The sequence below is a fragment of the Homo sapiens genome, chromosome X, assembly GCF_000001405.40.
Source record: "Homo sapiens chromosome X, GRCh38.p14 Primary Assembly".
Lineage (NCBI taxonomy): Eukaryota > Metazoa > Chordata > Mammalia > Primates > Hominidae > Homo > Homo sapiens.
In genome coordinates, this window is record NC_000023.11 from 153,308,231 (window position 1) to 153,378,587 (window position 70,357).

General features: G+C 46.3%; 2 protein-coding genes, 1 long non-coding RNA gene and 2 other non-coding genes across 6 annotated transcripts, besides 4 other annotated features; 4 read left to right on the forward strand and 1 right to left on the reverse strand.

The window, feature by feature from the left end:
- Positions 1-9,449: 9,449 nt before the first annotated feature.
- On the reverse strand, positions 9,450-13,537 carry PNMA6F (PNMA family member 6F). The gene is made up of 2 exons (NM_001354980.2): positions 13,322-13,537; positions 9,450-12,527 (listed from the first exon to the last, which is right to left on the reverse strand). The coding sequence occupies exon 2, from the start codon at positions 12,442-12,444 to the stop codon at positions 10,708-10,710; it is 1,737 nt and encodes a 578-aa protein (NP_001341909.1). The 5' UTR covers positions 12,445-12,527; positions 13,322-13,537; the 3' UTR covers positions 9,450-10,707.
- Positions 25,717-26,086: a silencer, noted in NCBI's record as "silent region_21059". NCBI's record gives its function as "represses an Ori minimal core promoter by ATAC-STARR-seq in GM12878 lymphoblastoid cells {active_cell/tissue: GM12878}" and the evidence as "EXISTENCE:reporter gene assay evidence [ECO:0000049][PMID:35858748]".
- Positions 25,923-44,696, forward strand: ZNF275 (zinc finger protein 275). 2 transcript variants are annotated; one of them, NM_001080485.4, is made up of 5 exons: positions 25,923-26,055; positions 28,404-28,480; positions 37,290-37,391; positions 38,589-39,425; positions 39,524-44,696. In NM_001080485.4, exons 2-5 carry the CDS (start codon positions 28,450-28,452, stop codon positions 39,541-39,543), a joined length of 990 nt encoding a protein of 329 aa, NP_001073954.3. In that variant the 5' UTR covers positions 25,923-26,055; positions 28,404-28,449; the 3' UTR covers positions 39,544-44,696. The 2 variants fall into 2 exon arrangements, with proteins under 2 accessions (NP_001073954.3, NP_001354686.1); NM_001367757.1 differs by having other exon boundaries at positions 38,589-44,696.
- Positions 26,177-26,256: a silencer, noted in NCBI's record as "silent region_21060". NCBI's record gives its function as "represses an Ori minimal core promoter by ATAC-STARR-seq in GM12878 lymphoblastoid cells {active_cell/tissue: GM12878}" and the evidence as "EXISTENCE:reporter gene assay evidence [ECO:0000049][PMID:35858748]".
- MIR12129 (microRNA 12129) lies at positions 27,232-27,307 on the forward strand. Its single transcript, NR_162143.1, has one exon. It is a non-coding gene; the product is annotated as a microRNA 12129 (primary transcript).
- Positions 33,501-33,795: a silencer, noted in NCBI's record as "tiled region #13180; HepG2 Repressive non-DNase unmatched - State 16:ElonW". NCBI's record gives its function as "represses a minimal TATA promoter and a strong SV40 promoter by Sharpr-MPRA in HepG2 cells {active_cell/tissue: HepG2}" and the evidence as "EXISTENCE:reporter gene assay evidence [ECO:0000049][PMID:27701403]".
- Positions 39,068-39,568: an enhancer, noted in NCBI's record as "H3K27ac-H3K4me1 hESC enhancer chrX:152612756-152613256 (GRCh37/hg19 assembly coordinates)". NCBI's record gives its function as "activates a minimal SCP1, AML or CMV promoter by ChIP-STARR-seq in naive H9 embryonic stem cells {active_cell/tissue: H9 hESC(naive)}" and the evidence as "EXISTENCE:reporter gene assay evidence [ECO:0000049][PMID:30033119]".
- LOC124905279 (small nucleolar RNA U13) lies at positions 43,243-43,346 on the forward strand. The gene has a single exon (XR_007068442.1). It is a non-coding gene; the product is annotated as a small nucleolar RNA U13 (small nucleolar RNA).
- Positions 43,799-51,879, forward strand: LOC105373378 (uncharacterized). Its single transcript, NR_135656.1, has 3 exons — positions 43,799-43,911; positions 48,961-49,026; positions 51,469-51,879. It is a non-coding gene; the product is annotated as an uncharacterized LOC105373378 (long non-coding RNA).
- The last annotated feature ends 18,478 nt before the right edge of the window (positions 51,880-70,357 follow it).

Below are 70,357 nucleotides of genomic sequence, written 5' to 3' on the forward strand. Positions count from 1 at the left end.
CAGACCGTTTCAGGCAGCGCTTTACAAGATCAAATCTCTTTTTATAATGACACGAAGAGATTTTTGCCTTGGCTCTTTTCTTCTTGCCCAAGGATACCATGGAGTTTTCCAGAGGTTACCTGAGTGTGATGCCAAGGTGCGTGGAAGTCAGAAGCAGATGAAAGTTCAGCTGTCTAATATGTTATTGGTGTTAATGTGCAATGCTTTTATTACTGACATCTTTCAGTAAGTGAAATTTTTATTTTTATTTTTTAATTTTAACACAGCAAAATGTATACTGTGTGTATAGATAGAGATAGAGATAGAATCTCCACATAAACAAACATTCTTTGGGGTCTTAAATAAACTGTAAGAGTGCAAAGGGGTGCTGAGACCCAAAGGTTTGAAAGCTGCTCGTATTAAAGAACTAGTCAGTTAATCTTGCTTCATTTGATGCTCCAAAATGGAATGCAGTTAAAAAACAAACAAACAAACAAAAAAACCTTTCATGGCATATTAGGTTGGGGACAGTGTGGTCTTTATCTTTAAAGACAACTTTATTTTGTTTCTTCTGTGATGATGGTGTAGGTACCACAGAATGCAAACTTAGGAGAGCAAGTGTGGAAGATTTTTGTAATCCATGTGAAACATCATATATCTACATTAACAATTTTTATGCCCTGATTTTTAAGATCTTTCTTCTTTGTTTTTATACAAGAGGGTCAAATCGATGCAGCACAAATAGGGAATTGTGGGTTCAGCTTGCAAACTGCCTGAGATCAACAACTGGATTGTGTAAGTGTGTTCCAGCTGCCGTGACCAAGACCCCACAGGCTGGGAGGCTGAACCTACAGAAATGGATGCCTCACCATTCCAGAGACTGCAAGTCAGAAATCAGAATATGGGCAGGGCCACGCTCCCTCTGAAGGCTCTGTGGAATGATCTGTTCCAGGCCCCTCTCCTAGCTTCCAAGTACTGCCTTGGTTTGTGGCAGCAGAACTCCAAGCTTCACCCTGGCATTGTGTGTATGTATGCATGTCTTTCCAAATGTCCTCTTCTTAGAAGGACACCAGTCATATCAGATTAGGGCCGATTCTAACGCCCTCATTTTAACTTAATTACTCCTGTAAAGAGCCTATCTCACCTTCTGAGGTGCTGGGAGATTAGGGCTTCAACATACCTTTTTTTGCGGGGGAGCAGGAGGGGAAACAATTCAACCCATAAGAGTGGCCAATGCCACAAATTTGAGAAATTATAAAGGAAAATGGTATGGGATAAAATTATGGGGCTGAAATCAAGGAAGCAAATAGCATATTTTGGTCCATGGTAATAAGGAACTAGAGAAGGTTTCCAGGGCAAAACCTTACAAGACCTTGTTGTGTTGTGTTTTGTCACCATACACATGAGAATGTTACTCAGGGAACTGGGTTTTATGCTGTGAAGGTCCTTGCTGGGCCTCACGGAAGCTGGGAACATTGTGTTGGGCTAAGGGGGTGGGGGTTATTTTCTTTAAGACAGCCGTGCTCAGACAGTGCAGGTGGGGAGAATGATCTGGACCTACAAGTTTTAGAATCAATTCCAAGACTCTTGCACCGAAAGTCCAGAGGAGGATGGAATGTACAGGGAAGGAGAAAAAAGAAGAAAAGTGGAGTTCTCCAGAACTTTAACATCTTCTACAACTGCAGACCTCACCGCCATTTAAAGCTATGGCTTGCAGTGATGAGAAGTGTTGCTAGGAATCAAATGAGTTTGGTTAGTAAATTTAGGGAATGAAATCTTGTAAAAAAAGACAAAGTGAGGAAGAAAACACTGCCAGATTTTGCACTGTTGCAACCATGGTAATGACTTGAGCCAGGAACCTAGGTGGAAGTTGACCAAAGGAAGCCCAGCACCCACCATTCCTCATGGCCTTGATGAGAAAGGCCATGGCCATCAAAAAGAGCTGCACTTAAAGGGGGAGTGCAATGCTATCTACCTAATCCAGCTTCACATAACAAATTACTACAAATTTTGAAGCTTAAACCAACATGCAGTTATTATTGCACAATTGCCCTGCGTCAGGGGTCCAGGCCTAACTTAACTGGGTTAAGTTAGGCTGCAATTAGAGTGTTGGCTAGCTGGGTGTTATCTGGAGGCTTTGGGGGAGAATCTGATTCCAGGCTCACTAAAGTTGCTGGCAGAATTCAGTTCCTTGAGGTGGTAGGGCCGTGGTCCCCATTTTGTTGCCAGCTGCCTCCTGGATTGTTCTCAGCTCCTAGAGGCCTCTCTCCAGTCCATGCATGTGCCTCCCCCACACTCTCAAAACTAGAAATCATGTGTTGAGTTCTTCTGATGCTTTGAATCTCTCTGATTTCCCCTTCTGCCCTCCGCAAGGAGAAAGATCTTCTTCTAAAGGCTCATGTGCATCCTAAACCAGGCATAGCAGAGAACGCAAGATAATCTCCCTATTTTAAGGACCACCGATTAGTAACCTAATTGCATCTGCAAAGTCCCTTTTGCCATGTGACCTCACAGATTCATGGGTGTGACACAAGGAGGTCGTGGTAGCCCTGTGTCTCTGGGGAGGCTATCTTTGGAGACTAGTTTTCATTCACCAGAGGATTATTTTCTGGTCTATTCTCAAAACCTCTCGACCCTTCCAAATTGCTTTTAAGCCACAATTGACTTGTCATCACAGTGGTTCCCTTAGCAACGGCGAGAGCTGGCCACCTCTCTCCCGATACAGACCACACTTGAGTATTTTTCCACAGAATGTGCTTCTTTCCATGGCATGTTCCAAGACAGCTCCCTACCTGTTAGGAAAAACCCTTCACCATGGGCCCCCGCTTGCTTCTCCAGCCTCACGCCTCACTACTGCCCTCTCACTGCTGCCCTGTTCCTGGCATTCAGTCCCAGCCTCCTCCACATGCATCCTGCTGCTGGCATTGGCGACACCTCCTTCCCCAGTCCTCCACCCTTTAACAGTGGCTTGGCCTTTAAGACCAAGATCAGAATGCATCTCCTCCGAGGACTGCCGTGGAGTCCCCCAGACTGAGTTCTGTGCTCCCAAGTGGCTCCCAGTCTCATTCAATGCACACGTCCCCACCCCAAACCAAACACACGCAGCCCAAGTACCATGTGCCTGTACCAGCAAAGGATCTCCAGACTCTGCAGGTAAAGCCAGCAGCAATGCACACAAACTCCTAAGGAGGCGCCTAGCAAGTATCAAGAGCTCAGCGAGTGTCACTTTTGTTCCAGCTGTCACTGTCTATGGCCCAAAGGACTAGGATAGCAATTGCCAGCCCAGGGGACACTGAAGAGATGCCCTGACAAGTCCCTGCCTGGGAACAGACCAGAGCAGAAGACTGAGCCTCAGCTCTGGGAGCCCCGCCCTAAGGAGCACAGGCTCCTACAGGTCCTGGGGACATTGCAGACACTGAGTAGAAAGAAGTTGAGTGCTCACGACCATCTCAGGTCCCCAAGTGGATGGAGGCAGTCGCTGAGAACGTGTGGCCCATGTTATTCTGGTCTCTTTCTTAGAGTCTTTAAAAAGACATTGACATTGGTTTGGGATTTTTGTTTTTCTGATTACAGAAGCAACATGTGTTGACCACCAAGAGAGCGCTGATCACTGCTAACTGCAGGCCCTGTGTCCTCTGGCCATGTTTTCAAGGGCTGTCACCATTAACCACATGCCACCTGTCCTCCGGCTGTTTCCACGGCACAAGCTGTGAGGTCTGTCAGCCTGGGTTAGAATCCCAACACATCCACTGATGAGCTGTGTCGCTGTAGGCAACTTCCTGAAACTTCCTGTGCTCAGTGTCCTCATTTGGAGAAGAGTGGTCGTGACACTGCCTACCTCCCCTCCCGAGGGCTCCTCTGACAGCTTGAGGAGTCAACGCAGGCTCAATTGCTCAGCCTGGTGCCTGGCCCTAGGTAGTTCTCTAAGGGAGAGGCTCACTATTCTCCCAGGCTCCAAACCCTTCAGCACCTCGTGTTGGATGGCTGGTGTGGGGGGAGGGCCATTATGACCAGGTTTCTGCTGTCCCTGATTTGGCCAGGTGGAATCATGGCTGTCAAATGGCCATGGGGGACTGAAAGCAAGATACGGGGGTGCCACAGAAGGCAAGACCACAGGCAGTGCTATAGAAAGTGCAGTGTGGTGGGCATGCAGTGTGGCCACACTATGCAGAACCCAGGTGGGTGTGCGCTAGGACTCCTGGATCTGGGGCTCAGGGAGACAGGGCTTCAGGGCCCAGTCTCCAGCAGTGCGATGTGCCCTGGAATAGGGTCACAGGTCCCCAGGGTACTCACTGGTGATTGGGCTGACTGTCAGCCTTGCTGGAGAGAAATCCACCCACCCCTATTCCCAGGATAGGAAACTGATCTGCTTGGGGGCTGCTTGTCTTTCTTTGTGATAGGTGCTGTGGCTCACAATGAGGTTCTGGGGATAGATGGACCTGGGGCTTTCCAGGAGGAGAATGGGAGCCATGAGTTTGAGCCCAAGCAGGCACGTGGAGCCAGGAGCAGGGCAGCTGGAGGTGCTGGAGGCCAAAACGCTCAGGGGACTGACTGCTGCGTGCAGGGACTGCAGGCCTGGGAGGCAGGCCCTGCTCTGGGCTCCCTGAGGAAGGGGTAGGATCTGGAGGAAGATGGCAGCCTTGAGAGAGGCTGCCCCACAAATGCTAGGGTCTGTGGGTGGGGAAAAGCTCAGACAGCACAGTGTAAGCCCAGGCCCAGAGCCAGCCGAGCCTCTGGGGCCCATGGCTCAGGGAACCACAGCAGCAGGGGACCAGGGTCTGCCCTGCAGGCCCAGGGAAGCAGCCAGCAGGTGCCTCTGCTTTGGCCTTTGCACAACCCACTGTGGGTGAAGGAGTCAGGGCCTGGGAGGTGGCCCTGTTTGCACAGGCAAAGAGAAAGGTGAGACAGAGGGAAAAGGTCACATTCAGCTCTTTCCAAATTATCTTGCTCCAGGGGAGAGGACCAAGGGCTGGGAAAAGGATGGCCCCCAGGGGCCTCACTCTTCTGTGCCAGGCCCTGTTCCTGTGTCTGGCAGCCAGAGGGCCCATTCCCAGAGCCCATCTAGAGCCAGACTGCCCAGGGCGTGACCTTCCTCCTGGCACCCTGCCATGGGAGTGGCTGGGAAAGTGACTGCTCTGTGGCGTCTTCATCTTCAGAAAAATGAAGCTGCCACACAGCTCACCAAGAGGAGGTGATCCCAGGCCAGGAACAGGTGGACGTCGGGAGTCCAGAAAGGCCACAGAGGGTGCTGGATCCTGTGGGAGAAGCAGCAGGGGGTCCCGGCCATGCCCCTAGGTTGGACTTGTCATTCCCAACCAACTGCAATGGGACATAGACTTACCTTACAAGGTAGTGAATCGACAGGTTCTCAGATGAGCCTAAAATTAAGTACAAAATATGCTGGCCCGCCACAGACCCCGGGGTGCTATCCATAGAAGGACAGGGCACAGGCCTGAGGACGGCACCCCTGTCAGTCCTCTCTGCTCAGGGGCAGACCCGAGGATGGGACCCCTGTTAGTTCATTCTGCTCAGGTGAAAGGCCCGAGGATGGCACTTCTCTCAATCCACTGTGCTGAGGAAACAGACCTGAAGACAGGACCTAACTCAGTCCCCACTGCTAAGGGAAAGAGCTAAGGCCACGACTCTCCCAGTCTTCTCTGATCAAAGCCAATGAGGGAGCAGGAGTTTTCTCAGTCCTCTCTGCTCAGGGGACAGATCTTAGGACATGACCTCACTCAGTACTCTCTACTCAGGAGCAATTCATAAAGGGACACCTCTCCACATACATGTCACTCAGCAAACAGGAGAACAGGAACTCTGTTGGTCCTCTCAGCTCAGGGGACAGGCCTGAGGATGGGACCCCTGTTGGGCCATCTTCTAAGGGGATAGATAAGAGAACAGGACCTCTCTCAGTCCCATCAACTCAGGGGACAGGCCTGAGGGTGGGACCCACCTCGGCCCATCTTCTAAGAGGATAGATATGAGGACAGGACCTCGCTCGGTCCCCTCAGCCCAGGGGACAGGCCTGAGGGTGGGACCCCTGTCGGTCCATCTTCTGATGGGATAAATATGAGGACAGGACCTCTCTCCATCCCCTCAGCTCAGGGGACAGGCCTGAGGGTGGGACTGCTGTCAGTCCATCTTCTAAGGGGATACATGTGAGGACAGGACCTCTCTCAGTCCTCTCTGCTCAAGGGACAGGACTGAGAATGTGACCCGAATCGTTTTATCTTCTAAGAGGATTGATGTGAGGTCCAGACCTCTCTCAGTCCTCTCTGCTCAAGGGACGGACCTGAGGATGGGACCCCTCTCTGTCCATCTTCTAAGTGGATACGTATGAGGACAGGACATCTCTCAGTCCTCTCTGCTCTAGACACAGACCTGAGTTTGGGACCTCTGTCGGTCCATCATCTGAGGGGATAGGTGTGAGGAGAGGAACCCTCTCAGCCCCCTCAGCTCAGGGGACAGGCCTGAAGATGCGACCCCCGTCGGTCCATCTTCTTAGGGGATAGATATGAGGACAGGACCTCTCTCAGTCCTCTCTGCTCAAAGGACAGGCCTGAGGACAGGACCCCTCTAAGTCCTCTTTTCTCTACGATAGATATGGGAATGGGACCTCTCTCAGTCGACTGTGCTCAGAAGACAGGCCACAGCACAGGACCTCTCTCTGCCCACTAAGCCTCAGGTACCTGAAGACAGCATCTCTCTCAGTCTTCTCTGCCCGGGGACACCTCTCCCACTGCTTTCTACTCAGGGTCAGGCCTGAGGACAGGACCGCTGTCAGTCTTCTCTGCTAAGGGGACAGACCTTAGGATGGGATCCCTCTCTGACCTCTTACACAGAGGATGGGCCTGTGGACAGAACCTCTCTTATGACTCTCTGCCCAGGGATGGGTCTGAGGACAGGACTCCTCTCAGTCTTCCTGCTCAGGGGACGCCTGAGGATGAGACCTCTCAGTTTTGTTTGCTCAGGGGACAGACTAGAAGATGGGACCTCTCTCAGTCCTCTCTGATCAGAAAGAGACCTGCGGGTTGTACTCTGTCAGACATTTCTGTTGTTCTGCACAGGGGACACCTGAGTATGGGACCTCTTTCAGTCCTCTTTGCTCATGGAACAGGCCTGAAAATGAGACCTCTGCCATTTCTCTATGATCAGGGACAGAGCTGAGGACAGCACCTTTCCCAGTTCCCACCGCTCAGGGTTTGGAGAGAGGCCTGTCTGCTCAAGAGACCCAACTCAGTCCTCTCTCGTTAAGGAACAGGTCTTATGATGGCACCCGTCTCAGTTCATTTTCTCAGAGGTATACCTGTGGACAGGACCTCTCTCACTCCTCTCTGCTCGAGGGAAAGACCTGAGAACAAGACCTCTCTCAGACCACTTTGATCAGGCACAGGCCTGGTGACGGGACCTCTCTCAGTCCTCCCTGCTGAGGGGACAGGCCTTAGGATGGGACCCCTCTCAGTCTTGTCTACTCCGGGACAGTCCTGAGGACGGGACTTCTCTGAGTCCTCTCTGCTCAGCCTCACCCCCATGATTGGGCTCTGATCCAGCTCCCTCATCCACCGCTCAAGCCCTCTGTGAGCCCAGGAGGCTGCTGCTTATTGGATGGGCTTGGTCAGCCCTTGGGCACCCAGGAAGGCACCTTGATGGACCTTTCTGTCCCCAGGCCACACATGCCGCCCTCCTCAGGGGCACTTGTTGAGGACTGTGCAGCAAAACACAATGCATGGTAGGAGCTCTGCCAGCTGGCACGCACCAAGGGCCTGGCTGGGATGAAGGGGACAGGTGGCCCCCCGGGGGGGCCCGTCCTTCAGGCCCGACAAAGTCTCCTTGCTCTGGGCTGGTGGGGAAGCAACTGGTTTCTCCCGGTACCTCCTTCCAGACTCCCTGGCTAGATCCCTTCCGGGTTTCACAACCCAACTGTCCAGCCTGTGTGCTCACATGCCCACTGACACAGTCACACACACATTCACTCACACACTCATGTTCCAGACACACTCACATGCGCACACACATTGAGTGACAAACACACATTGAATGACGCATTCATGCCTGCTCATTGACACACCCACATTTGCAGTCAGCGCACGCACGCACAATGACTCACAAACTCACACACACACTGACACACACTGACACACTCACAGTGTCACACACATTCAGCGACATGCATGCTCACCTTCAATGGCACAGCCTCATTCCCCCACACCCTCCCACTCACACACGCTCAGTGATGCAGTCACATGCTGTCACTTGGATTCACACACATTCTCAGAAACTCATGCACATGCTCACACTGACACACACACGCACACGCTCAAACACACCCGCTCACTCACACTCACACCTGCTCGGGAATCACGGCACACACAGGTCCACTCTGAACAGGGAAAACCAAGGAGCCCTGACAGGCCCTGGCAAGGTCAGCCAAGCTCTATGCCCTCTCCTCTTGCCCTGTCCCCAAAATCTGGAGGGGCCCTTGGAAAGTGAGCAGTTGACTTGGCCCTGCTGAGACACAAGGGACGGACATGCTGGGGTTGTGCCCAGCCTGAAGAAGGCAGGGAGAACAGAACACAGTGGGGGCCCCAGGCATGCCTGCAGGGCACCCCGATGGGACACACTACAAGGGTCCCTGAGACACCGGTTAAGCACCTTCAGGCCGAGGAGGCTGCAGGCCCAGCCCCAGAGACCTGCCGCCCCCTGCCCCTCCCCGACAGCCCCGCAAAACTACCCCTCCCATGCCTGCACTGGCCTGTGTATGCCGAGTGTCTCCCAGGGCCCCTGCCGCCCTGCAGACCTGCTGACTGCAGCTCCGCTCAAGCAGACAGGTCGCCTAGATCCAGGATTCCTCAGCCCAGGTGGGCAGCCACCCATTCCCAGCATTGGCTCTGAGGCTGCTTTGGGGGAGCCTGGCTATCATCTGAGCCATGGGGATGGCCGGAGGCTCTGTGCTCCAGAACAGCCGGAGGAAGTGTGTGGACACAGACTGAGTGAGCCCCGGGAGACCCTCGCCACGTCCAAGTCAATGATCCCGTCCCCTCCCCACACATGTGCAGGGAGGGGCCTATCACTTGTCCCAGTTCTGTCGCCCACAGACTCTGCGTTAGTTAAATGGCTGATCGAGGACTACCCTCCATTTGTAGCGAGCTCCCTGGCCTGTTGGGAGAGAGAGCCAGTCCCAGGAGGGCTCAGGAGGGCGGGTTCCAGGATCCTCAGGCCCCCATCAAGAACTGCGCCTCTGGCCACAGTGCTCAAGGAGGATTGCTGCCCTGGGGATTCAATCAGCCACTGCCCATGAAAACCAACATCCTGTCGCCAGGCTCCATGCAGCCCAAAGAACCCCACAGGCCTTCAGGGACCCTGCCCTGCACACACCCCAGTGTCAGCCTGGCCACTGTGGCCCTCACCCCACCCAACCCCATGCCCAGCAAACCTCATCCCCAGTCTCCCAGAGCAGAGGCGAGGCCGGCTGGAACACTGAATGAAGTTTATTGAAGAGAAACATGTACTGAAACCATTGAAGAGAAGGGAATCACAACACAGAGAGAAACTGCAAATTGCCACCACAGGACACAGGTCCCACACAGGTCCCGGGCCCCCTCCTCCTGGGGTTCCTGGCAAGACGCCTCATCTGCTCCTACTCCTGCTGCAGCCCCCGCTGCCAACTCCCTCCTTCCTGAGGGCCCCAGGGTCCGCCTCTTGCCAGGATGGTGGACTCTGGCAGTGTCCACTGGCTTCAGGGAGCCCCCTCCCGAGCCCATCCGCTGGGGCAGGGCCCTGCCCTATAGCCCTCACAGGACACTGAAAACACAGCAGGGAACACCCCCCCAAGTCAAGGAAACTGAGTCACAAGTAACAACAGGAATAGAACACCAAAGCACAAAGCTCCCCGGGGAGCCTCAGGCAGGGCAGCTCTGCTCTGTCCCAGGTCCGGTTCTTCCTCACACAGTCATGGTCACCATCATGGTCACGGGCACCATCGTGGTCATGCTCACCATAGCAGTCACAGGATGAGCGTCCATCGTGCCCTGGCGCCTCCTTCCACCATCTCCCAGGACTGTGCTGGGGGCCTCCGGGGAGGAGCTGCTCAGAGAAGAACACACACAGCTCCACGAGAACAAGCAGCCCCTGGCCTAGATCTACACCAGGAAAGCAGAGGTGGTGCTCACGACAAGGGACAGGTAGCAGCTAGCAGAGCCTGGGCTAGCAGGAAGCTCACAGCATGTGCCCCAGGCCCAGAGGCAGCCGCACCGATGGGCGCACAGCATACAACTTTGTGTAGGAACAATGGCTAGCGGTGGGTGAGTGGGCGTCTGCTGTTCGGACGCGTGGGTCACTATGGGGCCTACAGAGGTGAGGGTGGGCTTCCCGGAACGGGGGGCAGTCTGCCCCAGGGATGGCAAGTGGGGGCCACCTCTTGGGACATGTAGGCAGCTGTCACCCTTGAGAGGGCCTCTTTCCCCCATCTCTCCCAACACAGGACAAGGGGTGGGGGGCAGACATCTTCAGGCTGGCCGCTCAGAGCTCCCTCCAGGCCAGCTCCCCATTTGGTATCAAACGTGGTCATCTGAGTCACTGGGAAGGGCTGGTGGTGGTGGCCAGGACCCATTAGGGGAGGTGGGAGGCACAGCTCCCAACATGGGGTGAGGGACCGGCCCTGGCCTGGCCTCTGTCTGCCTCCAGGGTGCTGCTGCCTGAGAGGAGAGGAGCCCTCAGGGCCCTCAGAGCCTATTTGCCCGGGGGGGACTTGGGCTTGCCCGCCTCCCCAGCCCCATCCTCATCCTCGTTTTCTGACTCCTCTAAGATGGGCTTGAGCCCCTCCTGGGGAGGCTCCTCAGCCTCCTGGCCTCCAACCTGGACAAGGCCCTCTGGCTCCCAGCTGGGACCTCCTGGGGCCATGTCGACTGCACTGCCCATCCTGGCTGGGAGGCCCCCAGGGGCGTCGGGGGACCTTCCCTGACCTAGGCCTTCAAGGCCTGCAGGGGCATTTTCATCTTCCCCAGTGGCAGGGGCAACCCTGGCGGCCTCTTTGGTGGTGGAAGCAGCCTCATCAGCATCTTCTGCTCCGGGATCAGCCTCGCTGGCGTCCCCCTGGGCCGGGGAGGCCTGGGCAGCAGCTGGGTCTTCACTCTCCACTGGGGCCGCTGCCCAGGCCACACCCTGCTGGCTCCTTGCTAGGGAGGCTGCCCACGCCTCCATGTCCCGGATGAGCCGCAGCAGCCTCAGGAAGTCAGGTGGCCTCCTCTCCAGCTGCATCCTCCTCAGGGTATCCTGGAGTGCCTCGCTGGGGCGGGCCCGAGACAGCACCTGCCGCAGTCGCAGGTGGTTGGCCATGGCTGGGTGGACCGCCCCCTTCTCCACGGCCTTCTGCAGCAGGCCTTCCAGGCGCACCACGAAGGCAAACAGCCCCTCCTGGGGCCCCTGCGTGCAGGTCAGGAACTTCATCCGCGAGGTCATCCATGTATCCCGGCTCCTAAACACCTGCCCCAGCGCCGTCAGGCAGTCCTGCGCAGAGAAGTCTGGATCTTCCTCCAGGAGGCCGCTCACGATATCCAGGGCCAGGCCATCCAAGCTGTCCAGCAGCCGCCTCCTTCTCTCCCTTTCCGACGCGTGGCACCACAGCTGCAGCATATCCTTGGCGTCCTCCAACCAGCTCTCAAAGGACTCTTCCACGCAGCCTGGCTGCTCCCTCCCGGAAAAGGGTCTCAGTTCCCGGTAGGCCATAGTTTTCACCAGAGGCCGCAGGGTCTGGCGCCATGACTGGGTCCAGGCCTCCACCACACCTGCACCTACTGCCTCACCTGCAGCTCCTGCCTCATCTTCACCTCCTTCCTCACCTGCGCCTCCTGCCTCACCTGCACCTCCTTCCTCACCTGTACCTCCTTCCTCACCTGCACCTCCTGCCTCACCTGCACCTCCTGCCTCACCTGCACCTCCTGCCTCACCTGCTGCTCCTGCCTCACCTGCTGCTCCTGCCTCACCTGCTGCTCCTGCCTCACCTACACCTCCTGCCTCACCTATACCTCCTGCCTCATCTTCACCTGCAGATCTTTCCTCATTCACACCTCCTGCCTCACCTACAGATCCTGCCTCACCTGCAGCTCCTGCTTCACCTGCACCTCTGGCCACTGCTTGCCCCTGGGGCTGTGCAGGGAAACTGGGTATATCCTGAAACTCAGCATCAAGGGCCTGGGGCAGGGAGATCACTTTCCAGGGTCCCCCTTTGCCTGCTATTTGGCGGGGAATCAAGCTTTGGTTTAAACCCTCAGCGAATTCCACCAAGGCTGCCCTGGCCCCGAGCTCCTTTCTGAAGACCTTGATGAGCACTCGGTACCTGCCCAGGGGCGACAGGGCAGCCCGCACGGCCTCCTGGAACTCATGTTCCTCGCAGTCGTCAGGGATATCCAGGATGAGCAGAGAGCGCTCTGCGTTCACACCCATCCTCCTGCACCAGTCCTGAAGCATCGCCAGAGCTATCGCAGAGGACTTGAGGGAGGGAGCCTGATCAGACAGGAATGTGTGCTGACTGTTGCAGTCTCTGACGCAGCCTGTGAGTGCAAAGGGGAGAGAGGGACGACGTTGCTGCCAATCAACCCACCCCCACTACAGGCCTTTGCCCTCCCCTCCCAAGCACTGCAGCAGCCAGGGATCCATTCCCTCCCACTGCTGCAGCCCATGCACCCCCAAAGCCCTCCCCCAGTTGGTGACACTTAATCCCTTGGCACACACCCACCACCTCTATTGGGAGATCCCCTTTTGCCTGAGCTGATGTCCCCTTATCACACCACAACAAGTGCACCTCCCCCTCCCACCATCATCTGTAACATTGCAGCCAGGAGTCCTCCCCTATCCAAGCCCCTGCAACAGGTAGCTCTTCCCCCACCCAGAATCCCTGCGGCCAGTAGTCTTCCCCTACACAGATCTTTGCAGCCTGGAGTTCTTCCTTACCCAAACTGCAGAAGGGAAGCAGAGAGACCTCCCCCGTCTCTTTTCCAGCGCCAAACCAGGAGCCCCCTCCCTCTTTTGATCTTCCTCTTTTGATCTTCCGTGTAACCTGGCAACCCCCCTCCGCGCCCCCCACACCTGCAGCCAGAAGTCCCCTTCCTCCCCCGAAAGCCAGAGCCCCCCTCTCTCCCACCGTCCCCTGCACCTCTGCAACGGCAGCCCACCCTACCCCCCACCCCCGCCCCACCAGACTCCTGCAGCCAGGAGCCCCCTCCTCCTCTCTCTGCGGGCCCTGGGCCGGACCGGGACCCCCTCTCGCGCCCACTGCGGAGGCAGCGATCTGGCACCTGCCCAGGGCGCCCGCGGTCACTCTGGGGTCCCGCCGGAGCCTGCTCACTTTCTCCGACTCTGCGGACGCTGCGACCACCCGCGGAAAAACGCCGCCTTCAAGCTGTGGAGCCCACTCTGGAGGCCACCTAGAGGCCCTGGAGCAGGAGGGTGGAAGATCTCGCCTCAGTCACGCGGCCGCGCTGCGCAGCGCAGGGGTCTCCAAAGCCCGCTGTGCTAAGACTACAGGGCTTCCCGCTTCTCCCAGAAGCCCCAGGTAGATGAGGAAGAAAAATTTCGTAGTCTCTGTGGAAGACAAGTGGCTAGACAGGAGGAGACATCTGTGTTGCCCTGGCAACGGGACCTGCATGGTAAGGGCTTAATGTTCCAAGGCTTGGAGCCTCTGGGAGCAACAGGCCCACCGATTGGCCCTCCACCATCAAAATGACCTCCATCAGTAATTGTGGCAAATTGCTGGGATGGGATGGACTAGAAGTCACGAGGAGGAGATCCTAAGACCAGGTCCCCAGGGTATTCACAGCCTGCCCTGCTCAGGCCTGGAATCCCTACAACATAGATTGATTGCTGGCTGTGTTCCTCATACCAGCTCTTTACCGGCTGGAGGCCGGCCTTCAACCACCTGGGCAGCCATTGCCTAGGAAAGCGTGTGGGCTTTCAATCAGACAGATGCAGCCTCACCTAACAGCTAGGTGGCCTATATCTGTCAGTGAACATGTATGCCCATCATCTGGAAATGGGCAATAAAACACTTGCCTTTTTATATATTGCTGGATATGGATTTCTAATAAATAGTTTTCCTATACTGTTCTTGAGGGATATTTTTCTGTAATTTTCTGGTTTTATATCATCTTTTTATCAGGATTTAGGTTTGTACTGGCCCCATAAACTGAGTTAAGAATTGTTTCCTGCTCCTCTATTTTCTGAAACTGTTGTGTAAAATTGGCAATTTTTGTTCCTTAAATATTTGCTGGAGTTCACCCATGAAATCATCTGGGCATGGATTTTTGTTTTATTTTTAGAAAAGTTTTTTGTTAATAAATATATTTATGAAGTATAGGGCTATGTGTTTTTTCTATTCAATCCATTGGAAGTTTTGGTAAATTGCTTTGTTTCCAATGCATGTGTCAATTTTATCTAAGTTGTCAAAATTATTGTCATAAAGTTAATATTCCCTCACTATTCTTTTAATGCCTATATAACCTCTAATGATATCCCTCTTTCACGGCTGATATTAATGATTATTTTCTTTTTTCTTGATTAGCCTTCCTAAGGGCTACACATTTGGTTGCTCTTTTAAAATATGTGTGATTTACTTACTTTTAGTTTGTTTTCTATTTTATTGATTTCTGCTCTTGTATCTCTATTATCTCCTTCCTTCTACTTATTCGAGATTTACTTTGCTATTCCTTTTCTAGCTTCTTTAGGTGGAATGTTTTGTATATTTACTGATTTATATTAAATATTAAATATATTTTATATATTTACTGATTTCTTGTCTAGTGGTTATATCAGTTGCTGAGGCAGAGATGATGAAATCTCCAACTATAATTGTGGAAATGCCTAGTTGTTCCTTTATACTGTCAATTTTTGTTTCATATATTTTGAGGCTCTGTTATTGGGTGCAAACATGTTTATGAGTTCTATGTGTTTCTGATTAATTGAACCTTATATAATTATTACCTTTATCTCAGGTGATACTCTTTGGAACTCCACTTTGTCGGCTATTAACATAGACTTTCCCACTTTCTTATGCTTGCCCCTTGCATGGTATATAATTTACAACCTCTTACTATCAACCCATCTGAGTCTGTATATTAAAATTGCATTTCTTGGAGACAGCAAAAGTCTTGCTCTTTTATTCATTCTGACAATCTCTGCCTTTTAATTGGAGTGTTTAGCCCATTTACATTGAATGTTATGTTTGATATATTTGGATTTAGGTCTATCCTTTTACTATTTGCTCCATCTGATTTTTGTTCCCATGTTCCCCATTTCCTGCCTGGATTAATCAAATATTTTTTGTAATTCACTTTTAATGTATCCGTTATCTTCTTAGCTATATCTCTTTGCATTTTTGTAGTGCTCACTCTAGAGATTACAATATATATATATATATTTAACTTTTCACTGTCGACTTAAAGTTAATATTGTGCATAAATGTAAGAAACTCTCCATCATATAGATTCACTTCCATTCCACCTCATCCTTTATGAGTTGCCAAACCCTAGTATATACTATTAAACTGTTTACTTTAAAGTCATATTATTATAAAGAAATTAAGGGCAAATAACTATTCATTAATATTTACCCACACATGTACCATTTCCTGTGTTCTTCATTTCTACCCAAAGATCAAAGATTTCCTCTAGTTTAATTTTTCTTCAGATTGAAAGACTTCCTTTAGTATTTCTTTTAGTGCAGTTCTGTTGATGAATTTTCTTAGCTTTCCTATATCTCAAAAGATATTTACTTCACCTTCATTCTTGAATTTGTTCTATTTCCCTAGATATAGAGTTCTGTATTGGAAGGTTTTTTTTTTCTTTCACTGTTTTAGAAATGTTGCTCCACTGTCTCCAGGCTTCCATTGTTTCTGATGAGAATTAAGTTCTTAATGCACTCCCATATGTAGAGTCATTTTACTCTGACTACTTTCAAGATTTTTCTTGCCCTTCTTTGTTTTCAGTAGCTTGACTACAATGTGCCTAGATGTTGCTTTCCTTTGTAATTATCCTCTTTGTGGTTCACCAAGTTTCATTAAATTTGTAAATAATGGATTTCCTAAGAAAAATGATACTAGAGGAATTTTTCAGCCATTATTTCTTCAGATAGCTTTCCTTCCCCATTTTCTCTATCCCATCCTGGCACTCAAAATACACATTTGACCTTTATATATTGTCCCACAGACCACTGAGGTTCCATTCGTTTCTATTATTGTTCCTCTTGGTTTATCCGAATAGATCATTTCTATTGATCTAGCTTCAAGTTCATGACTCTTCTGTCATCTGCAATCTGTTATTAAGACAATCCATTGAATTTTTCACTTTATGTTTTTCAGTTCCGGAATTACAGTTGGTTTGTTTCTCTTTTTTAAATTTTTATTTTAGGCTTAGGGGTACATGTGAAGGTTTGTTGCATAGATAAACACATGTCATATAGGTTTATTGTACATATTATTACATTACCCAGGTAATAGTTATCTTTTCTCTTCCCCTCCCGTCACACACCCTCCATCCTCAAGTAGACCCCAGCATCTGTTGTTTCCTCCTTTGTGTTCATAAGTTCTTATCATTTAGCTCCCACTTATAAGCGAGAACATGCAGTATTTGGTTTTCTGTTCCTGTGTCAGTTTGCTAAGGATGATAGCCTCCAGCTTCATCCATGTTACTGCAAAAGACATGCTCTTGTTCTTTTTATGGCTGCATAATATTCTGTCATGTATATGTACCATATATTATTTATCCAGTCTGTCATTGATAGGCATTTAGGTTGATTCTGTATCTTTGTTATTGTGAATAGTGCTGCAGCAAACATTCACGTGCATGTGTCTTTAGGGAAGAATGCTTTATATTCCTCTGGGTATATACCCAGTAATGAGATTGCTAGGTTGAATGGTAGTTCTGCTTTTACCTCTTTGAGGAATCTCCATACTGTTTTCCACAATGGTTGAACTAATTTACACTCTCACCAACAGTGTATAAGTGTTCCCTTTTCTCCACAACCTCGCCAGCATCTGCTATTTTTTGACTTTTTAATAATAGCCATTCTGACTGATGTGAGATGGCATTTTGTTGTGGTTTTCATTTCCATTTCTCTAATGATCAGTGATATTGGGCTTTTTTTCATGTGCTTTTTGGCCACATGTATGTCTTCTTTTGAGAAGTGTCTGTTCATGTCTTTTGCCCACTTTTTAATGGGGTTATTTTTCTCTTGTAAGTTTATTTAATTTCCCTACAGATTCTGGATATTAGACCTTTGTCAGTTGCATAGTTTGCAAATATTTTCTTCCATTCTGTAGGTTATCTGTTTACTCTGTTGATAGTTTCTTTTGCTGTACAGAAGCTCTTAAGTTTAACTAGATCCCACTTGTCAATTTTTGTTTTTGTTTAGATTCATTTTGGTTTCTTTGTCATGAAATCTTTGTCTGTCTCTATGTCCAGGATGGTAATTGCCTAAGTTGTCTTCCAGGGTTTTTATAGTATGGGGTTTTAGATTTAAGTCTTTAATTCATATTGAGTTGATTTTTGCACACAGTGTAAGCAAGGGGTCCAGCTTCAATCTTCTGCATATGGCTAGCCAGTTGTCTTAGCACCATTTACTGAATAGGGAGTCTTTTCCCCATTGTTTGTTTTTGTCAGCTTTGTCAAAGATCAGATGATCGTAGGTGTGCAGACTTATTTCTGGGCTCTCTATTCTGTTCCATTTGTCTATGTGCCTGTTTTTGTACCAGTACCATGCTGTTTTAGTCACTGTAGCCTTGTAGTATAGTTTGAAGTCAGGTAATGTGATCCATCCAGCTTTGTTCTTTTTGCTTAGGATTGTCTTAGCCATTCATACTCTATTTTGGTTCCATATAAATTTTAAAATAATTTCTAGTTCTGTGACGAATGTCATTGATAGTTTGATAGGAATAGCATTGAATCTGTAAATTGCTTTGGGCAGTATAGCCATTTTAATGATATTGATTATTCCTATACATGAGCATGGAATGTTTTTCCATTTGTTTTTGTCTTCTCTAATTTATTTGACCAGTGTTTTGTAATTCTCATTGTAGAGCTCTTTCACCTTCCTGGTTAGCTGTATTCCTAGGTATTTTATATTTTTGTGGCAACTGTGAATGGGATTGCCTTTCTGATTTGGCTCTCAGTTTGGTTGTTGTTGGTGTATAGGAATGCTTCTGATTTTTGTGCATTGATTTTGTATCCTGCAACTTTGCTCAATTTTTTTATCAGCTGAAGGAGCTTTGGGGCCAAGACCATGGGGTTTTCTAGATATAGAATCATGCTGTCCGCAGATAGAGATAGGGTGACTTTCTCTCTTCCTATTTGGATGCCCTTTATTTCTTTCTATTGCCTGATTGCTCTGGCTAGGACTTCCAATACTATGTTGAATACAAGTGGTGAAAAAATGTATGCTTGTCTTGTGCTGGTTTTCAAGGGAGGAATGCTTCCAGCTTTTGCCCATTCAGTATAATGTTGGCTGTGGTTCTTATTATTTTGAGTTATGTTCCTTCAATATCTAGTTTATTGAGAGTTTTTAACATGAAGTGATGTCGAATTTTATCAAAAGTCTTTTCTGCATTTATTGAGATAACCATGTGGTTTTTGTCTTTAGTTCTGTTTATGTGATGAATCACGTTTATTGGTTTTCATATGTTGAGCCAAACTTGCATCCTAGGGATGAAGCCTACTTGATCATGGTGGATTAGATTTTTGATGTGCTGCTGGATTTGGTTTGCAAGTATTCTGTTGAGGATTTTTGCATTGATGTTCATCAAGGATACCGGCCTGAAGTTTTCTTTTTTTGTTGTGTCTCTGCCAGATTTTGGTATCAAGATTATGCTGGCCTCATAGAATGAGTTGGGGAGAAGCCCCTCATCCTTAATTTTTTGGAATAATTTCTGTAGGAATGGTAACGGATTGTCTTTGTACATCTGGTACAATTTGTCTGTGAATCTAGCAAGTCCTAGGCCTTTTTTGGTTGGCAGGCTATTTATTAGTGATTCAATTTCAAAGCTTGTTATTGATCTGTTCAGGGAATCAGTTTCTTCCTGGCTCAGTTTTGGGTGGATGTATGGGTCCAGAAATTTATCCATCTCTTCCAGGTTTTCTAATTTGTGTGCATAGAGGTCTTTGGAGTAGTTTCTGATGGTTGTTCTTAGTTTTGTGGGGTCAGTAGTAACATTCCCTTAATCATTTCTAATTGTGTTTATTTGGATCTTCTCTCTTCTTCTTAATTCATCTAGCTGGTGGCCTATTTTATTAATTTTTTCAAAAAACCAACTCCTGGAATTTCAAGCCAGTGGGTTTTATCTTGTGAGGTGCTGTGGAAGTGGGGGCTACAGGCTGTTGCTGCTCAGCCCCCTAGATTCAGCCTCTTTCCTAGGGGTATGTACAGGAGTCTAACCTTCCACTTTGCTGAAGCTGCAACTACTTTTGCCGGAAAGCCCAAGTATCTAAGGTTCCAGGTTCTCCACACATGCCTGAGCAGCTGCTCTGCCAAGAGCCATGGCTCTGTCTGTCAGACTGAAAACTGAAAGGCCCTGGTGGAGTGGGTTCACAAGGAGATCTGCTGACCCGAGGGTTGCAAAGATCTGTGGGAGAAGCGTGGTTTCCTAGAGTCGCTCATTCACTAACCACTTTCCTGGGTAGGGGAGGATCCCCTGGCTCTGTATTGCTCCCAGGTGGGCCATTGTTCTATTTTGCTTTTCTTTGTTCTCTGTGGGTCAAGTTGTTTCCTTGATTAATCCCAATGCAAGTACCTGGATGTTTCAGTTGAAGGTGGTGTATTTACTCACCCCTTCTGTTCCTCTCTGTGAGAGCCACCCATACTACCTGCTTCTAGTCAGCCATCTTGGCCACTCCCCCAATTGGTTCTTTTCAATAGTTTCTTTTTCTCTACTAAAATTTCCTATTTAAAACTTCATTGTTATTCTCTTGGGCCATGTTTGTATATATTTTACATTTTTACACTTTTACCTTTTACATATTACACATAACATTTACATTTCTACACTACACAATTGGTTTTGTGTAAATCATAATAAACACATCAGCCAAAGTGATAAGTAGGTTGGTGTATATAATTCATTCATTAATTTATTCATAGATCCACCCATTCAACAAGCATTTACAGTGCACCTACTGTGTCAGGCATTATTCTAAGTCCTAGAAATTTAGAGACAAATTAGAAATAGTCTCTGTTCTTAAGAAGCTGCCAGAATGGTAAGAAGAGGCAGGCATGTAAACAAATTTAGTAATACAATTTACTGGGGGTAGTGATAGGGTATGTACAGAGTACAGGGGGATACCAAGTGGGCAGGTCATACCTGGAAAGGGTCAGGAAAGTCCTCACAGGGAAGGTACACCTTGCATTAGGATAGAGGAGGAAAGATAGAGGTACATATCAAAAACGTAGCAAACAATCATCAAATGGCTTGAAGAACATCAGGGAGAGGTGTCCAGTGAGCAGGTGGACATTGAGATTTAGAAAGCAGAAGTTGGTCCCAGAGAGCCAAACCTGATGGCATTTAGCCTTAAGGTGGTTGTGTGAAGCTGGGCGTATTAGTCTGTTTTCATGCTGCTGATAAAGACATACCCAAGACGAGGTAATTTATAAAGAAAAGGAGGTTTGATGGACTCACAGTTCCACGTGACCGGGAGGCCTCACAATCATGGCAGGGGGTGAAAGGCACATCTTACATGGCAGCAGGTAAGAAAGAAAATGAGAATCAAGCAAAAGGGGAAGTCCTTTATAAAAACATCAGATCTCATGGGACTTATTCACTACCATGAGAACAGTATGGGGAAAACTGCCTCCATGATTTAATTATCTCCCTCCAGGTCCCTCCTACAACACGTGAGAATTATGGAGCTACAATTCAAGATAAAATTTGGGTGGTGACACAGCCAAACCATATCACTGGGTGAGGGGCTGATATCCCCAGATGGCACCACAGGTAGCCTAAGAGGATGTGGGTGAAATAGAGTTGTTCTGAGCCTTAGTCAGTGAAGGAGACCGGAAAAGAATTTGTTGGAACTGAGGGCCAGAAGCCAAGCCTGAGACATTCAGAGCAAGTTTTACCTTTATACTTTATACTTTAAGGACGGAGGCTGTGGACTCAGGCCAGCCATGTGGCATTGAACAAACTACTTAAACACTGTTTGGCTCAATTTCCATAACCATGAAACAGAAGTAATAATAGGACCTGCCTCAGGACTATTGTAAGAATTAGATGAGATAATATTTATAAAACAATGTCTGGCACATAGCAAACAATCATCAAATAATAGCCTTTGTTATCAATTTATTGTTTTAATGGATATGAAAAACTAGAGAATTAATTTTAACCCCTCAATCACTAGATTGTAACACAGATGCATTCATTTATTTGAGAAATATTTATGAAGCATCTACTATGTGCCAGGCATGTTTTTTGGTACTATCAGGGAGAAATCAATATCTATGGTCTTAAGACCTTAACCTGGTGTTAAGATCTCAAAGGATCTACGAATCAGATGGGGAAAAATGCATCCTTATTTTTACTAAAATAACTAAACTTTAGTGTTTCCTTCAATTATGAATGTAGGCAACAAACCACAACAGTATCGGCAATACATGTGACTTTGTCACCAACAGAAATAAATATTTTCATATCACATTACAGTTATTGCCAATAGCTAGACACATTTGCTGGAAATAACATTTCATCAATTTATGGCATTGGTAAAGAACCTTTAAGTACTGCTGTTTTACTTGTTAATGAAGAAGCACATATATCAATATAAAAATCATTATGAGCATGCTTTATGTTCTCGACTATGGTCAGCCCAGGGTGAGTTTCCCTTGGATGCTTTTTTCCTTGAGTATCAGGACAATTCTTGTTTCTTGTAGTAATCTAGCATTATATCCTAGACACTGTCCATAATGAATTCTAGTAGATTTGGCTTCTTGGTTTCTGTTATATTTCTCCGAAGATGAGTCATTGTTTGTTATTGTTGTTGTGGTGGTGGTGGTGGTGGTGGTGGTGGTTTGTTGTCTTAGTAGACAACTAAACTAGCTAAACTCACATGAAGTCTCCTCTGTATTGGGTACCAACTGCAATCTCCAGACTCCGTTTCTTTGGTATTGGGCATCAGCTGAAACCTCTGCTCAGTTCTTTTCTTGGACTCAGCCCTGTGCTTGCATGGCTCCAGGGTCAACCAGAGATTTGGGCAGAGTGTACAGGCCAAACATGGAGCTCCTCAACACGGTGCTTCTCTACTCCCAGGTATTGCCCCTCCTGCTTTCCCTCTGCCATGGCCACCCTAAAATCTGCTCTCTGGGTCTCTGAGTTTTAGCCACCCAGCACAGCATCCTCTGTGGCCCACACTCACATGCAGACAAGCAAGAAACTCACCTTTGCAGAGAGGAACAAGATTACAAATCTCACCGCAGTGCTCAGCAGTTCAGGCTCCCCTGTGGCTCCCACCAATGACTGGGCAGACATTGCAAGACTCGGGATGCTGCCAAGAGAACCACGGCTACCAGTGCTTCTCAGGGAATGGGTGGCACGACGCCTGCCACCAGCAGCCCAGCCTGAGTGAAATCTGTGGGGACCCTGCTTCTTCCCACCTCGGGCCTCAGACTCAGTGGATAGTAGGTTCATATGATTGGTGGAGCCTGAGTTAGGTGCCCATGCTGTAGCTACAAGAGAAGCTGGGAGAGTGAATACTAACCATCTTTGAGATCTAGAGTGGGAGGCAAACTCTACTTCATGGGATAGGCAATGCCCCAAACAAAGAATGGTTAATATAAAAATGATTGTCATTGTCTACTTTATATGGTATTAAATGGACAGAAGAAAGAAGAGAAACACAGATTAAGAAACAAATAAAACACACAGATTACCAATATCAGGAATCAGGGTGGTGTTATCACTGCAGATAATAATAGAACATTGTGTACAATTTTATATTAATAAATTTGGCTACTTACATGAAATGGGCAAATTTCTTGAAAGATACAAATAGCAAAGCTCAGTCAAAAAGAAATAGATACAGGCATACCTCTGAGATAGTATGCCTTCTGTTCCAGACCAGGGCAATAAAGCATATATCACAATAAGCCAGTTACCCAAATTTTTTGGTTTCCCAGTGCATACAAAAGCTATAGCCTGTTAAGTGTACAGTAGTATTATGTCTGAAAAAAAATGTACTCATCTTAATTTTAAAATATTTTATTGCTAAAAATGCTAATGATCATCTCAGAGTTTGGTGTGTGGTGAGGGCCTTCTTACCATGTCCTCATATGGTGGAAGGCAGACGCAAAACAGCAAGCTAACCAGATGCTGCATGAAGCCTCTTTTATAAGGGCCTTAATTCCATTCCGAGGGAGTAGCCCTCTGGTCTAATCACCTTTTAATAGATCTGGGTCTCTCCCTCTTCTTCCTTCTGTCCATTTAATACTATATAAAGTAGACAATGACAATGCCTCACCTCTTAATAATATCACATTGGCAACACCTGAATTTTGGAAGGGATACATTCAAACCACAACATCCAGTCTCAGGCATTTTTTCATGGCAGTGCAAATGGACTAAGACAATTTCCAAATAATTTTGTTGAGTGAAAGGAACCAAACACAAAAGAAGACTTATTATAACATTTTATTATATAAAATTCTAGAAAATACCCTATAGTGACAGAAAGCAGATCATTGGTTGCCTGGGGACAGGAGAGGAGAAGAGAAAGGGATAGTCATGGGCATGAGGAAACTTTGAAGGTGATGGAAATCCTTATTGCCTTGATTGTGGTGATGGTTTCATACGTGTGTGTGTGTGTGTGTGTGTGTGTGTGTGTGTGTGAAAGCTTATCAAGTTGTTTAGCTGAAACATGACAAATTCACAGTTTATTGTCTGTCAAATATATCTCAGTGTAAACAGACAACCTACAGAATGGGAGAAAATCACCTGACAAAGGTCTAATATCCAGAATATAACCCCATCAAAAAATGGGCAAAAGACGTGAACAGACACTTCTCAAAAGAAGACATACAAGTGGCCAAAAAACATATGAAAAAAATGCTCTCATCACTAATCATCAGAGAAATGCAAATCAAAACCACAATGGGACACTATCTCACTCCAGTGAGAATGGCCATTATTTAAAAGTCAAAAAATAAGAGATGCTGGAGAGACTGTGGAGAAAAGGGGATACTTATACACTGCTGATGGGAATGTAAATTATTTCAGCCACTGTGGAAAGCAGTTTGGAGATTTCTCAAACAACTTATAACAGAGCTACCATTTGACCCAGCAATCCCAGTACTGGGTATATACTCAAAGGAAAATAAATCATTCTACCACCAAGACACATGCACCTGTATGGTCATCACAGCACTATTCACAATAGCAAAGACGTGGAATCAACCTAGGTGATCATCAGTGGTGGATTGGATAAAGAAAATGTGGTAGGCATTCACCACAGAATGCTATGCAGCCATAAAAAAAGAATGAAATCATGTCCTTTGCAGCAACATGGATGCAGCTAGAGGCTGTTATCCTAAGTGAATTAATGCAGGAACATAAAACCAAATGCCACACATTCTCATTTATAAGTGGGAGCTAAACATCGGGTACTCGTGCGCATAAAGATGGGAACAACAAACAATGGGAACTACAAGAGGGGTCAGGGAAGGAGGGGTCAAGGGTTTAAAAACTAACTATTGTGTACTATGTTCAGTACTTGGATGACAGGGTCATTCGTACCCCAAACCTCAACATCACACACTATACCCAGGCAACAAACCTGCACATGTACCCCCTAAATCTAAAATGAAAGTTGAAAACATAAAATTTCTCAGGAACTACATGTGTGTGTATATATATATACATACATACACACACACATATATACACACACATTGCACATAATGGGCTAGCTTTCTCTTTTGTCTCTCTCTCTATATATACACACACACATATATATACATATATATATACTGCACATAACATTGGGCAAACTACTTGAACAGACACTTTACAAAGAAAGATATAGAAATGGCCAGTGAGCACATAAAAGCATACTCAACATAATTAGTCATCAGGGAGATGATAATTGAAATAACAATGAGATGCCACTTCCCACCCTTTCAAATGGCTAAAAATAAAGGCTGACAACCTCAAATGTTGATGAGGATGGGAAAGAAAAGGAGCTCGCATACATTTCTGGTGGGAATGTAAATTGCACAACCACTTTGGAATACATTCTGGCAGTTTCTTATAAAACATAAAACTATCCTGTGATGTGGCAATTCATCTCTTAGGTATTTGCCCAAGAAAAATGAAAGCATATGTCCACACAAAGATGTGTACATGAATATTCATAGTAGCTTTATTTATAATCGCCCAAACTGGAAACAGCCCAGATCATAACCTGGTGAATGAACAAACCAACTCTGATATATCCAAACAATAGCATACTACTCAGCGATAGCACATTCAACAACATAGATAAATCTTGAAAACATCACGTTGAATGAAAGAATCCAGACACACAATAGTACATACGATCTGATTCCATTCATACAGAATACTGGCTTTCCAGTCTTCGCCCTCAGTTCCCGACCCTTCACTCCCCCCACCACCATCTTGAAGATGCCCAAGGGGGAGAGGTCCCTTCCATTCCTTCGTTCCTTCCTTCGTCTGCTGGTCGATTTGTTCGCTCGTTCATTCATTCATTCGCACGCTCATTCCACTCCTCCCCACCTCCACCCAAGCGTCCAGCCCGCGCGCGCCGCTCCCCCGCAGGCTGATCAGACTTGCCTGCCCAGTCCGCCCCCGCCCAAACCCCGCCCCCTTCCCGCCACGCCCCCTTCCCGGGCCAATCGGGGACGAGACTGGGGCCGGGGCGGGGCCTCGCTCCCTCAGAACCCCCGGCGGCGCTCACGGCTCCGGAAACGCGCCGCGGGGCTGTTAGCTCGGCTGGGCACGGGCGGCTCCGTGGCGCTTCCTGCCACGCCAGGCCTGCCTGGGCCGCGCCAGCGCCGCTCCACCGAGGGCCGCGCGTCGGCCGCCGCCGGGCCTGGGTGAGTGTGCGGGCCGCGGGAGGATGTGCGGGGGGCGCTGGAGGGGCCGCAGGGCGGAGGTGATCGTGGGGGCGGCAGGAGGACGTGTGGACCTGAGTGAGCGTGCAGGGCCGCGAGAGGATGTGCAGGGGGTGCAGGACTGTGTGCGGGGCTGGAGCGAGTGTGCGGGCCGCAGAAGAGTGCACGGTGGAGGGAGGGGGCGTCTCTGGGCAGTTGGAGAGCTGCTCGGCCTTGGGCGGGCCAGAGCAGGGAACGGGTCCCGGATGACGAGTACGAAGAGGCCCGAAGGCCTTCCCGAGGCGGGCGGGGGGCGGCGATCCCGGGTGGGAATCGCTAAAGTGTAGAGGCCTGCTCTGCTCTTTGGGGGACGCTAGGAGATGGGAACCGCTCAGGGGCGGAGAGAAAGGACCCCTGCCCCTAGCTCCTAGGAGCCCGATCTGGAGGGGGCATTGTAGGGGTGGGGGTTAAAGGACTTTTCCCTGGTCTAGGGGAGGGACTGAGCCGCAGTCTGGGAGCTGGGAGGGTGGGCCAGGTGGGAACAGTTCCCGCTGGGGAGTCCCTCCTTTCCTTTTGAGTGGGTGGGAGTGGGGGGGGGCGGTTAAGCCTCAGCTTGGTGGGGAGAATGGGGGCCGGTAGGTAGCCTAGAGAGAGAGCTGTGGAGAGGCAGGGGAAAGGGGGCGGTGAGCCGAGCTCAAGGCCCTCTGTCTGAACCAGTCTTTTTCTGTCGCCCTACTGGGGGCCGCCATCTCCCACTTCAGTGCCCCCGCCCCCTTAAACTCCTTTGCTGGCTCCTCCAGTCTATATTTGGGTGATTAATTATATATCTTTTCCACACACACCCCCCACTCGCCTGCCGCCCAAAGTCCATGGTCCCTTTCAAACAACCCCCTGCCCCCATTCCTGGCCCACTTCCCAGAGGTCCCACCCTGCCACCTTGTTCCAACTGAAGCCCTCCAGCCAGCCTTGACCTAGCTGGGCATGCGGCCCCCTCCAGTCTCCTTAGTCAATGAAACATTTCCTCTTCAACCTCAGCCCGACATTTTTCCTTTACAAGAGAATTTCAGATGGGATTGCTGGAACAGCACCTCCCCTAGGTACTAATGCTGCCTCAGCCCCTCCCCACCCTCACCTTCCCCCAACCCTGCAACATTGGACCTTCAAGTAGAAGCCACTTGCACAGTATCTGGCCCAGTTCAGTACATCCCCACAAAATGTTACTAGGGGGATGTACTGAACTGGGTCAGACACTGAGTTTTATATATAGAACCCTATTGAGCAGTAATTTGCAGCCTTCTGTCTGTGAGGGACCCCTTGGAAATCTACCAGAACTTGTGAATTCTCTTCTAACCATCAGCACAGACTCAGAGATAGTGGGCTCCCATTTCAGCAGGTTCCTGGGCAGGAATCCTGTCAGTAACAGAGATTCTGAGAGTTGGAGAATCTGGGAACCTCCAGATTCTAGACAGGCCCAGTGTTAAGGAGGTGCAGCTCTGCATCATAATCTCCTGGGGTGCTTGTTGAAAAATGCAGACTCCTTGGTCTCTCCCAAACCTGCGAAACTCCCACATGAGTTCTTAGTGAACTCCACACCAACTTTCTCACCCAGTGATCCAGCCCTTACCCAAACCTGCCTGGGCTCCTTGGATGGCCCTGGGCTCTTTGCAATTTGCATAGCATCCCACCCCACCCCCAATTTCGACCTTTGTATCCAGGCGATGTTACCTAAAGGAAGCTATACTTAAAATTTATTTCGATTTTTAGTAAGATGCCATGAATCTTCTTGGAGAAATGGGAACACAAAGCTTTCCTCAATTAAGTACAACAAACACTACAAAATCCCCTTCTGGTCTACCTTCTGGCTTTTTATAGAAAGGAAATAAGATAGAAACCCAAACAGAAAGAGACAGGTGCCCAGGCAAAGTGAGAGGAAACAGATGCCTTCCCACCCACACATACAGAAAAAGGCACACACAGACACAAATACCCCAAGAGAGACAGACTTTCCTGGTGAGACACCCTCTCTTTAGGCCCTTCAGGATTCTGCTACTTCGAGTAGCAGCCTGTTTGCTGCTTTGGGACGGGACGGGATGGGCCCACGTGGGGCCTTCACTTCCGCCTCCTGGCCTGTCAGGTGGAAAGAACATGAAGGCCAGGCTCAGCGTGGCCCAGGGCTTGGCTCAAGGGTTGCATCCTGGCCTGGCTAGGGTGGATCCAGATCGTGGCAGTATATATTCAGTTGAACCCTGTATCTGGCCCAGTTCAGTACATCCCCCAAAATGTGGGGGACATGTTCCTGGGAGGTGCACACAGGTCTGCTTCTGTTCACCTGAATTATTGCAATCCAACAGATGGGGCCTTACCTGCCAGGCTGATCCCTTGGAGTAGTTCTGAGGCATGATGAGTCATCCGTGTGTGTCTCTTTTGGGTAAGTCTGGGTGTTTATGCATGGTGTCTGCTGGCTTTGACGCTGGGCATGCTATCAGAAGACCCTATAGGTGGGGTTACAACATGGTGAGGAGTATCGTTTTGGTTCCGGAAGCACTTATATTTTCATCTGTGCCACTGTTGCTGAACTGTCTTTGCCCAGAGACAGTTCTCTCAATCCAAGCAATACAACTCACAGGAGAAAAGATATTCAGGAAAGAGAATCTGGAGTCTAATCTCCCTTTTGGATGGGAGAGGGAGCTGAAGGCATCCATCTGAATTGGATCTTTTGTGAGTGGAAACCTTTGAAGACACCCGTTGCTCTGGCCTAGAACTGAGCAGAACACAAGCCACCTGTTGTCTTCTGGGTAAACTCAAGCTTTAGGGCCTGAGGACATTCTGCTCCAGGTCTTTATTTAGATGCTTCAGAGAGTCCAGGTGTTTCTGGCACCCCTTGGAAGCTTCTGGAACCTTCCAGAGGAGCCTTATTTGGGTGGTCTTGCTGCCTTTCCCCTGCCCAGGGAAGGACAGCGCACCTGTTAGAGAATGTTGCTTGGCTATTTGTGCGATAAAATCAGTTGAACGCTGGTCTTTAGGCTCAGAAGCTACCGTTAGCCAGTAGCCAAACATCCAGCAGTGAGGCAGGGATGTTCTTAATCCAAAGGCAACCAGAAAACATCTCATTATTACTACATTTTGTGACGTGGGTTGTTTTTTGTCTCTGTTGAGTTCAACTCTTCATTTCTGTTCTTCCACATCAAAGTGGAATGATTATTTTGAGACTCTTAGTGTTTTCTGTTTCCATGCAGTAAATTTGATTTAAATAAGTTGGTTAAAATTTACATTGTGATCTAAAGCACGTTAGCAGGAAGATTTGTTCACTCACATGAGCTTTCATGTTTTAGAAAGCATAATTTTTCAAATTATCAGGCAGTAGGTTGACATTGACATCACTATTTTCCATTTATTCTAGCAGATGTTTGTTAAACAGCTGCAGTGTAATGGTGCTTGCCTAGGTCCAGTGTGCAATTCACAGCTGACCTTGACAGGGCCTTTGCTTTCTGGGAGTTTATAGTCTTTAGACTATCTTCAGATCCCATTGAAAGAAGGAGAGTAATACCACTTACGTTAAGGGTTGGAAATGTGTTTTTCCACAGTATTTCTTTGAGCTTTCATATTTCCCAGTTGTATGTAGGAGTGCACCCTATGAGATTCAGGACATGCTTTTGTGCTGTGAGTGAAAGTGCCTCACTTCAGGGTCAGCATTACCCTGTGTGTCCATTGGGTGTGCATTACAATGATTTTCATGTTCTGTCTGGAATTCCTTCGACCTTGATTCCCCAAGATCCACTGTCAGAAGGCAGTGGACACCTGCGTTTGTCACTTTTGTCACAGCATCCAGCTTCTTTTCCTGATTAGTTCCACCATTTTAAAATAGAAGAGTTGTGCAACATGGACCCTAAATGATCCGATTGTCTCTAGGATTGATGATAATTTTATTTTGAACTGCAGTAGGGATTAATGTGTTATCTTTTTTTAATGATCTTCCTTTGCTTCTCATGCAGCTCTTTTACCTGATATACTTGATTGATTAATTATGCAGAGTTTCGTTTCCTTTTGTGGAAGCAGGGCCCACTTCTTTCCTCCCATTTTTATGAGTACCTTTTAAATGATCTCCGTGTCCAGGGCTCTGTCACTGTGGGTGGTGATCACGCAGCCACTGAGAGCTAAAGTACTCTCAGGCTAAGTCCCCTGCATGAGCTGCTACAGGAAGGGGCACTCCTGTTGCTGCACAGGAAAGGATTATTAACAATTCATTTGGGGGTTGTGGCTCCAGGATTTCAACAGTTAATCATGCCAATTAAGTAAAAACACTTCAGTAGGATTTGCCCGATTAAGTTGAACACTTCAGGAGGATTCACTCAATTAAATGTGGGTGGCTTGGGAGGACTGTGTGTGTGTGTGTGTGTGTGTGTGTGTGTGTGTGTGTGTGTGTGTGTGTGTGTGTAAGAGACAGAGAGAGACGAAGAAAGAGAGAGAGGAATGGCATGTCTCGTTGTGCAGTGAGGGCATGTTAACAGGATGGTTTAAAGGCAGCACCCAAACACCCATATATACCATTAGGCCTAGATGACACTAAGCCTCACCCCCAGTCTGTCTTCTGGCTGTGGCGTGGTGTTATAGGTTGGATATTATTTCACTCTTCTCTGGTGTGGTTTGAAAAGTCTCAAATCTTGGGAGCTAGATATTAAGCAAGTTTACCTCTTGGAGCCCTGGTTTCCTTCTCTGTGAATGGAGGCGGTAATAACCGCAGGATGTGGTAAGTGAATTACAGGAAGGGAGATGCATGTCTCCAAACACGTGTAGTGCATGCTCCAGGGATGGAAGTGTGCTCCATTTAACATGCCCCTCCCCACACACATTGATTCAGTCACCCCGCAATTTATCACGTACCCACTCAGGGCCAGGAGCTGCTGCAGACACTGGGGACTCAGGAGTGACCAAGAATGAGAAAGTGCCCCTGCGCTGTTGGAGCTCCATATCTCCTGGGCACTGTCAGTTAGAAACAAGCAATTTCATTGGATAGTTTTTAGTTAGCAAAAGTGTTCCAAGTAGACTATGACGGGGACTAGAGAGTGAAGGCATTCTAAGGAGGTGACATTAGAGTTGAGGCCTGATGTGGGCCAGGCGCAGTGGCTCACACCTGTAGTCTCAGCATTCGGAGATTGAGGTGGGAAGATGGCTTGAGCCCAGAAGTTCGAGACAGTCTAGGCAGCATAGTGAGACTCCATCTCTACAATTTTTTTTTTAAGTTAAAATATTAGCTGGGCATGGTGGCACGCAGCTGTAGTCCCAGCTACTCAGGAGGCTGAGGCGGGAGGTTCACAAGCTTGGGAGGTTGAGGCTGCAGTGAGCTGTGATGGCACCACTACACTCCAGCCTGGGTGACAGAGTGAGACCCTGTCTCAGAAAAATAAAAATAGAGTTGGGGCCTGAATTCTCAGAAGGAGCCATCCATGAGAAGCCCATGGTATTCTCAGCAGTTTCAGAGGCCTTGAAGGCCACAGTCTTGGCCTATCGAGGATTGAATGAAGGCCAGTGTGTCTGGATGTCACTGCGATGTGGCAGGGCAAGATAAGGAATTGGGGGGCTGGGCCAGGGCATTGTCAGAAGGCTAAGTTCTTAGGTCTCTGGCCTGAGGTCAGCGAGAAGAGGTCTCTAACAGGTCCTCTTTCTCAGAAGGTGTATCCACAATATCCCCCTCTACATTCTGTTTGGCAGCCAAACGTCAATGTCAATTGGAAGTGAATTTTTTTAAATGAATTGTGTAAGTAATTCATGACCAGTTCATTTTGTACTGGAAGCCAAAGTCAAATCAGACATCGAATGTATACCAGAGGAATCCAACGGACCAGCAGGGCCCTGCCCGGGTGACAGTGGGACAGAGAGGGTGTGGCTGCTGAGCACCCGAGGATGAACACGATCTCACACTGGGGAAGCCCCTGTGCCAGACAGCCAGTTAAAGATGGGAATGGGGCTGCCTTGGACTCTGGGGCTAGATGAGGCCTTCTGCCCGCACTTCTTAGGTGCTGATAGCTTGCAGGGAGGAGCCCAGGAAGTCACAACCCCAGGGGCCTGTCTCTAGGCTTTCTGGTCATTTCCCTTCATGGACCGCCCATAGATTCCTGCCAGCCCTTCTCCCCTGCACTTGCCTTGCTGTGTAGGGATCCCAGGAAATGCTGGGTTTTTTACCCAAGCAGAAGGGCTGCTCCCCATTGACTCCTTGGCCTCAGCCCTTGGCTTCTCACATGCTGAGCAGCTTTCTTACTCAAAGTCTTTTAAAAGCAAAATATTTTACAATTGTTATGCTTTTCTGATACCAAGAAAATTCAGCTTGGTTACTAAAAATTCTCACATTACAGAAAAAGAAAGCAGATCTTTCTAGACCTTGACTCTCCCCAACTCCAACCCCATGTGGTCACATACACATTAGAGATGTGCTTATTCTAGCTACAAGTCACTCTCACTTTTTTCCTTTTTTCTCCTAAAATGCAAATATATACTTAGCCATCTCCTCCCCTCCCCTTCCCTTACCCTCTTTAGGTTTTCAAGGGAGAAGTAACTATGTCTGCCTGTATCATCTACGAAGGATTCACATTTTTGTCATCTGCAGCACATCATCCTACGTTGGCACCTGTTGGTTTTATATTGAAACCCTCCAGTTTTCTTCCTGCTGAGTTCTAGGACTCTGGTAGTGTCTCCAGAGCTCTTAGCCACATCTGTCATTCATTCTTTCCCCCACTTTTTTATGACATTGGGATTTTTTAGACTCTTTCTGTTGGTTCTAGTATCATGTTTTCCATTCTCCATCTGTTTACTTTTAACTTATCTGTGTCTTTATATTTAAAGTTTCTTGTAGACAGTATGTCTTGTTTTTATTACAGCCTGACAATCTCTGCCTTTTGATCGAAGTGTTTAGTCCATTTACACTTACCTTAACTATCCACGTGGTTGGGTTTAAGTTTACCATCTTGCTATTTGTTTTTATTTGCCTCTTCCATTCTTTTTTCCCCTCTTTTTCTTTACCTTTCTTCTTTCAGATTATTTTTAGTACATATTTGATCTCTGCTGTTGGCTTATTAGCATGTATCAGAGTCTTGGAGGACTTGTCAGAACACACAATCATATGTTTTACTTCTGATGTTATAAACCCCACACTACCTTTTTATTACTTTTGCTTTAAATGATTAATTGTTTTTTAAAAGATTTAAAAGTGAGGTGGGTAAAAGCATTGTATATTTCCCCACATATTTACATTCCTGGTGTTCTTCATGCCTTTGTGTAGATCCATCTTTCCACCTACTATCATTTTCCTTCAACCCGAAAGATTTCCTTTAGTATTTCCTATAATAGAGATCTGCTGGTGATGAATTCTCTTAGCTTTTGTCTGAAAACAAACTTTATTTTGCCTTCATTTTGGAAGGAAATTTTCCTTGAATATAGAATTCTAAGTTGACAGTTTTGTTTTTCTTTTAGCACTTTAAAAATGTCATGCACTGGTTTTCTGACTTGCACATTCTCTGATAAGAAGTTAGTAATTACTCTTTGCTCCTCTCCACGCAGCAACATCATTTCTTTCCTCTGGCTATTTGAAGACTTTCTCTTTATCACTGGTTTTACAGCAGTCTGATTATTATGGGTCTTTTAAAGTCTTGCTAGGGGTTGATTGACTTTCTTGGACGTGTGAGCTTACAGTTTTCATCAAATTTGGAAAACTGTCCTGCCATTATTTCTTCAACTGTATTTTTCATCCCTCCCCCCACTTTTCCTCACCTTCTCAGGTTCCAGTTATGTAGGTGTTAGACCACTTTCTCTTACCCCAGGTCATTAAGATGCTGTTTGTTTTTAAAAACTCTTTTTCTCTCTGAGCTTCATTTGAGATCATTTCTATTGCTATGTCATCAAGTTCTCTAATTTTTTTGTGTGGTATCTAATCTGCTGTTAATCACATCTAGTAAAATTTTCACTTTAAATATCATAGTTCCCACCTCCAGAAGTTCCATTTGGTTCTTTTTATATCTTCTATTTCTCTCACTATATTCCTGTTTTTCTTTTAATGCTTGTACATCATTAAACTCGCTGTTATCCTTGTCTGTGAGTCATCACTGGTCATTTCTGTGTGTTTTTATTAACTGATTATTCTCCTTGTCCTGGCCACATTTCTGTGCTTTTTGGCGTTTCAGTAACTTCTGATTGGATGTTGGGTATTATAAAGATTATATTATTGAGTGTCTGGATTTGGGGTGGTAGTTACTTGTGGATCAGTATGATCCCTTTGAGGCCTATTTTTAAGCTTTCTTTGAGACAGGTCTTTTGTAGCTTTGGCTCTAGGAATAGATCAGCCCTACTACTAAGGCCTCTGGATTCTCTGCTGCATGTCCCAGGTGATCACAGAGGACTCTCTATACTGGTTGATCAGACCTTGAATGTCTCCCTACCTTTGTGTGTCCTGAGAATTGTTCAGCTTACAGCTTCCTGGTCACCCTTTTCCTGGGCTTTTGGAGTTTCACTCTATGCATGCATGGGCCTAGTAGTCAGGAAAGACTCAAGGGGAGGCTTATACAGATTTTTTGAAGCTCTTTTTACTGCATAACTAACTCCTTTCTGGAACTCTGCTCTGCAACTTCCAGCTGCCTCAGCTGCTCTGAATGCTGGCCTGTGTCTCCTCAACTTGGCGAAGCCACTAAGCTCTATTTGGTTCTCGCCCACCCCAACACACAGTCTCGATCTGGAAATTGCCTCCAGGCAGAGAGCTGGGGCAATGATAGGGCTCCCGTCATCTGTTTCTCTTCTCTTGGGGATCATGATTCTGTGCTTCCTGCTGTCCAGTGTCTGAAAACTTGTTTCACATATATTTTCTCCATTTTTTTCTACTTATTTATGGCACGATGTGAAATCTGTTCCTTGTTACTCCATCGCAGCCAAACGTGGAAGTTTCTGTCCATTCTTTTTCACATAACATCTTTAATTTTATATAAGAGTCTTTCTGGAGTAGCTGGATTTTGTGGGCCTTGAGCCAGTGTAAGAGCCTTCCTTTTCACTGAATTATGAGTTGAATTGAATTGAATTGTCATCACAACAGGAACTGTGTAGCTGTTTCTTAGAATTCACTGAAGTGGGAGGCCTGTGATGCACGGATGCCGGTGGTTGAATCTTTCACATATTTTGCAATTTGGAAGAAGAAGATAATTTGTACAAATCATTCAGCTCTTTTATTTAACAATTTAGTGTTTGAAGATCTTTTCTTTGAGGCTTATTTTTCCAGCTGTTTTGTTCCACTTTTCATTTGGGTTGAACACGTTAGAGAACTGCTGTCATGTGTACCTGTCTTGCTGTCACCGGGCTCCTTGTGTCAGTGGGCTGTGGCTTTTAAGGGCCTCACTGCTGGTCTAGAAGCCCCCATTCCTGCTCTCTTCCCTCCAGCATCTTCATCCGGTTTTTTGTTGCCTCTACAAAGTTGGAAAGGGTCTCTCATTTCCTGGTTATTTCTTCTGATGATCTTGGTGTGCCTCCTTCCTGTGCAGCATCAGCATGGACTTCTAGGCTTGCCAGTCTCCCTGCCCTTGGCTTTCTGTCTAGGTCTGTCTTCTCCTAGCTGTGCCTGGGCTGGCATCTGCTGGTCTTGTCTTGGCTCCCTCTGGCCTGCCTCTGTTCATTCTTTGCCAGGCTACTTTCCCCATTGTTCAAGATGTGTTTTCTCAGGCATCTCCGTGCCCTGGCTTGTCATTCAGCCAGCATGTGAGAGAAGACTCAACAAGATCAGAAACCAAGGAAGAAGAAATCACCAGTCTCTTCCCAGGGGATCCAGGGACAGGGCTGTCGTCACTCATGGCCTTTTTCACTTTCTTTAGTTCCACCTACTCCCCAAGGTCTTACCCTCCCCAGGATGGAGCCCCAGGAAACCAGGTCCTGGCAGTCCCTCTTGAGATGCCAGAGGCCTAGGTGAGCTGTGCTTCCCTCTGCCTTGCTTGGGATTCTCTCACCGCTCCCTGAATCTGGCCTCAGCCTCTGTCTCTTGCCCCAGCATGACACACGGCAGAGTATGAACCCCAGCTGCTGCCTTCCTACCCTCCCTCTGCTTCTCTTCTGGAGGCTGCCAAGGATTGGATGTCCACTGGGCTTGGAGTTCCAATCATCCAGGTGGGGAAGCTGAGTTTCCATCCAGGAAAGTGATTGAATGGAGGTCCCTTGGAAAGACGAGAGGCCAGGTCCATGGCCCAGGGATCCTAGTGCTTGATCAGGTTCTCTTTTCAGGACTTCTTGGAGCTGTGGTTAGGCCTCCATGTTAGCAACAGACACCCACTCCAGACCCTCACCTCTTGACCCTGGCATTACTGGCGCTGCCCCTGCCTCATTCTAAAATAGATGGAAAGACTGATGAGCCCTGGGAATTCTTTCAGGATTTGGTGACATTTGATGATGTGGCATGGTACCTCACCACAAGGGAGTGGTTTAAGCTGGACCCTGAACAGAGGGCACTGGAATATTATGGGAACGTGACCTCTGTGGGTAAGGATGTCCCAGCCCTTCCTCAAATTCACCACCTTCTTGGAGTGGGGCAGGGGACACATGGCTACCCCCACAGAAGCTCACCTTCTCCCTGGGTTGTGGGGAAACACAATGGGTCTGCCACACCTGATATGTCAGAGTAGTATGAGCTCCCCCAACTCCTCTTGGCATGGAAAGAACCCCTCTCAGTCTTTTACTGGGAAAGAAATTAGAACACTGCCACTGTAATGTAGAATGCCCTTTTCATTTTAATGCACAAATTATGCAAATTGCATGGCCATTTGGTTTGAGTTTATTTGTGAGAAAGGTTGACGTGATCAAGATCTTGTTCACCCATTAGGGGTCTGCATGTGTGCAGTGGGGAGGAGGTTTTAGGAGGAGAGACGTTGGGAGTCAGATTTGGGAGCTGTCGAAGTCCACGTGTCTGGGAAGAGCATGAAGTTAAATGTGTGAGCTCTGAGTGGGTGGACAGAGAGAAGACAGGGTGAAGATCACCTCCTCAGGGTGGCCACTTGATACTCCACAGAGCCTCCCCAAGGTGGGCCCAGAGGCTGCCTTCCTCAAGCTCCTGGAAGGAGCCTGACCTTGGGAAACACCTTTGAACTGAATGAATGACTTGCCTAAAGCCTGGTCTTTGAAGATTGAAGGGGGTTCCCCTTCAAAGGCCTTGCCTATGTTCCTCCACTATTCTCATGTCATCTCTGGCTGTTGCCATAACCAATCTCCTTTCCCATGAGCAGGCGTTCCTGTTTTAAATCCTGCCTTGGTCCCTCACCTGGCACAAGGACAAGTGCTACTGGTGTCAGACCCATCGCCCAACACTGATCCTGCTAAGTACTCTGGTGAGTGAAAAAGAAATGTGAGGAAATTGGGGGAGACCCAACCAAGCTGCTATGGGGCATGGGTTAGGGTTGGAGAGCCCAGCTGAGCTGTTAGGCTTCAGGTTAGGGTTGGGGGTCCCAGCTGAGCTCTTGGAGTTGAGGTTAGGGTTTGGGGGCCCTGCTGAGCTCTTGGGCTTGAGGTTAGGGTTGAGAGAAACAGCTGATCTCTCAGGGGTTTGGGTTAGGGTTGGGGGCCCAGCTGAGCTCTTGGGGTTGAGGTTAGGGTTGAGAGGATCAGCTGGCCTCTTGGAGGTTTTGAGTTAGAGTTGGGGGGTTCCAGCTGAGCTCTTGGGTTCGGGTTAGGGTTGAGGGACCCAGCTGAGCTCTTGGGGTTGAGGTTAGGGTTAGGGGGTCCAGCTGAACTTCTGAGGTTGAGGTTACGAGTAGAGGGGCCCATTTGGGCTCCTGGGGTTGAGGTTAGGATTGAGAGGATCAGCTGGGCTCTCTGGGCATTCAGGTTAAAGTTAGGACCCCAGCTGAGCTCTTGGGGTTGAGGTTAAGTTTGGGAGCCCTGCTGAGTTCTTGGGGTTGAAGTTAGGGTTGGGGGGCCCAGCTGAGCTCTTGGAGTTGAAGTTAAGGTTGGGAGGGCTCAGCTGAGCTTTTGGGGTTCTAGTTAGTGTTTGGGGCCCCAGCTGAGCTCTTGACGGTGAGGTTAGGGTTGAGAGGATCAGCAGGGCCCTTTGGAGATTCGGGTTATGTTTGGAGATCCCAGCTGAGCTCTTGGAGTTACAGTTAGGGTTGGGGGTCCCAGCTGAGCTTTTGGAGTTCTAGTTAGGGTTTGGGGCCCCAGCTGAGCTCTTGATGGTGAGGTTAGGTTGAGGATCAGCAGGGCCCTTTGGAGATTCAAGTTATGTTTGGGGATCCCAGCTGAGCTCTTGGGGTTGAGGTTAGGGTTGGGGGACCCAGCTGAGCCTTTGGGGACGTGTGTGGCTGCTCTCTGGTCACAGAAGGGGTGACCTCCTCAGCACCACTGTGGTAGAGAGTGTCCAGAATGAGGTCCCTCTGCCCCTGGCTTCTGCAGTCCTTGCTTCTGGTGGCTTCCGGGCCCAGGCCCCGTGCTCAGTGGCTGTCTCAGAAAGAAAAAGATTCTTGACAAAGGAGAGGCCCTTCCCTCCTTCATCCTCTGCAGACTACACTGCCTTGTGTTTATCGTTTCAGAAAGCACCTCCGCGACCCGACACCAGATGAAGGGGGAAGATGCCCAGCCACAGGAGATGGCGTCCACAAGCTTCCCAAGGGCCAGTGGTCCCAGTCCTGAATTCAGACAGCACGGGGACTCTGACGGGAAGAGAGGGAGCCCACAGAATCTGCCCATAGAACATCATTTTGCTTGTAAAGAGTGTGGGGACACCTTTCGGCTTAAAGTCCTGCTTGTCCAGCACCAGAGAGTCCACAGTGAGGAGAAGGGCTGGGAATGTGGCGACTGCGGGAAGGTCTTTAGGGGGGTGGCGGAGTTTAATGAGCACAGGAAAAGCCACGTAGCTGCGGAGCCCCAGCCCGGCCCCAGTAGGGCCCTGGAGAATGCCGCGGAGAAGAGGGAGCAGATGGAGAGGGAGGCAAAGCCCTTCGAGTGCGAGGAGTGCGGAAAACGGTTTAAGAAGAATGCAGGCCTGAGTCAGCATCTGAGGGTCCACAGCAGAGAGAAGCCCTTTGATTGCGAGGAATGCGGGCGGTCGTTCAAAGTCAACACCCACCTCTTCCGACATCAGAAACTTCACACTTCGGAAAAGCCTTTCGCCTGCAAGGCGTGCAGCAGGGATTTCCTGGATCGCCAGGAGCTTCTCAAGCACCAGCGCATGCACACTGGCCACCTGCCCTTCGACTGCGACGACTGCGGCAAGTCCTTCCGAGGGGTCAACGGGCTGGCCGAGCACCAGCGCATCCACAGTGGGGCCAAGCCATACGGGTGTCCCCACTGCGGCAAGCTCTTCCGAAGGAGCTCGGAGCTCACCAAGCACCGGCGGATCCACACGGGCGAGAAGCCCTACGCCTGCGGCCAGTGCGGCAAGGCCTTCCGCCAGAGCTCCAGCCTCCTGGAGCACGCACGCATCCACAGTGGCGAGCGGCCCTACGCATGCGGCGAGTGTGGCAAGGCCTTCCGTGGGCCCTCTGACCTCATCAAGCACCGGCGCATCCACAGCGGACTGAAACCCTATGAGTGCGACAAATGCGGCAAGGCCTTCCGCCGGAGCTCCGGCCTCAGTCGCCACCGGCGGATCCACAGTGGGGCGCGGCGCTGCGAATGCAGCCAGTGTGGCCGCGTGTTCAAGAGGCGCTCGGCACTGCAGAAGCATCAGCCAACCCACCACGAGTAGAAACGCCCTGTGGTCCCGCGGGACAGGGACGGAGTCCCCAGAGGGGATGGCAGAGTCAAAGGAGATGAACAGTTTTGTAGCGCTTATATATTTTGTCTTCCAAAAGGTTGAGACCGATTTATACTGCCACCAGCAATTTATAAGTGTTACGTTATGCCCATCAAGAGTAGCTTGTACCATTTAACTTAGTTTGGCTAGTTTAACTGGTAGGAAGTACCATCAAGGTATTTCAGTCCACATGCCTTGAATCCAAGAATGAGAGAGGACAAATCTGGATGTGGGGTAGGGAGGGGCTTAGAGGTCATCAACTCCAAGCTCCCCCCGCCCCAGAGAAACACACAGAGCTGTTCCACGATGGCGTCCTCATAATGTGATCCCAGCTTTCCTGAAGAGAACGTTGCCCTCATGATTTTTGGCCTACTTGAATTTATAAATTTTTAGGGATGTAAATAGAACACTCAAATGTCTTAAAATATTTAATTTATTAATTTAGTTATACATACATACTGTAAATCACATATTATATAAAATAATATATTAATTTAGAAAATACCCCATTTTTGCCACCCTCCCTTTCACGAAATCATTTTACTCTGACTCCTCACCGTCTTCACCAACATGGGAACCCTGTTTGAGTCATCAGACAGTTTCAAGACACACCCAGTCACTTCCATCCGAGCTCTGCACGGTCGCTCAGTGACGATCCCTTCATGAGGCTCTCATTAGAAATTTTCTCCCAAGCCATAAGACCATATTTGCAGAACATTAGGACGATTTCTCTTGTCGTTTTTTAATCTGTCCTGTGACTGTACAATATAACCACTTAAGGTCATACTTTTTCAAACAACCTTTAAACGTCTTTTCTTTTAAAGCACCCAAAATGTCATTGTGAGGCCAAACGCCTAGTAACAGTTACTGAATCTGGGTTAAATGTCGGTATCTTTTTTTCTTAAACCATTTCAATTTGGTGTCCCCTATACATATCCAAAACTAGCATCGATTGGGGTTGTTTTGAACTAATGGGTCTTGTCCTCAAGCAGCACTATTTTGTTCAAAATAAAATAGTTGAGAGCATGCCCCTAAGAAGAGATACATCTCAAGGACTCAAGTGCAGGGTGACGCCTCCTTTTGGAAATGAGCCTCTCCTGGTATCAGGCCTAGATGGTACTTCTCCAGCCTTCCGTTTCTTGTTCTATAAAACAGGGGTGATCACAGCACCTACCTCCGAAGGTTATCACGAGGACTGCCATCGTGGCTGCAGAGTGCCAGGACCACCGGCCTGGTATGGAGGTACACACTCAGTGAAGGCCATCTGCTGTCATTGTCATTGTCATAGTTATTGCCGTCATTCTGTGGCTTGTCAATTCCAGAACTGGGGATAGACCCCAGGCCTCCTGACCACCAGTCTCATCTTTCTCTTATGCGATGACTTAAATGGTGTTTCTGTTTTTTGCATGCAAATGGTCCGTTCATCTCCTTTGACTAGTTATCAACTTACCTTCGGATATATTAACTTTATGTAGCAGTTCTTTCTATATTGATGGTGATGTTCTCTTTTCCAATTTTATTGCTTTGCTTTTTGTAGCAGTTTTATTACGTTTTTGTTGTGAAAGCTTTTAATTTTTACATATCCAAGCATTCATTTTTTGTCCACTCAGTCATAACTTTCATTGCTTCTGTAGCTAGATATGATGACATTTTCTCTAGAATTTTAATTACAAACAAAAAGCTGCAACCCCAGCCCATCAGAAGGTGAGTACACCAGGTGGGCAGGCTGGATGGAAATGGGCCAGAGAAGCAGGCTCTTTCCTCATCCGAGATGCGGACTCCCTGTCTATCTGTGGGCACCACTTGACTATCCAACCTGACCACTGCGGCACACTGGAGATGCTCCCATCATAGATTAGCCAGAACTCTGTGACTGCTCATCATTATAGACCCCGCCAGCAGCAGTGGGGCTTGGCCTCACCTAGATCAATGGAGTGGTCCAAACTTGGTCTGGGAGCAAGCAGCCCAGCCATCCTTTGAGCTCCTGGGAGCCTTGGCAATGCTCCGAGTGGATTCAGTGACTGAGCAGCAGATTCACCCAAGAAACATCTCCTTGGACACAAGAAGACTTGCCTAGACCACATCCTCCTTTCAGCCGGTGACTCTAGAACTAGAAAGAGATTGGTTCATAGGCTTCTGCTGTGGGCAGCTAGGGGAAAATTCACCCATGTGTTCTGGCATCACTTCCTATAGCCACACCTAAGTGAGGGCAACAGAGCAGAGGCTCGGAGAGGAACCCTGCCCCTCCGATGGCTTGTGCGTTATGCTGATAGAAGCTGGCAGCACTGCCCTGGGCTATGATTTGCAACAGCCATGCCCAGGAGGAGCACTAAAGCAAAGGTTTGGAGGGCAGTGGAACCCTTCTGAAAGCCTGTGTGGCATAGAAGTAGAAGCTGGTCCTCCTGGGTCTGAGCTACCATTTCCAGTGGGCTCCCCCAAGAGGAACAGCAGCAAGGGCTAGCGAGGAACCTGCCCCTCCAGTGGCCCACAGAAGCCACAGATAGAAGCCAGCCCCACCAGGGCTGTGCTGTGACTTCCCAGCAGCTGTGGCTGGGGACAGGGACACTAGGAGGGCCTGGCAAGGAAGTGTGCCCTTCTCGTGGGCCCACCAAGGCTGAGGCAGAGCTTCCTAGCAGACACAACTTGGAAGGGCTTCTCAGGCACCCATCCTGACCCCCAGGCTGGAGAGGAGCCAAAAGCACTTGTTACATAGTGATTCCTTTTGCCCTGTGGGCCTCAGTTCTTGCAGTAGTTGTGAATCTGTGTCTGAAATCACTACTTTCTTCTCGGATCCTTTTTCTCTTTTCGAGTTGTTAGGATGTGTTTTGTACAGCTGTCATTTGATAAAGAAGGTTGACCTCTACCAGGGGCAAGTCTGGCACCTTTACCTAGAAGTACTCTGCCATGTCTTGCCCGTTCATTTATCGTTTGTTGGGTTTCATGAGGGATCCCATTGAAGTAGATCCCTTTTATGAAGGGATCCCATTGAATGCAGCATTAACTCAGAACGTAGCATAAAGTCGTCACTGCTCCCAGCTGGGACGTGGTGTCTTGGCATCCCTTCCTGCCGTCCTTGACTCTTTCCCATCTTCAGTTCTATAATTTTCTCCCAAACAAATGCTCTTTTAGAGTTAACACTAAAGATCTGGTCTTTGCCGTCAAGGTTGACAGAACAGCTGTTCATGGTGTTTGCGGTGAAACCCGTGTTCTCTTTCAATGCAGTCTGTGGCTTTAACGTGTGTCCTGTAATTTCGCCAAGATCATTTCTTGCCTCTGGTAACTTGGGGGTGGATTTCCTTGGGCTCTCTAGGTGTACTGCTATGTCAGATGCAAAATGTCACCCAGCTTCCTGTCACATATCCTTGTCTGTGCATTCATGCATCTACCTCATTCCGGTTTTCTTTCTAATCTCATGTATTCCTGTTGTGAGGAAATGTGTTCTTTTCCCGATCCTTTTGTAGTTCATACACATGACAATTGGGTTTCCACGCACGTGCATGAGATGTTCCTCCTTCAAACCTTGTTACTATGTCAGCACATTAACTGCCTGGCATGGAAAAAGAAAAAAAAAAAAGAAATATGTTCTTTTCCTACCATTTGAAAAAAATCCTCCATTGCTTTTATTAGAGTTTTGAATACTTGTGAAAATTTTCAAAAGAAAGTAATTGATTACCATTTTTGCTGCTTATTACGATGAGCTGTGTCCATTAGCTGTGTCACCCCACTCTTGCATTTCCAGAATAGTCCCTACCCAATTGCAGCGGGCATGTTTTTGAGTGGTGTTGCATTCCATGTGCTTGATTTTGTCCTAGAACTGGCACAGCGCCTGCCCTACCTGCAGCCCTGGGTTGTGGCCCTGTTGCGTACCATGTGATTTGCCACCCCGCTTCTAGGCCATATTAATTCAGCCAGAACTGAACACCTGACCCAAGGGCAGCAAGCAATCATCAGAGCATAGAGCTGACAGAACATGATGGACCACGGACACCACCAGGCCTTCCAGATCTGAAATGCAAACAAGGAAACAGAAGCTTCTAGGCATCAGAAGGTGTGGGGAGCAGCACAGTACTCAGAGGAGTGAGGAGCGTGGCGCCTGCTGGGAGGAAGGCCTGGCCATGGTATGTTCTTGGATTTCTGGCAGCAGCCCTCATTGGTCCACGTGCGTCCCCACTACAGACTCCTTGACTTGAGCCAGCTTGAGTGGGTCTCTACTCTTTTCTATTGTGTTTTGCCACTTGGCTGCTTCCTGGCCAAGTCGCACCTGACTGCATGAACACCTGTTCAAACGTGTGTTCTCTGTTCTCTAAGATGGGTGAAAGTCGATGCCTTCTAGTCTCAGTGAATTTAACCTGTGATTTTATGTCTACGTATATTGTTCCTTTACTGAACCCACCACATGCGGGCCATAAAATGAGTGAAATCACAGTGCACCCTGTTCTCTTATTTTTGAAGTGTTTCACGATTTCCAGCATGTCCATCAGATGGGGGGATTGCTAACTTCTCTCTTACTCATGTACTTACATTCTGTAGTTCTCATTGCATCACTTTGGATGTTTACTTTGAAAAGCAGAAACTGTCTCTTTAAACTTGGCCCTCAATGTCATTTGCGTATCTCTGAGAACAATAGCTATGTCCCACCCCAGTTTGTATTTCCGTTGGTTGTTGGCACTTTTTTCTCATTCCCCCATCTCATTACCTTGTCTGTTTTCTGGCACTCACTATAATCAGCCTTGCACTAGAGCTGTTTGTGGACTTGGCTTCACCCCCTCCTCCTCAGCCCTCCCCCACCCATTAAATTGTGAGCTCTTAGAAGACAGGGGTGGCCTTTCATGTCTGATCCCCTACCAAATCTAGCACAGTGCCTTGCATCAAGTAGATTTCAATAAATATATGTTAAATGGCATTGGTCTTCCTTGACGTCTTTTGTCAAACCTTCATTTACCACTTTCCTTGCTCCTTTCTCCATGCCATGGGGTTCTATACTTGTCCTTGCACTTGGAAACTGCCCCCTCCTGGGGTCCAGGTGCTGTTGTGGCCCCTGCTGGGAATGTTATTCCAGTGCTTGCTGGGCACTTGGAGGGAAGAGGAAGCACCCTGATGGGGAGGCTGGTTTGCCTGGAACTCTGAGCTCTCCCTTGGCAGAAAGGGGTCTTTCACTCAGCCTCCCCTCACCGCAGCTAGGGCTCCCCAAATCGGAATTCCAGGTGGGAGCAGAAGACAAGGCCAGATCCTCAGCTCCTCCCTCAGGGACTGGGAATGGGATAACATGGCTTTGGGACTTGAGAATCATCCCTAGGCTGCATAGGGGTGGGAGCAGGAGTTCGGTCCTCTTGGTGGCCTGTGGCTGGCCCTCTGCCTGGTGACCACTGCCTCAGAGAAGTCAGGGGCAGGAGCAGGCCCCAGTTTCCTGGCCCTTCTAAATGCCAACGGCTCAGCCGTGGAGCCAGCAGCCCAACTGCAGAAGGACATCCCATCCCTCCGGCTCCGGGATGCACATCCCGATGGGAGCCAACAGGAGGAGACAACATGACTCTCTCCACTGCCCCAGTCTCCCTGGCTTCTGGCAGGGGCCCATGCTCATCACAGCTGTCGATTCTCCTACCCCAGGTGCAGCTCTGGGTGGGTGGAGCGATACCACCCCCCTTGACGGTTGCTTCCTACTTAGCAAGGCAGCCACCTCCCGGTGCGTCCACCCCCAGCCAATGCCTGCCCCGGCCTGGCCCAGCCCTTGCCGCTTGCAAGTCACTTAGTTGCTGGAAAAGCATCATTATGTGCTTGTTACTGAGAATTCTACCTGTTTGTTTTTTCTTAAAACGTGTGCAAGCTGTTCTGGCAAGTCTCAGATGTGCATGGGTCCATTTGGACAGCTGACACTGCACCCAAGGCAGGAGGGGACAGCATGGGGTTTTCTCTGGGAATCCTATGAGCCCCTAGTAGAGGATTGAGAATATTCTCTCCTGCCCCTCTCCTAGTTCCCCTGCCTGCCTGAGCACTGTAGCTCTTCCAACACCACCCTCTATAGAACAAACGAGAAGGCATCTGAGGAAACGGGATGTGCCTTTTGGCTCTCCTCCCTGGTGGAACATTAAAAAATCCAAGATTAGTGGAAAGATCACATGCTACACCCTAGAAGTCTCTTGCTGGCCTGAGATTCACAGTCCCAAACCCCTAATCTCTGGGCCAGTGTCTGCAGCCCTGATTCCTCTAGCCCAAATTCCCCATCACAGCCCTCCGCCCCAGCCTACCTCTCATTACAGGAAGGACAGGCCAACAGGTAGAAATGGGGGCTTCTGCTTCCATGCCCACTGCATTTTAGCTTCTCCTCCCCAATACTCTCCCAGCTTATTTTCCTGAAGCTTCCAGAGCTGTGTCTTTGTCCACCCTCACTAGTCTCCAGTAGATGTGATGCACCTTCTCGGCTAAAATGCATTTCATTCAAAAGCTCACTGCATAATAAAAACATGGCCTGAAATCTTTTTCGGGCAAGATGTGTCAGAAAAACTCTCTGCTCTGTCATCCCTTTTCTGACCTTTATTCAACAAGTATTTATTGAGCACCTGCTCTGTGCTGGGCCCCAGAGATGTAAAAGCAAGTGACAAGGTCCCTGCCCTCAAGGACAGAGTGCCAGAGAGAAACAGACATGCAGCCAAAATGTCACCACAAGTGGGGCCTATGTAAATGTTCACCAAGCTGTGCTCCTGGGTAGGATTTGTGCACTTGAGTGGAGGCAGGTTACACAACAACTACCAAGCCAAATGCATACAACATTAGTGGATAAATCCCCCCACTCCCTCCTCAGATGCTATGGGGTTTTATTAATACATTCCTCTCTGGCACCTCTCCATCCCTGCCCCAGCCCCGTTCCATCAGCCTCACTGGCATCCCTGTCTCTTTGCCTTGCCTTGCCTTTCTGGACCCAATCCATGTTCCTCTCTGCACCTGTCGACCTCTGGGGGAGGAAGGCAGCTCCAAAGGGGTGGTCCTCACCCGAGCCCAGCAGGCCCCACCGTGCTACAGAGAGTTCTTTACTGTAAGGTCGGCCTGTCACCTCAGCACTTTCAGAGGTGGGTGGGGCCAGCACCTCAGGGTGCTGTGAGCTGGCTGGGCTACGTCACTCCTGGGATACTGTGCTGCTGGTTCTCTGTCCATCCCAGTCCTCTGCCCCATCTCCTCCAACAAGCCAGCTTACCCCACAAGTTTAAGTCTGTTCATCCCTTTCTTCCCTATCGCAAATTCTGCAGTCCTGAGGTGTTTCCTCTGGGCCTCTACAGTCCAAGGGCTTCTGGCACCACCACCCCTTATTGAGCTGTTTGTCATTGGTGTCTACAGGTGTCTCCCTTCCCCCACAGAAGTCTCCTTCACCTTTGAACACCCACCTGCTGGATGCCACAGGGGCCCAGACAGAGAGGGCCCTAACCACACCCTGCCCCCAACCGGGAAGAGGCCCCTCCCTCCTCCCTGGGCTCCCTGTGCTGCCAGACCCTGACCCCACAGCCTGGGAGGGGCTGCAACCCCAGACATGGAGCCCCCTAGGTAAGGTGGGGCAGATCTCCCTGGACCCCACCAGACACTGGGGCCCTGGATGAAGATGTCTTTGGAATTCATGAGAGGAATCAGCTCTCCCACCCAGGGCCATGTCCTTGGGGATGGGACAAGTGGGACAGAATGTAGCCTAAGCCTGGGCCTCCCCTCACCTCCTGCACCCCCAGATGGAAGTGGTGGAGATGATGGATCAGATCGTCCACGGGTGTGGGAGGACTCATCAGGACTGGGCCAGCCCCAGCTCCAGGGGGCCCCAGCCACAGAGCCCATGGCATTGTCCATGATGCTGCTGAACCTGGCAGAGCAGCTCAGGGAGGCAGACAAGGAACTGGCAGGCAAATACACAGAGCTGGGGAACTGGTGCACTTGGAGGATTCTGCAGCTCATGCAGGTTGGAGGGGCCTGGGGACCTGGGCAGCAAGGGGCCCTCCACTCCCCAACTCCCCAGGGTGTCCTCGGGCTTTACACACCTGAAGAGAGAGACATGGGGAGGTCCCCACCTGAGGAAGGTGGAGGGCTCAAGGGCTGGAGGGAGGGTGCGGAGCCCTAGGCAAGGCCTGACAGCAGGAGACCCTCCAGATCAAAGTCCCTCCCAGGCCTCTGGGTGGCCACTGCACAAAGGTGCTGACCTCCTGGTTGGAGGTAGCAGGTGAGTGGCAGGTGCCTGGAGAATGGGGATGGATGAGGCCTCCACCATGGCTCAGAAGGTCCCCAAGGTCAGGAGCTGCCAAATAGGAGGGGCCAAATGGTGGAGGTTGGGGGTGTTGCCCCTGAACCTCAAGAAGCCTCAGGGCACCAAGCCCACTTTGGAAGGGCAACAAATGCCAATGACCAAGGCCAAAGCCCAAATTTCACCATCGGGGAATGAACTTCCAAGATTCAGTAATAATTCTGAAATTTATCTCTGGTATGGTTTGGCTGTGTCCCCACCCAAATCTCGTCTTGAATTCCCACATGTTGTGGGAAGGACCCAGTGAGAGGTTCAATTCAATTACCATGGGGGCAGGTCTTTCCCATGCTGTTCTCAGGATAGTGAATAAGTCTCACAAGATCCGATGGTTTTTAAAAGGGGCGTTTCCCTGCACAAGCTCTCTTCTCTTGTTTGCTGCCATGTGAGATGTGCCTTTCACATTCCACCACGATTGTGAGGCCTCCCCAGCCACGTGGAACTGTAAGTCCATTAAACCTCCTTCTTTTGTAAATTGCCCGGTCTCGGGAATGTCTTTATTGGCAGCATGAAAACAGACTAAAACTAAGTTGGTGCCAGTAGAGTGGGGTACTGCTGAAAAGATACCCGAAAATGTGTGTGGAGGAAAAGTTAAATATTAAATTTGAACTCAATTGAACATGGACACAAACAATGGTCACCAAGTCCCGGAACAGGTTGTGTGAGCCCCTTGAGACATTCATCCACTGCTGTGTCAGAGAAATCTCCATTTCAATCTGTTCCTATACATTGAAAAACAATAGACAATCGCAAAAACAAGTTGACCTTTTTGTGTTCCTTGAGCCCAGTCGTGAAGGGCCCTCGTGACTGGGCCTCATGCCAAACAACTCGTTACAAAAAGAGCTAGGGTCCCAGACTGCACCAAAGCTTCATGAGACCTCTCTTTGTCTGTGCACAGATGAGTGGCCAACTCTGGAGCCCAGGATGTTGCTTCCCAGTCTGGTGGTGAATCCTCCACAATCTGGTGAGTGTAAATATATATATTCCCTTCTCCCCTTCCCATTGCAATTTGCTTATTGTATCAATCTGCTTATGATATCATTTGCTTATTATTATATCACTTGCTTATTATATCTGCATTGCCATTTACATGGGATAAAGGTTGTTTACCCGTAAAGGTATTGTGTGTGTATCTTTTCTTCTCCCTTCACGCGTTTCCTGCACAGAACAATGTGGAAGTGACTTTGGAACTGGGTAAAAGGCAGAGGTTGGATTCCAAATTTTGAAGGGCTCAGAAGAGGACAGGAAAATGTGGGAAAGTTTGAAACTCCCTAGAGACTTGTTGAATTGCTTTGATCCAAATGCTGGTAATTATTATATGGACAATGAAATCCAGACTGAGGTGGTCTCAGATGGAGATGAGGAACTTGTTGGGAACTGGAGCAAAGGTGACTCTTGTTATGTTTTAGCAAAGAGACTGGCAGCATTTTGCCCCTGCCCTAGAGATTTGTGGAACTTTGAATTTGAGAGAGATGATTTAAGGTATCTGGTGGAAGAAATTTCTAAATAGCAAAGCATTCAAGATATGACTTGGGTGCTATTAAAGGCCTTCAGTTTTAAAAGGGAAACAGAGCATAAAAATTAGAAAAATTTGCAGCCTGTCAATGTGATAGAAAAGAAAATTCCCTTTTCTGAGGAGAAATTCAAGCTGGCTGCAGAAATTTGCATAAGTAACAAGAAGCCAAATGTTAATCACCAAGACAATGGGGAAAATGCTTCCAGGGTGTTTCAGAGACTTTTGCATCAGCCCTTCCCATCACAGGCCTGGAGGGCTAGAAGGAAAAAATGGTTTTGTGGGCCAGGCCCTGGGTCCCTCTGCTATGTGCAGCCTAGGGACTTAGTGCCCTGTGCCCCAACCACTCCAGCTGTGACTAAAAGGGGCCAAAGTACAGCTCAGGCTATTGCTTCAGAGGGTGGAAGCCCCAAGCCTTGAGAGCTTCCATGTGGTGTTGAGCCTGCGAGTGCACAGAAGTCAAGAATTGAGGTTTGGGGCCAGGCATGGTGGCTCACACCTATAATCCCAACACTTTGGGAGGCCAAGGTGTTGAGGTCAGGAGTTCGAGACCAGCCTGGCCAACATGGAGAAAACCTGTTTCTACTAAAAATACAAAAGTTAGCTGGACATGGTGGTGCAAGCCTGTAATCCCAGCTACCCGGGAGGCTGAGGTTGGAGAATCACTTGAACCCAGAAGGTGGAGGTTGCAATGAGCCAAGATCATGCCACTGCACTCCAGGCTGGGTGATAGAGCAAGACACCATCTTAAAAAAATAATTGAGGTTTGGGAACCTCCACCTAGATTTCAGAGGATGTATGAAAATGCCTGGATGCCCAGGCAGAAGTTTGCTGCAGGAGTGGGGCCCTCATGGATAACTCTGCTAGGGCAGTATGGAAGGGAAATGTGGGGTCAGAGCCCCCACACAGAGTCTCTACTGGGGCACCACCTAGTGGAGCTATGAGAAGAGGACCACCATCCTCCACACCCCAGAATGGTAGATCCACTGATGGCTTGCACTGTGCACCTGGAAAAGCTGCAGACACTCAACACCAGCCTGTGAAAGCAGCCAGGAGAGAAACTGTATCCTGCAAAGCCACAAGAGTGAAGCTGCCCAAGTCCGTGGGAGCCCACCTCTTGCATCAGCATGACCTAGACATGAGACATGGAGTCAAAGGAGATCATTTTGAAGTTTTAAGATTTGACTGCCCTGCTGGATTTCAGGCTTGCATGGGGCCTGTAGCCCCTTTGTTTTGGCCAATTTCTTTCATTTGGAACAGCTGTATTTACTCAATGCCTGTACCCCCATTGTATCTAGGAAGTAACTAATTTGCTTTTGATTTTACAGGCTCATAAGTGGAAGGGACTTGCCTTGTCTCAGATGAGACTTTGGACTGTGGACTTTTGAGTTAATGCTGAAATGAGTTAAGACTTTGGGGGACTGTTGGGAAGGCATGATTCATTTTGAAATGTGAGGACATGAGATTTGGGAGGGGAGAGGGCAGAATGCTATGGTTTGGCTGTTTCCCCACCCAAATCTCATCTTGAATTCCCACATGTTGTGGCAGGGACTCAGCGAGAGGTAATTATTCAATTACAATAGGGGCAGGTCTTTCCTGTGCTGTTCTCGTGATAGTGAATAAGTCTCACAAGATCTGATAGTTTTTAAAGAGGTGTTTCCCTGCACAAGCTCTCTTCTCTTGTCTGCTGCCATATGAGACATGGCTTTCACCTTGCACCATGATTGTGAGGCCTCCCTAGCCACGTGGAACTGTAAGTCCATTAAACCTCCTCCTTTTGTACATTGCCCAGTCTTTGGTATGTCTTTATCAGCAGGGTGAAAACAGAGTATTACAATCTCCAAACCTAACTGTTATTATAATGTAATGATCCATTTTCATCCTCACTTTCAGAGCTGGCCCTCTGGTGCCCAAAGCAGACTCCTGGGGTCCCTGTATTGGGCACTTACCCACTTCCTGCTGGCCGCAGCATGACACCTGATGCTCCTAGAGCAGCCAACTGAATTCCAGAAGAAAGGCTTCAGTGGTGTGTTTTCCAGAAGGAACCTGGCTCCTAGGATTAACAGTTGGGTCAAATCTCAAAAACTCTTTGCCCTTAACTACTGAAAACTTCCAGCATCTATAGCAGTCATAGTCACAAGATTTCCTTTAAATTTTTCAGCAATTGTTTTCCTAAGGCATTCTGTAAAGTCTGGCTTGAAGTTTGTTTAGTTGAGATAAAAATGTGTTTGACTGCACTCCAGCCTGAGAGACAGAGTGACATACTGTCTCAAAAATAAATAAACAAATAAGTTTTTTAAAACATGTTTGAGAACCACATTTTTCTCCAATGCTTTATTTTTTTCTTTAAATTTTTATATTCTTTATTTTTGGGGATTAGAGACAATTTATCAAAGACACAATTGTACACAGCTTTGGAGTTTTTCCTTCTGGAGATTCTTTTTTTTCTTGCAAGATGAGAATTCCCCATGGTGCTCTTTCTGAAGACACTTATGACTTAAATGGAGTCAAACAAGTAAAAACTAAATTCCATTCTTAAAGTTCCTTCATTCAGTGCTGCAAACGCTGGTGTGCCAAATCATCGAGTGAGATTTTTTATCCTGTTCTGTGTTATTATTAAAAATGTATGAACAGGCGGGGCACAGTGGCTCACTCCTGTAATGCTAACACTTTGAGAGGCTGAGGTGGGCAGATCACTTGAGCTCAGGAGTTTGAGACCAGCCTGGGCAACATGACAAAACCCCATCTCTACCAAAAATACAAAAAAAAAAAATAGCTGGGCACGATGGCATGCACCCATAGTCCCAGCTACTCAGGAGGCTGAGGTAGGAGGATCACTTGAGCCTGAGAGGCAGAGGTTGCAGTGAGCTATGACTGCACCACTGCACTCCATCCTGAGTGGCAGAATGAGACTATGTCTCAGAAAAAAAAAAGACTATTGTCTATTTTATATTCATTTTTAATTACACAAACAAAACATGAATATAATCTCATTTTAAAATATTAAACAAATACGAATAAAATAAAAACCCCGTTTAGTCACTGTCTGGCCCCTCCCAATCACACCCCCCTTTCTGAGAACATCTGTCCTGACATTTTTCTGCATATTTACCTGCATATATGTACACACACAATAGACAGTTTATCATGCCAGCTGTTTATCATGCAACTTACTTTCTTCACATAACTAAGCGTGGGAGAATGTTGGGAGAGTGTTGTTAACTACAGGTCAGTATTTCATAGCATGAGCATAGTGAGGTTTATTTGACCCTTCCCCTTCTTGGTGAATATTCAGGTATTTTCCAGGGTTTTGCTAATAGAAACAATGCTGCAAGAGCCTTGCTCAGATCTCTTGTGCACAGGTGTGAGCTGTACAACAGATGCTGAGTTAGGTAGAGTGACACTACATTGCTTCAACAAAGAGACCTGCAATAAAGCAGTAGCTTAGAGAAAATTGAGGATCATTTCTCATGGAAGTCTGAGCCATGTAGTCCTGGTTGATGGGGCAGCTGTGCTCCACACAGTCACTCACAGACCCCAGCTCCTCACATTGCCTTTTTCCTCTCTTCTTTAGGACAGCACTTCTCAAACGGTCTATGGTGAAAAGCCAGTTTATTTCATTCAATTGTGGAGTGAAATATTTTTTAACTTGCAATAAAGATGCCATGGTGATATTCTGTTACTATAAAAGCCTTAATATCTGTACTAACCCAATGTAAACTAAAAATAAAATCCTAAGCCCCCAGCTGACTGAACGGACCCCCTCTTGGCCAGGGGGACATTAGAAAACCTTAAAAATGAGTTCACAGCCATGATGAGACAGCAGGTCAGACATGCCTCCCTTTTGGAGATTAAACACAACAACTAACCTGCATTGGTGTTAAAATAGAGATCATAAGACTGACAGAACACACTCTTGATGACAATTAGATGCGAAATTATAAACAGGACCTAAGGCCATGCCACGCAAAGGTTAAGTCCCACACCCCTATACTTACAGAATGAACTGTGCTCTCACTGCCACAAGTTTTTCTTTTTCTCTAGCAGCTAAACAAGCACTGGCCTTGAAATAAGCAAGATTATAAACAATTGCAGCTCAGCCAGCTTCAGACATGGACTAACTGAACCCCTGTTCCACCAGGCATAACTACAGCTTTGATTGGACAAGAGATTGATTTCAGTAACTTTCTCCTGATAAGACCAGCAGCCACATGCTTGTTCTTGCCAGTTTACAGAGATTTCATGCTTGAGTGACTTCATGTCCTGAAAAGACCTTTGGATGTATAGGACCTAACTGTAATACATTTAAATGTTAAGTCTCCACCCCAAAGTGAACATGGGTCATATGTTACATGCATGTTTGTTCAGTACACATGTGTCAGGACCCCCCTTTATGAATATTCATAGCTCTTCCTGTAACCTGTTGAATATGTATGTTTAGCTAACCTGTCCAGCACCAAGATCCTAGCCCAACCCCTCCTCCTTCAAAGTGCCTGTCTCTTGTCTTGGCCAGAGGCACGCTTCCCAGCCTGCAGGACGACCACCTTGCAAGCTGTAACCCTTAAAAAGAAGTAAAGTCTCCTTTCTCCTTTACAAATTTATAGATTTGTTTAAAAGTTAATGCTGGTCATGGACCCACCACTAACAAACAATTTATGGGTGCACAGTGGTTCAGGGACCCTGCTATAGCAGCTCCACTTGAGGAGGAGCTTGAGTGGGGAGTGGGCACCACACTCACCCCAAGGGATGCTGGGCAATCTCGTCTCACTGAGCAGCCTAGCACCCATGAATAATAGCCCTTGGGCCAGAGAGACAATGAGCAGTCTCACCCACAGATCCCCAGAAGTGGCATTTACTGGGTTCAAAAGGTACAGGCATTTTAAAAGTAGATTCTGGCAACGTTCCCTCCAAAAAAGCCTGTACCAAGTGGCAAGAGTTCCCATGTCCCCCCACCCTAGCCAAAACCAACGGGCAAAAATGGCAGGTACTTCCTTATCATTTGCACTTCCCTGATTACTAGTGCAGTCAGGTTGAACATCTTTTTACTATTACAGACCATTCAATGGCATCTTCTGTAAACTGCTCTTTCATACTCTTTGCTGATTTCCCTATGGACATGCAGTTCTTTTTATATGCTTGATAGTAACCCTTTGTTATGTACATTGTAGATGCTTCTTCCACGGTGTTTTTTTGTTTTTGTTTGTTTGCTTGTTTGTTTTTGTTTTTGTTTTTGTTTTTTTGAGACGGAGTCTTGCTCTGTTGCCCAGGCTGGAGTGCAGTGGCGCGATATCGGCTCACTGCAAGCTCCACCTCCAGGGTTCATGCCATTCTCCTGCCTCAGCCTCCTGAGTAGCTGGGACTACAGGCACCTGCCACCACGCCCAGCTAATTTTTTGTATTTTTAGTAGAGATGGGGTTTCACCATGTTAGCCAGGATGGTCTCGATCTCCTGACCTCATGATCCGCCAGCCTCGGCCTCCCAAAGTGTTGGGATTACAAGCGTGAGCCACCGCGCCCAGCCCCACAGTTATTTTTAACTTAGTTAATGGCTCATTTATTGTCCTGTAGAAGTTATATTTTTCACAGTTATGTCCTCAAATGTATCAGGCTTTTCTTTTATGGTGTGTGCATTTTGTGCCTTACTTAATAACATCTTCTTTATCCTCTAGTCTTGTTTTTATAAATTTGCTTGTATAGTTTTCTTTTTTATAGTTTTGTTTTTTATGTTTAGACTTTTTGTTAATCACTCAGGAATATTGTCTTTTCTATGATCTATAGTTAGAATCTATTATTTTGTTTTCCTTACATGAATAACCAATTGTCCCAACACCATCCTTCCCCCGATTATTTGAAATGCCAAGTTCATCACGTAGAAAGTAAGCTCCATGCTTCCATGAGGGCAGAGGCTTTGTTTTCCTCACCCCTAAAATAATGTCTGGCACGTCATGATTTGTCAACTGAATGGATGGATGAATGAATGAATGAACGAATGAATTCTAAATAGCCAAATTTTCATGGGCGTGTTTCTGGAATTTCTGTTGTCCTATCAATTAATATGATGATTCTTGCTTCAATACTCTACTGTTTTAACTATTGCTTTATAAGTTTTGATATCTAGTAGGTTCTTTCTTTTAAGATTTTTTGCCAATCTTGTACATTTCTCTTCCAAATTGATTTAAGATTTGCCTCACAGGTTCTATTGAAATCCTTTGAGGATTATTATTGGGGTTGCATTAAAGTTATAGATTAATTTCAGAAGAGCAGACGTCTTTCAAAGTTGAATCTTTCTATCCAATAACATGATATATCTTATCATTTATTCAGGCTACTTTTATGTCCTGTAGTGAGTTTTTATATTTTTCTTTATATCAGTCTTATGCATTTTTATGCCTTTTAAGTTCAAATGATTTTATAGTTTGCGTTGTTCTGGGGATTACAAGGTTTTTAAAAATAGTATATTGGTTAATTGGTCATTGCAGGAAAGGTAGAGCCTGTGAAAACATCTCATATGAACACTAAAGATTTGTCAGGTGCTTCTTTTAGATTCTTTAGAAAATGAGCACAACATAGCTGAATAATTATAGTCTTTTCTAGTCCAACATTTATACTCTGTATTTCCTTCTTGTCTCGCATTGATCAGGCTGAGTCCATTACTAAAAGTTGGCAAGGATGCTGTAAATAGATGCTGAATTTTATCAAATGCTTTTCCTACATCAGTTGAGATAATATATTATGTTTTCCCTTTAACCAGTAATGAAGTGAATTACATTAATAACTGTGTTAATATTGATCTATCTTTGCATTATTTGAGGGAACCCGTACTTTGACATGATAAAGGATCCTTGTAATGTCCTCATGGATATGAGGTATCTTTGTGTTTTTGTTCATGAGGAAGATTGATCTACACAGTGCTTTTACTGTGCAATCTGATTCCAATTTTGGTATCAGGGTTATAATAGCCTCATAAAATGGGTTTGGATGCTTTCCATCTTTTTCAATGCAGAGAAGGGTTTGTACAATATGAGAATTACCTATTTCAATTCAGATTTAGCAGAATTTAACCATATAACCACCTGGGTCTGATGCAATATTGAAGCATAGATCTTTGACTATCTTTACATTTCTTCTATGGATATTGGTTTATTCTGATTTTCTACTTCTTGACCAATTATTATAATTTGTATTTTCCTAGAAAATTTTCTATTTTATCTATATTTTCTAATGTATTCACATAAAACTATATATAGTATTATTTTTTTGTGTGTGAGACAGAGTCTTGCTCTGTCACCCACGCTGGAGTGCAGTAGCACAGTCTCGGCTCACTGCAACCTCCGCCTCCTGGGTTCAAGTGATTCTCCTGTCTCAGCCCCCTGAGTAGCTGGGATTACAGGCATGTGCCACCATGCCTGACTAATTTTTGTATTTTTAGTAGAGATGGGGTTTCTCCATGTTGCCCAGGCTGGTCTCTAACTCCTAACCTCAGGTGATCTGCCCACCTCAGTCTTCATTGCACCTGGCCTATATATAGTATTCTCTTACAAGTTTTAGAAAAATTGACTCTGCATCTGAAGTTTACACCCTGTCCTGTTTCTCATTATATTTATTTGTTTTTTCACCTTCTTTTCTCCTGACCAATATCTCTATGAATTTGTGCATTTTTAAATATTGGTCTTTTCAACTATTCTGGGCTTTTTGCAATTTATTTATTTTATTAATTATTATTTTCAGTATTGGGGGCTTTCCTTTGGTTACTAATTTCTTATTTTAGTGTTTTGGATTCAATAAATATGATTTCTGCCTTTGAACTTGAGATTTTCTTTGTGACCAAATATGTAGTCAGTCTTGGATAATGTTTCATATACTTTTGAGAAGAAACTCTGCGTTATCTGATTGTCAGATGCAGTTATACACACTGTGCACCTCTTAGGTCAAGCTCCTGACTTGCGTTATTCAGATCCTCTATATACTTATTTATTTTGTTGTTTCCTTGGTCTGTCAGTTCCTGAGAGAAGTATAGTAAGTCTCTTTCACTCTGACTACGAACTTGTCAATTTTTTCTGAACTTCTATCAAGTTTTTGTTTCACATGTTATGAAACTATATTGGGCACCAAGCCTTTAAGCTTGTGTCTTTTACATATAGGAATAGTCATATTTGTCCCTGAGAAAGTTTTTTGCTTTGGGCTCCATTTTACATGATAGTAGTATTGTTCTACCTGCTTTCTCTCTGTTAGTATTTTCCCGGCATTTTTAAAATCCATTTATTTTGACTCTTCTCATTATTTGTTTTGTAAAGAGACCCTGAGTTTGTTGGGAGTAGTAGTGTTGCAAGTTTCAAATCTACATTTCCCATCCTTCCTTGCAGATAGGGGTGGCCAGTAAAATGAGAGTGAAAGTCACTGGGTGGAGCTTCTGGAAGGTTCCTGACAGTGGGCTGAATTACCAGGAGCTGCCCTGTTTGATCCCCACACTTTCTCTTTCTCCTAACCTAGAACACATATTTGATGGCTGGAGCTTCAGCAGCTATGTTGGTGCGGATAGAGAAAAAAAGCCAAGAAAATCGTAAAGATCTCTCTTGACATCCTCAAGCAACTAACAAAAGCCAGCAACTGCCTACTTCCTTATGTCTCCATACGTGGAAAAAATAAACTCTTTTGTGTTTAAATCCCCACTGCTGGTTTTCTGTTACTCCATTGAACACAGTTCCTAATTAATACATTGCCTGTGGAGGCAACCAGTATTACCCAGTTTTTGTTTATTCTTCTAGAGATATTCTTTTTACTGTCATCACTTTAAGTATATTTTCAACTTTTTATAATGGGCAATTTCAGACATACGCAATAAATAGCACATGGTATAATGAACCTCCACGTACCCACCACCCAACTTCAACAATTATCCATTGACATTCTATGCATGTACATGCACACACACACACACACACACACACACACACACACACACACATTCCTATTTTATACAAATGCTAGCATGCTACTCACACTGTGCTTTACTTTTCTTTCTTAAATTAACAATGTGTGTTGGAGATGGTTTATATCAGCACCTAATTTCTTCATTCTCTTTAATGTCCATCTAGTATTCTTTTATCTTTTCACAAAAATATATCTGTAGAATCAATTCCTGCATGTGCAATTGCTGGGTCAAAAGGTACACAATTTGTAATTTTGATAGATGTTGCCAAATTACCCCCACAGAAGTCGTACCAGGTCCAACTCCCAAAAGTAACATAGGACAGTGCCTATTTGCCCACACTCTTGCCAACATTGGGTGCTATCAAACTTTTCTACTTTTGCCAGTCTGATAAATGAAAGCAGGTAGTTTTGATTTGGATTTCTCTTATTTGGAAGTCATTTGTATTTCTCTCCCGTGAACCGTATTCCTAGTTTATGCCTGTTTTGCTATTGTGTTGCTGTCATTTTTCTTACTATTTTGTAGGAACTATTAAATAATAGGAAAACTAGCCTCCTTGTCTCCAACAGGAATTGCAAATAATTTTCCCGGTTTAACATTTGCCCTGGACTTTGCTGGCAGGAAGTTTTGTGTTGAAGAAACTTTTCGTTTTTATGTACTGAATTAATCAAGCTTCTCTGTTTTGGCTTCTGTCATACTTTAAAAGGCCTTCTCTCTTCCAACATATTTTAAATGTCCCATATTTTCTTCCAATATTTTTATAGCTTTATTTTTTTAATCTTTAAATCTGATCCATCCAGAATTTAGTTGGTTGCACATTATGATGTGGGATTCAACTTCACATTTTTCCCAGATGGCCACCTACTTATCCCTACACCATTTATTGAATAACCCATCTTTCCCCAAGGAACTGAAATAACATTTCTATCATATTCTAAATCCTCGTTTGTATTTGGATGTATTTTAGACTTTCTGTTTTTTCTATTGTTCTGTCTTCTATTCATATATTAGTACTACACAGTTCTTTTAAATTACTCTCAATTTATGTTTTAATATAAGTATTATATTAAATATTACATCAAACATAATATTATGTTATAGTAAGTATTATATTAAATATTACCTCACACATGTTATAAGTATTGTATTAAATATTACATCAAACATATATTATGTTATAAGTATTATATTAAATATTACATCAAACATGTTATAAGTATTATATTAAATATTACATCAAACATATATTATTATAAGTATTATATTAAATATCACATCAAGCATATATTATGTTATAAGTATTATATTAAATGTTATATCAAACATATATTATTATGTTATAGTATTATATTAAATATTACCTCACACGTTATAAGTATTGTATTAAATATTACATCAAACATATATCATTATAAGTATTATATTAAATATTACATCAAACATGTTATAATAAGTATTATATTAAATATTACATCAAACATATATTATGTTATAAGTATTATATTAAATATTACATCAAACATATATCGTTATAAGTATTATATTAAATATGACATCAAAATATTATGTTATAGTATTATATTAAATATTACCTCACACATGTAAGTATTGTATTAAATATTACATCAAACATTATGTTATAAGTATTATATTAAATATCACATCAAACATATATTATTATGTTATAATAAGCATTATATTGGTAGGACTAGTGCCCCTCTCATTAGTCTTCCTTTTCAGAATACTTCTGGCTAATTTTACTCCTTTAGTTTTCTACACCAATGTTAGAATCATCTTGACGAATTCCAAAATCTTCTGTGGTTGTGTGTGTGGGATCATCTTTAATTTAGAGATTGATGTAGGGAAATTTTGCTTCTTTATGAAGTTGACTTTTTCTATCTGAGAACATTATAGACCGTTCCATTCACTCAGGCCTTTTTTGATGGCCCTGAGGAACATTTTAAAATTTCTTTACATAGATCTTGCACATTTCTTGTTAAATTTATTTCAAGGTATTTTATTGTTTTTATTAAATGGCATCTTTTTTTTTATTGTATGTTCTAACTTATTGTTTGTCTCAATGATTTTGTACCCATACAACTTACTGAATTCTCCTTACTCTTCGTAACTTTTTTTTAATTTGTTTTTGTTGCTGTTGTTGTTGTTGTTGTTTGTTTTGAGACGGAGTCTCGCTCTGTCGCCCAGGCTGGAGTGTAGTGGTGCGATCTCGGCTCACTGCAAGCTCCGCCTCCCGGGTTCACGCCATTCTCCTGCCTCAGCCTCCCGAGTAGCTGGGACTACAGGCGCCCGCCACCACACCTGGCTAATTTTTTTGTATTTTTAGTAGAGACGGGGTTTCACTGTGTTAGCCAGGATGGTCTCGATCTCCTGACCTTGTGATCCCCCCACCTCGGCCTCCCAAAGTGCTGGGATTACAGGCGTGAGCCACCGTGCCCGGCCCTACTCTTTGTAACTTTTTTAGTAGATTCCCTTAGATTTTTCCTGATGCAGAGACATATATATAATAGATAATCTGCAAATAATCATTGTTTGAATTCTGCTTGCTAATGTCCCAACTTTTCAGATTGTGAAATACAGCCTAGATACAGAGGACTGTGTAAATCATATATATTTTTTACATGCATTTTCTGCACTTTAAAACTCTACAGTTATAAAGTGAACATACTCAGCTAACCCCCTGGACCCCAGATCAAGGGCTAGAGCCTTGGCCGCCACCCCAGCCCAGAGTGTGTCCCTTGCAATCACCTTCTTATTAAATTTTTCGTAATCTTTTCCTTGCTTTGCATCAGAGTTTTGCCACTGAAGCACACATCCATCCATAAATCATATGATTCCACTTTGCTGTTTTTGAACTTTACATAACTGTAACTGTAATGTATGTTTTTTGTGTGTCTTGCTTCTTTCATGCATCACTGTGTCTTTAAAATCCATCCTTACTATAGCATACTTAGAGTGTATTCCTTTGCATCCCGGTAGAGTATTCCATTGTACAACATTACCATGATGTATTTATCCATCCCACCCCTGCTGAGTATTTGGTTTATTTTCAGCCACCAAATGCTGTGATGAACCATTGTACAATTTTCCTGTGGCTGCTGCAACAAAATACCACAAAGTGGTCGACTTACAATAACAAAAATGGATTCTCCCACAGTTCTGGAAGCTGGAAATCCAAGATCAAGGCATCAGCAGAGCCACACTTCCCCTGAGGGTTTGAGGAGAGATTCTCTTTCTTGCTTCTTCCTCCAGCTTCTGGTGCTCCAGGCTTGAGGCCACATCACTCCACTTTCTACTTCCATATTCACAAAGCCTCTCTCAAGTGGCCTCAGGCCTTTCTCTTATAAGGACACTTCTCATTGGGTTTAGGGCCCACGTGGATAACCAAGGATGATGTAATCTCAAGATCCTTAACTTAATTACATCCACAAAGACCATTTTCCCAAATAAGATCCCATTCATGGTGCCTAGGGATTAGGACGTGGGCATGTATCATTTTTGTTGTGGAGTAGGGGGCACCATTCAATGTATTGCAACCGTCTACACTTGCTTTCTGGGGCCCACATACACAAGTGTCTCTAGAGTTTGTATACTTAGCAGTGGAACTGCTGGGTCATAGGGGAAGTGTGTCTTCAATATTACTACGGGATGCCAACCCTTTTCCCAACGCACACTCCCACCAGCAGTGTGGGAAGTTTCCACTGCTGCACAGCTTTGCCAACTTGCAACTGTGATACCTTTTGGTTTCTGCCAGTCGGGTGGGTGTGTAATGGTATCTCCCACTAACGTCAACTTATAGTTCTGAAATGACAAATGAGGTCGGGCACTTTTCATATGTTGTGAAGAATTGTCTGTTCAAGACTTTGGCCCATTTTTCTATTGTAGTCTATGTATTTTTCTTATTTTTTGTTCCTTCTATCTTCTAGTTACGAGAACTTAGTTACATGTTTGTTTCCCTTCTGTTCTCCAAATCTCCCATCAGAATCTCTCATGTTGCCCATCTCACCAAAACCTATAAGAAAGGGAATTCTGGAAAACATAGTTCAGGCTAGCCAAGTTGACACATTACAAAGCCACCTCAATCCATTTCTTGAACTCTCCTCAAATTACTCAGTCTGCACGTGACAGTCATTTCCTGTCAGACAGCTGACTGTTACAGAAGTGTAGCATGTTTTATCATTCAATAAAATATTTATTAATTCCCATGTTACTGTCCTTGAGCCCTGGATGATTTCAATGTGCATTTCTTCTTTTCTAAACACGTGGGGATTTTTCTAGTTATATACAGTGAGCTTCTTCCTCTCTGCAGTGAGGGAGATGTGCGCCATCTCAGAGAAAGTACGTTAGAAAAAAACCTATTAGATTTGGACTTTTGTGGGGTATTTTGAGGAGGGCCCGAGGAAGCCAGGGTTTGCTCTAAGCACTGTCAGAGAGCGAGGACAAGTCTATGATTGGGTATCTTAGTAAATCTTTTCTCTGGGGAGGGCAGGCTAGAACAAAGCTAAAGCTGTAATTTGTAAAGAAGCAGCAGTCACCCACACTAGCCAAGCAGGAGGAGGACGTTTGGTATTTTGTGGGTTGCACGTTAACCTTGTTTTTATCTGCACTTAGACAAAATAATGAAGTGGCCTTGCTTTGTCTCATTTTCTCATGGTCTCCAAGTAACCTTGTCTGAGGTTAGTATTCTGGGAGATTGTTTATGTCCAATAGGAGAACAGCATGGCCTCCCTGCAAGGGCCAGGCCAGCTTCCAAATGTCAGGGTCTGCTGTTTATTTTCCCTTTCTCTTGGGTTTCTAGCTTAATGACACTGTGGTCAGAGATCACGCTCTGAATGATTTTAACCCTTTGAAACATGGTAAGATTTGCTTTAAGTTCCAGTTTGTGGTTGGTTTTTATAAATATTCCATGTGTGCCCAAGAGAATGTGCAGTCTGCAGTTGGGTGTGATGTTCCACATATGCCCATTAGGTTAAGCTGCCAGTTCCTGTTCAAAACCATATCCTAACTTGTATTTTGTTTGCTTGATTTACCAATTACCGACAGAGGTGTGTTAAAGTCTTCCAACACTACATATGAATTAGTCTTGGAAAAAAAAAAATGAACTCACATCTGATTAACCTTCTGAATCCAACTACCAACACAGAAAATACAGAGTTTACTACCCTACAGGGCTGCAGCCATTAATATCCAGACTGTGGGGAATGCCACAGTATGAATAACACTGTTTTATTCAACAAATACATTGCAAGGGGAAAACAAGAAACAGAGGCAGAACCTGTAGATTAAAAGACACTTAAAACCAGGCCAGGCACAGTGGCTCACTCCTGTAATCCCAGAACTTTGGGAGACCAACACAGGAGGATCAGTTGAGCCCAGAAATTCGAGACCAGCCTGGGCAACATAGCGAGATTCCATCTCTAAAACAAAAAATTTTTTTAATTAGCCAGGTGTGGTGACACACGCCTGTGGTCCCAGCTACTCAGGAGGCTGAGGATGGCTTGAGCCTGGGAGATGAAGGCTGCAGTGAACCTGGATGACAGCCTGGGAAACAGAGCAAGACTCTATCAAAAAAACAAACAAACAAACAAACAAAAACATAAAACCACTATCAATCAATTTATGAACCTCAGATGGCTTCTTATCCAAACAAACTATAAAGGAAATATGTGACAATGGAGAGCTTGAATACCGACTGGCTATTTGACAATAATTAGAAATTATCACTAATTCTTAGTGTGATCATGTCATCATAGGATGTCTGGACTTTGCCTCAAAATACTTCAGGAAATTCTGGGAAGATGGCAGTGGCATAGCTCTCTAATCTCCCCAAATCCTTGCATAAAACAGAACCGGTGGCAGAATCAAAACTCCAAAGACAACATTTACAACAGTGCAAGCTGGAAAGGTCTTCCTAATGAGCTCCAAAATACAAGTCGGTGGGTGCAAACCACCAAGAGCCACAAAATCCACAGAGCAGCCTGAGTGCAGGGTTCTGTTTTATGTGAGGATTTGGGGAGATTAAAGATTCATGCCACTGCCATCTTCCCAGAATTTCTTGAATTATTTTGAAGCAAAGTCCAGACATCCTATGATTTCTCTCATAGATTGTAAGTGTGGGCCTATAAAACATACTCTATTAACATAACTACAATGCCAAGATCATATTAAGCCCAGGGAACAAAAGGACAGGTGACTGACTTGAGAACAGGGGACACCAAAGTAGTCAACAGGTGCTCATTGGAAAACCAGGCAGGCCAATTTGAGAACAGCAGCTCAGTCTGGGAGGGGTTTTGCTGAAGGCAATGGCAAGTGAACAAAAGGGGCCCTCAGTAAGGTCTGGCCTCTGTGAGTACCTGAAACCTGCCAGACAGTGCTCCCTTCTAGGATAGAGCCCCACACTGGGGGAAACTGCTGGAGAGAAGCTGAAATCAAGGAAAACACAGAGAGCAGAGCCAAAAGAAAGAGGAGATCTAGCTCAAGGTCAGCTGGAGGAATTGAGCCAGAAGTTTCAGAAGGCACACCACCACATTTTTTATCATTAAAAGAAAACAATGAAAGAAAGAGGGAGATGGGTGAAGTTAGAAAAGCTATCCTGAACCATGCCTCCTTCTAAAAGTTAAAGAAAAATAATTTCACATGAAAACTATCGTGATAAAATCCCATACCTTTTCTTATAATGAAAGCTGTTTGGAAAAAAAAAAAAAAAAGCTGTACTGTAAGAAAAAAAAAAAAAGCAAATAAAGAACAGATTCCTATCTATCTGAAAAGAACAGATTCCTATCTGGAAAGACAGCAAGCACACCAGAAAGTTATGTCCTCAAAACAAATCCAAACTAGAATTACGATTTCCCAAACAAGCAGAAAGAAATTAAGAAAGTAATGCAAGACATGAAAGAAAAACATAAATCAGAATTAGCAAAACTCGGAAATTAGGTGATAGGACTCAGGAAAGAATTAGAAACAAGATTTTTAAATGTTAAAAATGAAAACTAAATTGGAAGGAGCACAAAAACACAACAGATAATGTATTGAGGGACATAAAAGGTGAAAGCAAGGACTTTTTTTAGCACAAGAAATAATGAAGAAATAGATTAAAAGGATTTGAGACAAAGTGACAAATATCGAAGTGACCTTATGGGTAATCAAGTTAAAATCATCAGAGTGGACCATTATCCAATATGAGTCATGTCCTTATAAGAACATAACAAGGAAATTGGGGCACAGATGATACACCCAGAGGGAAGATGATGTGAAGAGGCACAGGGAGAAGACGGCCATCTACAAGCCAAGGAGAGAGTCTTGGAACACATCCTGCTCTCACAGACCCCGGAAGGAACCCACCTTGCCAATTAACCTGGATCCACTTCAGTTGTTGAAGCCCCCAAGTCTGTGGTATTTTGTTATGGCAACTGGAACAAATCCATCCACTCCCAAATCTGAGTGAATCCCAATTTTCAGCTCTGTCCACTCTGGTGTTTCACTCATCTATTAAGATTTTATTTCAATGAGCATTTTTACTTTCTAAGATTTCACCTTGGCGTTTCTTATCTGCCTATCTTTGTTCTGTGACCTCCCAATTTTCTTCTATGGGTGCTAGTCCTCCTTTCTTTCTTTGGAATTTCCCAGGACTCTCTTTCAGGGCACTGGACTCGTGGTGTGTTTTATGCTTGCAGTCTGAGAGTTTGTCCTCAGAGGGAGAGATTTTCCACTGGGGTCCTGAGCATGCCTGGGTGGTGTGGTAGTCCCCTGCTTATCTGCAGTTTCACTCTCCACAGTTTCAGTTACCCGTGGCCAACCTCGGCCCAAAAATATTAAGTGGAAACTTCCAGAAATAAACAATTCAATTAAATAAACCATTTTAAATGGCGCCCCCTTCTGAGTAGCGTGATGAAACCTCAAGCCTGCTCCATCCTACCCGAAGCGTGAGTCCTCCCTTTTATCCAGCCATAATTTCTGCAGCTTCAAAAACTAGCACAAATTTCTTATTCCTTCTTCACAGTTTCATGGATGGAAGATTTGTTCTTACTGCAGCTCTTAGCAACCTCAACGTGTATTTTAGGGCCATTATTAAGTAAAAGAAAACACAAGCACTGTGATACCGGGAGAGTCATTCTGAGAACCAAGGTGGCTACTAAGTGGCTAATTGGCAGGGAGGCATTGACAGCGTGGAGCCACTGTACAAAGGGAGGATTCACAGGCTGGACAGGACGGAACAAGACTTTATCATGCTACTCAGAGGGGTGCACAATTTAAAACTTTTAATTATTTCTGGAATTTTTCATTTAATATATTTGGACCACAAGTCACTGAAACCACAGAAAGTAAAACAGAGGAGAAGAAGAGACTACCGCCTTTGGGAAAAGGGTCTTTGCAGATATAATTAAGGTAGAGATGTCGAAAGTAGGTCATTCTGGATTAGCGTGAGCCCTAATTCAATGACAAGGGGCCTTGTAAGTGACAGAAGAAGAGAAAGACATACAGCAGAGGCTGGAGTGAGGCAGCCATCAAGCTCAGGATGCCTGGAGCCTTCTGGAGCTGGGAGAGGCAGGAAGGAGCCTTCCCTAGAGCCTCTGGGGGGAGTGTGGCCCTGAGACACCTGGATTTTGAACTTCTGGCCTCTAGGACTGGGAGAGGATCCACTTTCTCTGTTGTGAGCCACCCAGTTTATGATGCTTTGTTCTGGCAGCCACAGGACACTAAAGCCCATAGTGTACCAGGCAGAGTGGGATGTCTACTTGCCAGAGCAGCCCAGCCCAGTGAGAACTTTGGGTAGGGAGAAAGGCTGATACTATGAGGAAGGCTGCCTGCAAGAGGTAGAATCAGGCCAGATCCTGAAGGAAATGAAGGCTTTGATCAAAGAAGCATGAGCAAATGCTGAGATAGGCAAGGATGGCATGTGTCCAAGGCACATACGTGTGTCACCCTGGTGGCTTCTGTGCACACAAAGGAGGGGGCAGGTGAGGCTGTGGAGGAGTCAGGCCAGCTCTGCCACCCCTGGAAAGCATGGCCCTCTGGAAGCGTGCCCCGTTCCCCAGGGTGGCTTTAAGCCCAAGAGGGCAGATACGGCTTGCAGCGTCCAGGGCTCTCAGTGGCTGCAGGCAGAGGGGTTTGGAGACTCTGGCCTGCCAGGCAAGCTGGGAGAAGGCAGTTGGGGTGGTCCAGAGGAGAGAGGGCCAGCCCAGTCAGGAGACCTGTGGCAGAGTCAAGTCAGCCAGGTGGCTGGAGAGGAGGTGGGAAAGAGATCCTCAGGCCTGAGCCACCTGGCCTGGGGAGTGCACACAGCCCTTTGGAGACCAAGGAGTGGCCTTGATTTCATATTGAAGCCAACATGGCTTAATGTGTGCTCATACAAAATAAGCAGAGAAAGCAAATGAAACAGGAAACAGGACAGTTATGAGAGCGCTCCCTCAACCCCTAACTGGCTGGGCCCCAGGGTAGTTCCTGATGGACAGATCCCTCTGCCATGTCACCCCTCTAGGCAGCTGTAGCAGGCCTTGCCCTCCGTGGGCTCCAATTTGGATTCAGTGGTTCCCAGCTGGGCCAGGGCCTTTCCAATCCTTCCTGTTCCCAAATAAGCATAATTAAGTCCTGGATACATGGGACTCGGCTGTTACAGGGATTAAAGCCTCTAGGCTTAGTTCTGACATTCCATTCAGATTGTGCTGTAGATCCCTGCAGAGAGCAGAATCTTCCAGAGGGGAAAACTCACCCCTGGCTGTGCTCTCAGGCTTCTGTCCCTCATGTAAGGCTCAGGGTCCATGTGGCCAAGTCCACTGGACATGCAATGGCCTCCAAAAGATGTCCACGTCCTCATCCCTGGAACCTGTGAATGTGACCTTATATGGCAAAAAGAGACTTTGCAGATGGGATTTAGTTAAGGGCCTTGAGATGAGGAGATGAGTGTGGATTTTCTGGGTGGATTATCTAGGTGGACCAAACATAGTCACACACATCCTTAAAAAGAGAGAAGACTAAGTGATGGAACACAGAGAGGTTGGAAGGTGCTGCTGGCTTTAAAGACAGAGGGAACAGTCAACAAAGTGAAGAGACAACCCACAGAATGGGAGAAAATATTTGCAATACATAAGGATCTCAAAAAACTCTACAGGAAAAAAATCTAATAATCTAATCAAAAACAGGCAAAAGATTTGAATAGACATCTCACAAAGGAAAATATAAAATGACACACAGGCATATGAAAAGATGTCAACATCGTTAATCATCAGGGGAATGCAAATCAAAACTACAATGTGATATTACCTCACCCCAGTTAAAATGGCTTATATCCAAAAGACAGGCAATAACAAATGCTGATAAGAATGTAGAGGAAAGTACACTGTTCATACGCTGTTGGTGGGAGTGTAAATTAGTACAACCACTATGGAGAATAGTTTGGGGTTTCCTCCAAAAAACGAAAAATTGAGCTACCATACGATCCAGCAATCCTACTGCTGGGTATATACCCACAAGAAAGGAAATCAGTATATCGAAGAGATGTCTGCACACCCATGTTCATGGCAGCACTGTTCACAATAGCCAAAATTTGCTAGCAACCTAAGTGTCCATCAACACAAAAGAATGGATAAAGAAAATGTGGTACGCATACACAATGGAGTACTATTCAGCCATAAAAACGAATGAGATCCTGTCATTTGCAACTACATGGATGGAACTGGAGGTCATTATGTTAGGTGAAATAAGCCAGGTACAGAAAGACAAACATCACATGTTCTCACTTACTTGTGGGATCTAAAAATCAAAACAATTGAACTCATGGAGGTAGAGAGTAGCAGGATGGCTACCAGAGGCTGGGAAGGGTCAGTGAGGGGCTGGAGGGGGAGGTGGGGATGGTTAATGGGTACCAAAAATAGAAAGAATAAATAAGACCTACTATTTGCTAGGACAATAGGGTGACTATAGTCAATAATAACTTAATCGTACATTTTAAAATAACTTAGAGTGTAATTGGATTGTTTATAACTCAAAGGATAAATGTTTGAGGGGATGGATACCCCATTCTCCATGATGTGCTTATTTCACATTGCATGCTTGTATCAAAACATCTCATGTACCCCATAAATATATACACCTACTACGTATGTACCCACAAAAATTGTTTTAATTATGGAGGAAGTGTCCGTGAGCTAAGGAATTCGGCTGGAGGTGCTGGAGGTGTGAACTGGAGAAGGTGTGAACAGGATTCTCCCCTGGAGCCTCCTGAGAGGGTGTGGCCCTGCTGGCATCTTAACTGTGGCCTAGTGAAACTGATTTGGGACTTCTGCTCCCACCACAGCCCCCTGTATGAGCTTAGGGCCCTTCACTGCACAGACTTCTTCTCAGGTCCTGGGAGGGGTCCCAGAGATTTTGTATTTGTAATTTTATATTCTTTTCCTTAAAGAGGTCCCTCCAAATTCATAAACTTTAGGCTCCATAAACTGTGGATCCACCCCTACCCTGCCTAAACCACCCACCAGCAAATGGAATGAGACCCCCACAGGAGGCTTCCAGTGGTAGGCAGAATTCTAAGATAGCCCCCAGTTCCCCATCCCCTGGGGTACAAGTCCAATGTGACACCCCAGGTGGTGAATCTGAGGGACCATCACCCCTATGATCGGGTTATGGTACATGGCACAGGTGACTTTAAGAAAGGGAAGCTCTCTTCAGTAGGCCTGACCTAATCACATGAGCCCTGGAAATCTGGGTCTAGAGGCCAGAGACAGAGAAGTCGGGGAGTCCAGGCGTGAAAGGGGTTGAATGAGACAACAGCTCTTCTGCCGGCTTTGAAGATGGGGAAGCCCAGAGCGGCCCCTGTTGACAGCCAGCAAGGAATGGGAC

Coding starts and splice junctions, on each gene's coding strand:
- PNMA6F (NM_001354980.2), bottom strand. CDS start 12,444: ATGCTTCAGGACTGGTGCAGGAGGATGGGTGTGAACGCAGAGCGCTCT.
- ZNF275 (NM_001367757.1), top strand. CDS start 28,450: ATGATGAGTCATCCGTGTGTGTCTCTTTTGG. Junction 28,481..37,289: donor TCCGTGTGTGTCTCTTTTGG/GTAAGTCTGGGT, acceptor TCCCATGAGCAG/GCGTTCCTGTTTTAAATCCT. Junction 37,392..38,588: donor TGATCCTGCTAAGTACTCTG/GTGAGTGAAAAA, acceptor TTATCGTTTCAG/AAAGCACCTCCGCGACCCGA.